General features: G+C 35.4%; 4 protein-coding genes and 2 non-coding genes across 7 annotated transcripts; 3 read left to right on the forward strand and 3 right to left on the reverse strand.

The window, feature by feature from the left end:
- The first annotated feature begins 5,941 nt into the window (after positions 1 to 5,941).
- Positions 5,942 to 6,049, forward strand: LOC148554993 (small nucleolar RNA R71). The gene has a single exon (XR_015887596.1). It is a non-coding gene; the product is annotated as a small nucleolar RNA R71 (small nucleolar RNA).
- Positions 6,050 to 22,272: 16,223 nt separating this feature from the next.
- Positions 22,273 to 31,796, forward strand: LOC107648182 (short-chain dehydrogenase TIC 32 B, chloroplastic). 2 transcript variants are annotated; one of them, XM_016352156.3, is made up of 8 exons: positions 22,273 to 22,576; positions 23,254 to 23,485; positions 23,565 to 23,644; positions 24,092 to 24,245; positions 24,324 to 24,402; positions 27,583 to 27,671; positions 27,777 to 27,823; positions 31,427 to 31,796. In XM_016352156.3, the coding sequence occupies exons 1-8, from the start codon at positions 22,456 to 22,458 to the stop codon at positions 31,474 to 31,476; spliced, it is 852 nt and encodes a 283-aa protein (XP_016207642.1). In that variant the 5' UTR covers positions 22,273 to 22,455; the 3' UTR covers positions 31,477 to 31,796. The 2 variants fall into 2 exon arrangements, with proteins under 2 accessions (XP_016207642.1, XP_016207641.1); XM_016352155.3 differs by having other exon boundaries at positions 22,274 to 22,576; positions 27,583 to 27,667.
- An 86-nt stretch (positions 31,797 to 31,882) lies between these two features.
- LOC148554994 (uncharacterized) lies at positions 31,883 to 32,729 on the reverse strand. The gene has a single exon (XM_088489390.1). The coding sequence runs from the start codon at positions 32,395 to 32,397 to the stop codon at positions 32,035 to 32,037; it is 363 nt and encodes a 120-aa protein (XP_088345516.1). The 5' UTR covers positions 32,398 to 32,729; the 3' UTR covers positions 31,883 to 32,034.
- A 138-nt stretch (positions 32,730 to 32,867) lies between these two features.
- On the reverse strand, positions 32,868 to 37,612 carry LOC107648183 (Major facilitator superfamily protein). Its single transcript, XM_016352157.3, has 10 exons — positions 36,800 to 37,612; positions 36,548 to 36,711; positions 35,667 to 35,730; positions 35,467 to 35,580; positions 35,132 to 35,176; positions 34,281 to 34,531; positions 34,071 to 34,161; positions 33,833 to 33,945; positions 33,624 to 33,747; positions 32,868 to 33,292 (listed from the first exon to the last, which is right to left on the reverse strand). Exons 1-10 carry the CDS (start codon positions 36,983 to 36,985, stop codon positions 33,104 to 33,106), a joined length of 1,341 nt encoding a protein of 446 aa, XP_016207643.1. The 5' UTR covers positions 36,986 to 37,612; the 3' UTR covers positions 32,868 to 33,103.
- A 4,017-nt stretch (positions 37,613 to 41,629) lies between these two features.
- LOC107648185 (heat shock 70 kDa protein 4) lies at positions 41,630 to 44,558 on the reverse strand. The gene is made up of 2 exons (XM_016352158.3): positions 44,043 to 44,558; positions 41,630 to 43,543 (listed from the first exon to the last, which is right to left on the reverse strand). The coding sequence occupies exons 1-2, from the start codon at positions 44,254 to 44,256 to the stop codon at positions 41,802 to 41,804; spliced, it is 1,956 nt and encodes a 651-aa protein (XP_016207644.1). The 5' UTR covers positions 44,257 to 44,558; the 3' UTR covers positions 41,630 to 41,801.
- An 18,730-nt stretch (positions 44,559 to 63,288) lies between these two features.
- Positions 63,289 to 63,396, forward strand: LOC148554995 (small nucleolar RNA R71). Its single transcript, XR_015887881.1, has one exon. It is a non-coding gene; the product is annotated as a small nucleolar RNA R71 (small nucleolar RNA).
- Positions 63,397 to 72,089: the final 8,693 nt, after the last annotated feature.

The following is a 72,089-nucleotide window of genomic DNA, read 5'->3' on the forward strand; positions in this document are numbered from 1 at the left end:
TATCAAAACAGATAACAGAGCAGTGCCAAGCAGTTCAATTAAGAAGTGGAAAAATATTAAATACCTCAACTCAAAGCAGCAGAAAGCCAAGAAAAGAACAGCTGACAGAGGATGAGCAACCTGCTACCCAAAATCCCTCTGAGGACAGTGGTGTGCGAAATCGTGATCATTCTATTCCTTGGTAACGGCGCTAAAAACTCAATACGCACGTTCATGATCCTATATCTATTTCACAACTTCGTACAACTAACCAGCAAGTGCAATGGGTCGTCCAAGTAATAAACCTTACGTGAGTAAGGGTCGATCCCACGGAGATTGTCGGCTTGAAGCAAGCTATGGTCACCTTGTAAATCTCAGTCAGGCGGATTAAATTGTATTAAGAAATTATAGTGGATGAAAATATAATATAATATAAAATAGGATAGTGGTACTTATGTAATTCATTGGTGAGAATTTCAGATAAGCGTATAGAGATGCTTTCATTCCTCTGATCTCTGCTTTTCTGCTGTCTTCATCCAATCAATCCTACTCATTTCCATGGCAAGTTGTATGTAGGGCATCACTGTTGTCAATGGCTACATCCCATCCTCCTGTGAAAATGGTCCAATGCGCTGTCACTGCATGGCTAATCATTTGTCGGTTCTCGATCATACTGGAATAGGATTTACTATCCTTTTGCGTCTGTCACTACGCCCAGCACTCGTGAGTTTGAAGCTCGTCACAGCCATCCCTTCCCAGATCCTACTTGGAATACCACAGACAAGGTTTAGACTTTCCGGATCTCAGGAATGGCCATCCATGGGTTCTAACTTATACCACGAAGACGCTAATAACTCGGACTCGGTCCCCTATATTAGATATCCAAGAGATATTCATTCAATCGAAGGTAGAACGGAAGTGGTTGTCAGGCACGCGTTCATAGGGGAATGATGATGACTTTGTCACGATCATCACATTCATGTTGAAGTGCGAATGAATATCTTAGAAGCGGAATAAGTTGAATTGAATAGAAAAACAGTAGTACTTTGCATTAATCCTTGAGGAACAGCAGAGCTCCACATCTTAATCTATGGTGTGTAGAAACTCTACCGTTGAAAATACATAAGTGATAAGGTCCAGGCATGGCCGAATGGCCAGCCCCTAAACGTGATCTAAAGATGAAACTAAAGATAATCCAAAGATGTAAATACAATAGTAAAAAGTTCTATTTATACTAGACTAGCTACTAGGGTTTACAAAAGTAAGTAATTGATGCAGAAATTTACTTCCAGAGCCCACTTGGTGTGTGCTTGGGCTGAGCTTGAAGTTTACACGTGGAGAGGTCATTCTTGGAGTTGAACGCCAGTTTGTAACGTGTTTCTGGCGTTGAACTCCACTTTGCAACTTGTTTCTGGCGCTGAACGCCAGACTACAACATAGAACTGGCGTTCAATGCCAGTTTGCATCATCTAAACTCCGATAAAGTATGGACAATTATATATTTCTAGAAAGCCCTGGATGTTTGCTTTCCAACGCAATTGGAAGCGCACCATTTGGAGTTCTGTAGCTCCAGAAAATCCACTTTGAGTGCAGGGAGGTCAGAATCCAACAGCATCTGCAGTCCTTCTTTAACCTCTGAATCTGATTTTTGCTCAAGTCCCTCAATTTCAGCCAGAAAATACCTGAAATCACAGAAAAACACACAAACTCATAGTAAAGTCCAGAAATGTGAATTTTAATTAAAAACTAATAAAAAAATACTAAAAACTAACTAAATCATACTGAAAACTATGTAAAAACAATGCCAAAAAGCGTATAAATTATCCGCTCATCACAACACCAAACTTAAATTGTTGCTTGTCCCCAAGCAAATGAAAATCAAATAGGATAAAAAGAAGAGAATATACTATAAATTTCAAAATATCAATGAAACATAGCTCCAATCAGATGAGCGGGACTTGTAGCTTTTTGCCTCTTGAATAGTTTTGGCTTCTCACTTTATCCATTGAAGTTCAGAATGATTGGCATCTATAAGAACTCAGAGTTTAGATAGTGTTATTGATTCTCCTAGTTCAGTATGTTGATTCTTGAACACAGCTATTTTATGAGTCTTGGCCGTGGCCCTAAGCACTTTGTTTTCTAGTATTACCACCGGATACATAAATGCCACATACACATAACTGGGTGAACCTTTTCAGATTGTGACTCAGCTTTGCTAAAGTCCCCAATTAGAGGTGTCCAGGGTTCTTAAGCACACTCTTCTTTTTGCTTTGGACCTTGACTTTAACCGCTCAGTCTCAAGTTTTCACTTGACACCTTCACTCCACAAGCACATGGTTAGGGACAACTTGGTTTAGCCGCTTAGGCCAGGATTTTATTCCTTTAGGCCCTCCTATCCACTAATGCTCAAAGCCTTGGATCCTTTTTATTTACCCTTGCCTTTTGGTTTTAAGGGTTATTGGTTTTTTGCTCTTGCCTTTTGGTTTTAAGAGCTTTTGGCTTTTTCTGCTTGCTTTTTCTTTCTTTTTTTTTTTTTTGCTAATTTTTTCTTCTACAAGCTTTTGTATTCACTGCTTTTTCTTGCTTCAAGAATCATTTTTATGATTTTTCAGATTATCAAATAACATGTCTCCTTTTTCCTTATTCTTCAAGAGCCAACATATTTAACATTCATAAACATCAACCTCAAAAGACATATGCACTGTTCAAGCATTCATTCAGAAAACAAAAAGTATTGTCACCACATCAAAATAATTAAACTAGTTTCAAGGATGAATTCGAAACCATGTACTTCTTGTTCTTTTGTAATTAAAACATTTTTCATTCAAGAGAGGTGATGGATTCATAGGACATTCATAACTTTAAGGCACAGACACTTAAATACTAGTGATCATGAAGACAAAAACATAAACAAACATAAAGCATAAAAATCGAAAAACAGGAAAATAAATAAACAAGGAGATTAAGGAATGAGTCCACCTTAGCGAGGGTGGCGTCTTCCTTTTCTTGAAGAACCAATGGTGCTTTTGAGCTCCTCTATGTCTCTTCCTTGTCTTTCTTGCTCCTCCCTCATAGCTCTTTGATCTTCTCTAATTTCATGGAGGATGATGGAATGCTCTTGGTGCTCCACCCTTAGTTGTCCCATGTTGGAACTTAATTCTCCTAGGAAAGTGTTGATTTGTTCCCAATAATTCTGTGGAGGAAAGTGCATCCCCTGAGGCATTTCAGGGATTTCATGGTGAAAAATCTCCTCATGCTCATGTTGAGGTCCATGATCTCTTGTTTGCTCCATCCTTTTCTTAGTGATGGGCTTGTCCTCTTCAATGAAGATGTCTCTGGCCTTAGGTGCCATATATGGTTATGGAAAAACAAAAAGCAATGCTTTTACCACACCAAACTTAAAATTTTTGCTCGTCCCCGAGCAAAAGAAGAAAGAAAGTAGTAGAAGACGAAGAAAATGGAGGAGATGGAGGTGTGTGAATGGTTCGGTCAAGGGGGTTTTAGGTGGTTATGATGTGTGAAAAGGAAGGAGTGATGGTTTGAATTTAAGTGGGTGGGTGTAGGTGGGTTGTATGATGGTTTTGGAGGAGTAATGGAGGTGATTAGTGGAGGTTAATTGAGAAAGAATGTTATGAAAAGGTGTGAAGATGAGAGAAGAAGTGGTAGGGATCCTGTGGGGTCCACAGATCCAGTGGGGCCAAGGACTTAACATCCCTGCTCCAATTAGGCGTGTAAACGCCCTTCGTAGGCAATCTTGGCATTTAACGCCAGACTGCAGCATGTTTCTGGTGTTAAACGCCACTTCCTTGCTTGTTTTGGGCGTTCAACGCCAGTCTATAGTATGTTTCTGGCGTTGAACGCCAGTAAGGTGCATGTTTCTGGCGTTAAACGCCAGTCTGATGCTTGTTTCTAGCGTTTAACGCCAGCTTTCCTCTGGGTGCAATCCTGGCGTTTAAACGCCAAACTGCTGCTTGTTTCTGGCGTTTAACGCCAGTTTCATGCTCTGTTCTGGCGTTAAACGCCAGCCAGATGCTCCTTACTGGCGTTTAAACGCCAGTAAGCTCTTCCTCCAGGGTGTTCTGTTTTCAATGCTATTTTTCATTCTATTTTTGAATTTTTTTTGTAGTTTTTGTGACTCCACATGATCATCAACCTATTAAATCATGAAACAACAAAGAGAAAATAAAATAAAAATGATTAAATAACATTGGGTTGCCTCCCAACAAGTGCTTCTTTAATGTCAATAGCTTGACAGTGAGCTCTCATGGAGCATCACAGATAATCAGAGCAAGGTTGGAACCTCCCAACACCAAACTTAGAGTTTGAATGTGGGGGTTCAACACCAAACTTAGAGTTTGGTTGTGGCCTCCCAACACCAAACTTAGAGTTTGACTGTGGGGGCTTTGGTTGACTCTGCAGTGAGAGAAGCTTTTCATGCTTCCTCTCCATGGTTACAGAAGGAGAACCTTGATTTTTAAACACAAGGTAGTCCTCATTCAGTTGAAGGACCAACTCTCCTCTGTCCACATCAATCAAGCTCTTACTGTGGCTAGGAAGGGTCTTCCAAGGATGATGGATTCATCCTCTTCCTTCCCAGTGTCTAGGATTATGAAATCAGCAGGGATGTAAAGGTCTTCAACCTTTACTAACATGTCCTCTACTAGTCCATAAGCCTGTTTTCTTGAGTTGTCTGCCATCTCTAGTGAGATTCTGGCAGCTTGCACCTCAAAGATTCCCAGTTTTTCCATTACAGAGAGTGGCATGAGGTTTATCCCTGATCCAAGGTCAAAAAGAGCTTTCTCAAAGGTCATGGTGCCTATGGTACAAGGTATTAAGAACTTTTCAGGATCCTGTTTCTTCTGAGGCAATCTCAGTTGATCCAGATCACTCAGTTCATTGGTGAGCAAGGGAGGTTCATCTTCCCAAGTCTCATTACCAAATAATTTGGTATTCAGCTTCATGATAGCACTAATGTACTTGGCAACTTGCTCTTCAGTAACATCTTCATTCTCTTCAGAAGAAGAATACTCATCAGAGCTCATGAATGGTATAAGTAGGTTTAATGGAATCTCTATGGTCTCTAGATGAGCCTCAGAGTCCTTTGGTTCCTCAGAGGGAAACTCCTTATTGATCTCTGGACGTCCCAGGAGGTCTTCCTCACTGGGGTTCACGTCCTCTCCCTCCCTTGTAGGTTCGGCCATGATGATCAATTCAATGGCCTTGCACTCTCCTTTTGGGTTTTCTTCTGTATTGCTTGGGAGAGTACTAGGAAGGGTTTCAGTGATCCTTTTACTCAGCTGGCCCACTTGTGCTTCCAAATTTCTAAGGAGGACCTTGTTTTATCCATGAAACTTAGAGTGGCCTTAGATAGATTAGAGACTATATTTGCCAAGCTAGATGGATTCTGCTCAGAACTCTCTGTCTTTTGCTGAGTGGATGATGGAAAAGGATTGCTATTGCTAAACCTGTTTCTTCCACCATTATTAAAGCCTTGTTGAGGCTTTTGTTGATCCTTCCATGAGAGATTTGGGTGATTTCTCCATGAGGGATTATAGGTGTTTCCATAGGTTTCACCCATGTAATTCACCTCTGCTATTGCAGGGTTCTCAGGATCATAAGCTTCTTCCTCAGAAGATGCCTCTTGAGTACTGTTGGATGCAGCTTGCATTCCATTCAGACTCTGAGAAATCATATTGACTTGCTGAGTCAATATTTTGTTCTGAGCCAATATGGCATTCAGAGTATCAATTTCAAGAACTCCCTTCTTCTGAGGCGTCCCATTACTCACAGGATTCCTCTCAGAAGTGTACATGAACTGGTTATTAGCAACCATGTCAATGAGTTTTTGAGCTTCTGCAGGTGTTTTCTTTAGGTGAATGGATCCACCTGCAGAAGTATCCAATGACATCTTAGCTAATTCAGACAGACCATCATAGAATATATCCAGGATGGTCCATTCTGAAAGCATGTCAGAAGGACACTTTTTGGTCAGTTGCTTATATCTCTCCCAAGCTTCATAGAGGGATTCACCTTCTTTCTGTCTGAAGGTTTGAACATCCACTCTAAGCTTATCAGCTTTTGAGGAGGGAAGAACTTGGCTAAGAAAGCCGTGACCAGCTTATCCCAAGAGTTCAGGCTATCTTTGGGTTGAGAGTCTAACCACACTCTAGCTCTGTCTCTTACAGCAAACAGGAAAAGCATAAGCCTGTAGACCTCGGGATCAACCCCATTGGTCTTAACAGTATCACAGATTTGCAAGAATTCAGTTAAGAACTGAAAAGTATCTTCAGATGGAAGTCCATGAAACTTGCAGTTCTACTGCATCAGAGAAACTAATTGAGGTTTCAGCTCAAAATTGTTTGCTCCAATGGCAGGAATGGAGATGCTTCTTCCATGTAAATTGGAATTAGGTGCAGTAAAGTCACCAAGCATCCTCCTTTCATTATTATTATTTTCGGCTGCCATCTCCTCTTCCTGTTCGAAAATTCCTGTAAGGTTGTCTCTGGATTGTTGTATTTTAACTTCTTTTAGTTTCCTTTTCATAGTCCTTTCAGGTTCAGGATCTGCTTCAACAAGAATGTTTTTGTCCTTGCTCCTTCTCATATGACAAAGAAGGGAATAACAAAGAAAATATGAAATCCTCTGTCACAGTATAGAGATTCCTTTGTGTGAGTAGAAGAAGAAAATAATGTAATGTAAAGAAGAGAAGAGGAAAAACTCGAACACAGAGAGGGAGGTGGTGTTCGAATTTTTTGGATGGAAGAGAAGTGTTAGTAGATGAATAAATAAATAGAATAAGATGAGAGAGAGAAATTTTCGAAAATAAATTTTAAAAAGGAGTTAATGATTTTCGAAAATTAAAGGAAGAATAAAATTAAAATTAAAATTTAAAACAATTAATTAATTAAAAAGAATTTTTGAAAAAGAGGGAGGTATTTTCGAAAATTTAAGAGAGATTGAATTAGTTAGGTAGTTTTGAAAAAGATATGATTGAAACAAAAAGATAAGATTGATTGAAAAAGATTTGAAAATCAAATTTAAAAAAAGGATAAGAGGTTAGGAAAGAAGTTAGAAAAGATTTTGAAATTGAATTTGAAAAAGATATGATTGAAATAAAAAAGGGATATGATTGAAACAAAAAGATATGATTGATTGAAACTTATTTTGAAAAAGATTTGAAAAAAATTTAAAAATATTTGATTTTGAAAATTAAAGTTGATTACTTGACTAACAAGAAACTAAAAGATAAGATTTTAAAATTTAAAGGTTGAACCTTTCTTAATAGGCAAGTAACAACTTAATATTTTTGAATCAATCACATTAATTGTTGATAATATCTTCGAAAATTATGAGATAGAATTAAGAAAAAGATTTTTGAAAAATATTTTTATAATTTTCGAAAATAAATAAGAAAAAATGAAAAAGATTTGATTTTTGAAAAAGATTTTGAAAAAGATAGGATTTTCAAATTGAAAATTTGATTTGACTCATAAGAAACAACTAAATTTTAAAAAGTTTTGAAAAAGTCAACTCAAATTTTCGAAAATTTATGAGTGAAAAAGGGAAAGATATTTTTTTTTTGAATTTTTAATGATGAGAGAGAAAAACACAAAATTGACTCAATGTATGAAAATTTTGGATCAAAACATGTGATGCATGCAAGAACACTATGAATGTCAAGATGAACACCAAGAACACTTTGAATGTCAAGATGAACACCAAGAACTTATTTTTGAAAAATTTTCAAGAAAAGAAAACATGTCAGACACCAAACTTAAAAATTTTTAATTTTTAGACACTAAGAATTCAAGAATGCATATGAAAAACAACAAAAGACACAAAACAAGAAAACATGAAGATCAAACAAGAAGACTGGCCAGGAACAACTTGAAGATCATGAAGAACACTATGAATGCATGAATTTTCGAAAATTTTTAGAAAAATTAAAAAGATGCAATTGACACCAAACTTAAAAAATTGACACTAGACTCAAACAAGCAACACAAAAATTATTTTTGGATTTTATGATTTTATTAAATTTTTTTAGAATTTTTTTTTCAAAAATTAATTGGGAAAAACGAAAAAGAAGAATTTTTTTTTTGAAAATTTATTTTAAGAAAAACGAAAACAAAGAAAAATTTTTGAAAAAGTTTTTGAAAACCAAATAAAAGTTGAAACAAGAAGAAAATTACCTAATCTGAGCAACAAGATGAACCGTCAGTTGTCCAAACTCGAACAATCCCCGGCAACGGCGCCAAAAACTTGGTGTGCGAAATCGTGATCATTCCATTCCTTGGTAACGGCGCTAAAAACTCAATACGCACGTTCATGATCTTATATCTGTTTCACAACTTCGTACAACTAACCAGCAAGTGCACTGAGTCGTCCAAGTAATAAACCTTACGTGAGTAAGGGTCGATCCCACAGAGATTGTCGGCTTGAAGCAAGTTATGGTTACCTTGTAAATCTCAGTCAGGCGGATTAAATTGTATTAAGAAATTATAGTGGATGAAAATAAAATATAATATAAAATAGGATAGTGGTACTTATGTAATTCATTGGTGAGAATTTCAGATAAGCGTATAGAGATGCTTTCGTTCCTCTGATCTCTGCTTTCCTGCTGTCTTCATCCAATCAATCCTACTCCTTTCCATGGCAAGCTGTATGTAGGGCATCACCGTTGTCAATGGCTACATCCCATCCTTCTGTGAAAATGGTCCAATGTGCTGTCACTGCATGGCTAATCATCTGTCGGTTCTCGATCATACTGGAATAGGATTTACTATCCTTTTACGTCTGTCACTACGCCCAGCACTCGCGAGTTTGAAGCTCGTCATAGCCATCCCTTCCCAGATCCTACTCGGAATACCACAGACAAGGTTTAGACTTTCCAGATCTCAGGAATGGCCATCCATGGGTTCTAACTTATACCACGAAGATGCTAATAACTCAGACTCGGTCCCCTGTATTAGATATCCAAGAGATATCTATTCAATCGAAGGTAGAACGGAAGTGGTTGTCAGGCACACGTTCATAGGGGAATGATGATGACTTTGTCACGATCATCACATTCATGTTGAAGTGCGAATAAATATCTTAGAAGCGGAATAAGTTGAATTGAATAGAAAAACAGTAGTACTTTGCATTAATCCTTGAGGAACAGCAGAGCTCCACACCTTAATCTATGGTGTGTAGAAACTCTACCGTTGAAAATACATAAGTGATAAGGTCCAGGCATGGTCGAATGGCCAACCCCCAAACGTGATCTAAAGATGAAACTAAAGATAATCCAAAGATGTAAATATAATAGTAAAAAATCCTATTTATACTAGACTAGCTACTAGGGTTTACAGAAGTAAGTAATTGATGCAGAAATCCACTTCCGGGGCCCACTTGGTGTGTGCTTGGGCTGAGCTTGAAGTTTACACGTGGAGAGGTCATTCTTGGAGTTGAACGCCAGTTTGTAACGTGTTTCTGGCGTTGAACTCCACTTTGCAACTTGTTTCTGGTGCTGAACGCCAGACTGCAACATGGAACTGGCGTTCAATGCCAGTTTGCGTCATCTAAACTTGGGTAAAGTATGGACTATTATATATTGCTGGAAATCCCTGGATGTCTACTTTCCAACGCAATTGGAAGCGCGCCATTTGGAGTTCTGTAGCTCCAGAAAATCCACTTTGAGTGCAGGGAAGTCAGAATCCAACAGCATCTGCAGTCCTTCTTCAACCTCTGAATTTGATTTTTGCTCAAGTCCCTCTATTTCAGCCAGAAAATATTTGAAATCACAAAAAAACACACAAACTCATAGTAAAGTCCAAAAATGTGAATTTTAATTAAAAACTAATAAAAAATACTAAAAACTAACTAAATCATACTGAAAACTATGTAAAAATAATGCCAAAAATTGTATAAATTATCCGCTCATCAAACAGTAAGAGCCCAGAAAGGAATAAGTCTGGCGTTCAAATGCCAGAAAAGGGTGAAAAACTGGCGTTAAACGCCCAATCCATGTCCAGTTCTGGCGTTCAAACGCCAGTGAGGGATCAGACACCTGCAAGTGCTGATAATAACTCCCTCAAGAAGGCTTCTCAACCTGCCTCTGTAGGAAATAAACCTGCAGCAACTAAGGTTGAAGAATATAAAGCCAAAATGCCTTATCCTCAGAAACTCCGCCAAGCGGAACAGGATAAACAATTTGCCTGCTTTGCAGACTATCTCAGGACTCTTGAAATAAAGATTCCGTTTGCAGAGGCACTTGAGCAAATATCCTCTTATGCTAAGTTCATGAAAGAGATCTTAAGTCATAAGAAGGATTGGAGAGAAACAGAAAAAAGTTTTTCTCATTGAAGAATGCAGTGCAGTCATTCTAACAAGCTTACCAGAAAAGCTTAAGGATTTCGGAAGCTTTATGATACCATGCACATTAGAGGGTACTTGTACCAAGATAGCTCTATGTGACCTTGGGACAAGTATCAATCTGATCTCTGCATCCACTATCAGAAAGCTTGGCTTGACTGAAGAGGTCAAACCAACCCAGATATGTCTTCAACTTGCTGATGGCTCTATTAAATATCCATCAGGCATAATTGAGGACATGATTGTCAAGGTTGGGCCATTTGCCTTTCCCACTGACTTTGTAGTGCTGGAAATGGAGGAGCACAAAAGTGTAACTCTCATTCTAGGAAGACCTTTCCTAGCAACTGGACGAACCCTCATTGATGTCCAAAAAGGGGAAGTGACCTTGAGAGTCAATGGGGATAAGTTCAGGCTGAATGCTGTTGAGGCAATGAAGCATCCAGACACATCAAAAGACTGCATGAGTGTTGATATTATTGACTACCTGGTAAAGGAGATCAACATGGCTGAGAGTCTTGAATCAAAGCTAGAAGACATCTTTAAGGATGTTCAGCCTGATTTGGAGGAATCAGAGGAAATAAAATATCCTTTGAAAATTTCTCAGGAAGAGGAGAAACCTCCTAAACCCGAGTTCAAACCACTACCACCATCCCTGAAATATGCATTTCTGGGAGAAGGTGATACTTTTCCGGTGATCATAAGCTCTGCTTTAAATCCACAGGAAGAGAAAGCACTACTTCAAGTGCTAAGGACACACAAGACAGCTCTTGGGTGGTCCATAAATGATCTTAAAGGCATCAGCCCAGCAAGATGCATGCACAAGATCCTATTGGAGGACGATGCTAAGCCAGTGGTTCAACCACAAAGGCGGCTAAATCCAGCCATGAAGGAGGTGGTGTAGAAAGAGGTCACCAAGTTACTAGAGGTTGGGATTATTTATCCTATTTCTGATAGTCCCTGGGTGAGCCCTGTCCAAGTTGTCCCCAAGAAGGGAGGCATGACAGTGGTTCATAATGAAAAGAATGAACTGGTTCCTACAAGAACAATTACAGGGTGGCGTATGTGTATTGATTACAGAAGGCTCAATACAGCCACCAGGAAGGATCAATTTCCTTTACCATTCATAGACCAGATGCTAGAGAGACTAGCAGGTCATGAATATTACTGCTTTTTGGATGGCTATTCAGGTTACAATCAAATTGCAGTAGATCCTCAAGACCAAGAGAAAACAGCATTCACATGTCCTTCTGGAGTGTTTGCCTACAGAAGGATGCATTTTGGTATGTGCAATGCACCTGCAACCTTTCAAAGGTGCATGCTCTCTATCTTCTCTGATATGGTAGAAAAATTTCTAGAAGTCTCCATGGATGACTTTTCAGTATTTGGAGACTCATTCAGGTCCTGCCTTGACCATTTAGCACTTGTTCTGAAAAGATGCCAAAAGACCAACCTAGTTTTAAATTGGGAAAAATGTCACTTTATGGTGACTGAAGGAATTGTCCTTGGGCATAAAATTTCAAATAAGGGAATAGAGGTGGATCAAGCTAAAGTGGAAGTAATTGAAAAATTACCACCACCTGCCAATGTTAAGGCAATCAGAAGCTTTCTGGGGCATGCAGGATAGGAGATTTATAAAGGATTTTTCAAAAATTGCAAAACCTCTGAGCAATCTGCTAGCTGCTGACACGCCATTTGTGTTTGACACAGAGTGTCTGCAGGCGTTTGAAACTCTGAAAGCTAAGCTGGTCACAGCACCATTTATTTCTGCTCCAGACTGGACATTACCATTCGAACTAATGTGTGATGCCAGTGACCATGCCATTGGTGCAGTACTGGGAAAGAGGCATAACAAGCTTCTACATGTCATTTATTATGCTAGCCGTGTTTTAAATGATGCACAAAAAAATTACATAACCACAGAAAAGGAGTTGCTTGCAGTGGTCTATGCCATTGACAAGTTTAGATCATACTTAGTAGGATCAAAAGTGATTGTATACACTGACCATGCTGCTCTTAAATATCTACTTACAAAGCAGGATTCAAAACCCAGGCTCATAAGATGGGTGTTGCTTCTACAAGAGTTTGATATAGAAATAAGAGACAGAAAAGGGACAGAGAACAAAGTGGCTGATCATCTGTCCCGGATAGAACCAGTAGAAGGGGCGTCCTCCCTCTCTATTGAGATCTCTAAAACCTTTCCGGATGAGCAATTGTTTGCCATTCAGGAAATACCATGGTTTGCAGACATTGCAAACTATAAAGCCGCAAGATTCATACCCAAGGAGTACAGCAGGCAACAAACAAAAAAATTAATTACTTATGCAAAGTACTACTTGTGGGATGAACCATATCTCTTTAAGAGATGTGCAGATGGAATAATCCGCAGGTGTGTGCCTAGAGAAGAAGCACAGAAGATCCTATGGCATTGTCATGGATCACAATATGGAGGACATTTCGGAGGTGAGCGAACAGCCACAAAAGTCCTCCAATGTGGCTTCTACTGGCCTACTCTCTATAAAGACTCCCGAGAGTTTATGCGTAACTGTGACAACTGCCAGAGAGCTGGTAATCTGCCTCATGGTTACGCCATGCCTCAGCAAGGGATCTTAGAGATTGAGTTGTTTGACGTATGGGGTATTGACTTCATGGGGCCTTTCCCACCATCATACTCAAACACTTATATTCTGGTGGCAGTCGACTATATATCCAAATGGGTAGAGGCCATTGCAACACCCACTAATGATACTAAGACAGTGCTGAAGTTCCTCCAGAAACATATCTTCAGCAGGTTTGGTGTCCCTAGAGCACTAATCAGTGATGAGGGCACTCACTTCTGCAATAAACAGCTTTACTCTGCTATGGTCCGATATGGAATTAGCCACAAAGTAGCAACTCCATATCATCCACAGACAAATGGGTAGGTTGAAGTCTCTAATAGAGAACTAAAAAGAATCCTAGAACGGATTGTAAGTATCCGTAGAAGGGATTGGGCAAGAAGCTTGGATGAGGCTCTGTGGGCATACAGAACAGCATTCAAGACTCCTATAGGGACCTCTCCATACCAGTTTGTGTATGGTAAGGCCTGTCATTTGCCCATGGAACTGGAGCATAAGGCCTACTGGGCAACCAGATTCTTAAACTTTGATGCCAAATTAGCTGGAGAGAAAAGATTGCTCCAGCTGAATGAGCTAGAGGAATCCAGACTCAATGCTTTCGAAAATGCTAAGATTTACAAAGAAAAAGCAAAAAGGTGGCATGATAAGAAACTGTCATCCAGAGTCTTTGAACCAAGATAAAAGGTTCTACTGTTTAACTCTAGGCTCAGATTATTCCCCGGGAAACTGAAATCCCGGTGGAAAGGACCATATGTGATTACAAGTGTGTCACCATATGGCTATGTGGAGTTTCAAGACATTGATTCTAATAAGAAGTTCATATTTAATGGACAGAGAGTCAAGCATTATCTTGAAGACAATGTTGAGCAAGAATGCTCAAGGCTGAGACTAGATTAAAAGCTCAGTAAGGTCCAGCTAAAGACAATAAAGAAGCGCTTGCTGGGAGGCAACCCAGCCATTAGCAAGGTTTATTTGTTATTCAAATAATAATTATACAAGTTTAATATAAATTATCTTCATGATTAATTCTCAATTACAGAAGTTCATAGAGTTACAGAAGGATACAGAGGATTCATAGAGAAAAGGAGCTTACTAGCACGAAAATGCCAGTAAGAGGTGTTTTTGGGCGTTAAACGCCCAAAAGAAACATCAACTAGGCATTTAACGCCAGTAAAGATACCTTTCTGGGCGTTTAACGCCAGTATTGCAGTATCCTGGGCGTTTAGAAAAACGCCCAGTGACAAAGGATTTCCGGCGTTTAACGCCAGCCAGAAGCAACAGCTGGGCGTTAAACGCCCAAAACAAGCAACAAATGGGCGTTAAACGCCAGAATGAGTGCCATTCTTGGCATTTAACGCCAGGAATGTGGTGGGGAGGAAGCTTTGTTCCAACTCAAATTTTTTCAAATTTTCATGGTTCCATCCACAATTTCTTGCATAAACATGTTACAAACTATCATCCTTCAATTTCAATTTCAAAAAATTTTTTTGATTTTCAAAATCTTTTTCTTATTTTGCTTCATGATTTTCGAAAACTTACTAACAATTAATGTTTTAATTCAAAGATTTCAAGTTGTTACTTGCCTATTAAGAAAGGTTCCATCTTTAAATTTTAAAATCATATCTTTTAGTCTCTTGTTAGTCAAGTAATCAACTTTAATTTCAAAAATCAAATCTTTTCAATTTCCTTTTCAAATCTTTTTCAAAATAAATTTCAATCATATTTTTTTCAAAACTTAATTTCAAAATCTTTTCTAACTCCTTATCTTTTCAAATTCACATTTACCTTTTTCAAATCTCTTATATCTTTTCAATTTTAAAAGTGCATCTTTTGAATATCATACTTATCTTTTACAAATCATATCTTATATCATATCTTTTTCAAAATTTTCGTGCCCAACCCCTCTCCATTTTAAATTTCCATTCGGCCACCCCCCTCTCCTCCACCATTCGAATTTGGCTCTCCTTCTATTCCTCTACTTTCCTTTCTTTTGCTTGAGGACAAGCAAACCTCTAAGTTTGGTGTGTTTTTCCGTGATCACCAAGCCAAGACTCATTAAGATCATGGCCCCCAAGGGAAAACAAACCACTTCAAGAGGGAAGAAAGAGAATAGTCCAAATCCACTTTGGAATCAAGAGAAGTTCTTAACAAAAGAACATGCAGACCATTACTACAAAATAATGGGTCTAAGATTAGTAATCCCGGAAGTTAAATTCGATCTGAAAGAAGACGAATATCCGGAGATCCAAGAGCAAATTCGAAAAAGGGGCTAGGAAATCCTAGCTAATCCTGAGACAAAGGTGGGAAGAAACATGGCCAGGAATTCTACTCAAATGTGTGGCAAACAGATAGGAAGAGAAGGACTGGAACTGCCTTTTACACCTTTCGAACCATGGTCAGAGGAAAAGCTATTTACTTCCACCTTGACAAAATAAGAGAGATCTTCAAGTTGTAGCAACTACAAGATGACCCGGACTCCTTCAGTAAGAGAATGGTGAGATCAGATAAGCGATTGGACTAAGTTCTGAAGGACATATGCATCCCTGGAACCAAGTGGACAACCAACACAAAGGGTGTCCCAAATCAACTCAAGAGAGGGGATCTCAAACCAGTCGCTAGGGGCTGGCTGGATTTCATTGGGCGTTCCATACTGCCCACCAGTAACCACTCTGAGGTTACTCTCAAAAGAGCAATAATGATCCATTGTATTATGCAAGGAAACGAAGTGGAGGTTCATCATCTGATTTCGTGTGAGCTCTACACAATTACAAACAAGAACTCTAAAGAAGCCAAATTGGCTTACCCAAGCTTAATATCTCTGCTATGCAAGGATGATGGGGTAAAGATGGGAGTAGATGAGTATATCTCAGTCGAGCACCCAATCACCAAAAAGTCAATGGAAGGACAACAAGTGCAAGATAACTCCATCAAAAGGAGGGCACAGGAGTTCCTCCCAGAAATCCCTCAGATTGACTACTGGACCCGTCTAGAAGCCTTTGTCACCAAGTTGCAAGAAGCTATGGATCAACTGAAAGAAGAACAGCAAGTTCAAAATAGCATGCTCTGCAAACTGCTAAAGGAACATGAGAAGCAAGGGCATGAGCTACAGGAGCTGAAGCGCCAGAAGCTGTCTCTTGAAGGGCTAGACACCCCACAGATTAAAAGAGCATCCATCTCCCAAAATAAAGGTTGTTGAATCCTAATCTTAACTCTGTGATAATTTTTGCTATTAGAGATCTACCTTAGGAGTCACATGAATAATAGTAATTAGTATCTTTATTTTTATTTTTAGTTTTTATTATCTCCAAGTAAGCTATAATTTATTTTTCTCATCATCATTAAACATGAATAAAATAGCAGATTTTTAGAATAAGGAGGCAGTTTTATTTTCGAGTTCTTAATAAGAAAAATTCACATTATTTATATGTGGTGGCAATACTTTTTGTCTTCTGAATGAATGATTGAACAGTGCATATTTTTTAATTTGTTGTTTATGAATGTTAAAATTGTTGGCTCTTGAAAGAATGATGAAAAAGGAGAAATGTTATTGATAATCTGAAAAATCATAAAATTGATTCTTGAAGCAAGAAAAAGCAGTGAAGAACAAGGCTTGCGAAAAAAAAAGAAAAAAAAAGAGAGAAAGAAAAAGAAAAGCAAGCAGAAAAAGCCAAGAGCTCTTTAAACCAAAAGGCAAGGGTAAAAAGGATCCAAGGCTTTGAGCACCAGTGGATAGGAGGGTCCAAAGGAATAAAATCCTGGCCTAAGCGGCTAAACCAAGCTGTCCTAACTATGTACTTGTGGCGTGAAGGTGTCAAGTGAAAAGCTTGAGACTGAGCGGTTAAAGTCGTGATCCAAAGCAAAAAAAAGAGTGTGCTTAAGAACTCTGGACACCTCTAACTGGGGACTTTAGCAAAGCTAAGTCACAATCTGAAAAGGTTCACCCAGTTATGTGTCTGTGGCATTTATGTATCTGGTGGTAATACTGGAAAACAAAGTGCTTAGGACCACGGCCAAGACTCATAAAGTAGCTGTGTTCAAGAATCAACATACTAAACTAGGAGAATCAATAACACTATCTGAATTCTGAGTTCCTAGAGATGTCAATCATTCTGAACTTCAAAGGATAAATTGAGGTGCCAAAACTGTTCAGAAGCAAAAAGCTACTAGTCCCGCTCATCTAATGAGAATTTGAGCTTCATATAAAACTCTGAGATGTTATCGCCTCTTGATTTTCTTTCTATCCTGTTTTATTTGTCTAGTTGCTTGAGGACATGCAACAGTTTAAGTTTGGTGTTGTGATGAGCGGATATTTTATACGCTTTTTGGGGTATTTTCATATAGTTTTTAGTAGGATTTAGCTACTTTTTAGTATATTTTTATTAGTTTTTATGCCAAAATCACATTTCTGGACTTTACTATGAGTTTGTGTGTTTTTCTATGATTTCAGGTATTTTTTGGCTAAAATTGAGGGACCTGAGTAAAAATTTGATTTAGAGGCTGAAAAAGGACTACAGATGCTGTTGGATTCTGACCTCCCCGGACTCGAAATGGATCTTCTAGAGCTACAGAAACCCAATTGGCGTGCTCTCAATTGTGTTGGAAAGTAGACATTCAGGGATTTCCAGCAATATATAATAGTCCATACTTTGCCCGAGTTTTGACGACACAAACTGGCATTTAAACGCCAACTTCCTACCCTATTCTGAAGTTAAATGCCAGAAACAGGTTACAAACCAGAGTTAAACGCCACAAATAGGCTGCGACCTGGCGTTTAACTACAAGAGAAGCCTCTACACGTGTAAAGCTCAATGCTCAGCCCAAGCACACACCAAGTGGGCCCCGGAAGTGGATTTCTATACTATCTGCAGTTAGTTACTTATTTTCTGTAACCCTAGCTGCTAGTTTAGTATAAAAAGTACTTTTAGAGATTTATTTTGTACTTCATGACATTTTCACATCTGAATTTTGTATCCTCTATGGCATGAGTCTCTAAACTCCATGGTTGGGGGTGAGGAGCTCTGCTGTGTCTCGATGGATTAATGCAATTACTTCTGTTTTCTATTCAATCACACTTGTTTCTGTTCTAAGATACTCACTCGTACTTAACCATGATGAATGTGATGATCTGTGACACTCATCACCATTCTCAACCTATGAACGCGTGCTTGACAACCACTTCCGTTCTACCTTAGATTGAGTGTGTATCTCTTTGATTCCTGGTTCACGTGTTTGATTGCATCTCCTGACAACAGAGCATTCAAATCCGTGAGATCAGAGTCTTCATGGTATAGGTTAGAACTATTGGCGGCCATTCCTGAGATCCAGAAAGTCTAAACCTTGTCCGTGGTATTCCGAGTAGGATCTGGGATGGGATGACTGTGACGAGCTTCAAACTCACGAGTGCTGGGCATAGTGACAGACGCAAAAGGATCAATGGATCCTATTCTAACATGAGTGAGAACCGACAGATGATTAGCTGTGCGGTGACAGCGCATTTGGACCATTTTCACGGAGAGGACGGATGGTAGCCATTGACAACGGTGATCCACCAACATACAGCTTGCCATGGAATGAGCCCCGCGTGCGTGAAGAAGAAGACAGTAGGAAAGTAGAGATTCGGAAGACAGAGCATCTCCAAATTCTCAATCTGTTTTCCATTACTGCATAACAAGTATTATTTAATTTATGCTATTTACTCTTCATAAATACAATCACTCTTATCATTAATCTCCTGACTAAGATTTACAAAATAACCATAGCCTGCTTCAAGCCGACAATCTCCGTGGGATCGACCCTTACTCACGTAAGGTATTACTTGGACGACCCAATGCACTTGCTGGTTAGTTATGCGAAGTTGTGAAAAGTGTGATTTACAATTTCGTGCACCATATAGCTTGATATTTGGTGACTTTGGAAGTGGTGTTGGTGATTGGAGGCTTGTTGGAATTAAATTTGGTGATTTTGTGTATATTAAAAATTGGTCAAGGTATGATTTCAGTTTTCTCTATGTAATATGTAATGTTTCGTGACACTTAGGCTAGTTGACCTTAAGATAGGATTGAATTGAATAAATAGTTGATTGGATTATGTATGTGATATGTAAATTATGATGAGGTTGTATGAGTTGCATGTGGTTGAATGTGAGAATGATAATTATGATATAATGATTGTGATACTATGGTAGTTATGTGATTATGTTGTATGTTGATGAAGGATGTATATGAAGGATTAAATTATGCAAATTGTTGATATTAAAATATTGATTTGGAATTATTGATTTTGTTGGATTATGATAGAAAAAATAAGTGAAATAGGTGTTGAAGTGATTGAGTTACAATGGAATGGTAAAGTGTAGTGTGTGGTAGTATTTTGTGTTAAAATTGAGTAGGTTTTGATTTGGTTTGGCTTTGAAATTTGGAAACTAGAGAACTTTGATGATTTTGTGTAAAATCTTATTTTTAACGAACTTTAGCGAGGCATAACTTAGCCTCCTGACCTTTATTTTTTATGAAAATAGATTTTTATAAAAGTTGGGTTCGAGAAATTTAAGACGTTCAAAGAACGAACGGAAAATGTTTTAAAACGAAAAAGTTATGCACGTTTCATGTTCGGTGCAAAAATCTAAAATTCTACAGCTTTAAAAATTTTTCAAATCTGATATAGCATGCGTACGCGGACCTGTGCACGCAACGTGGGCATTCTCCTCTGTCTGGGGGTCTCGCGTACGCATGGCAGTGCCATGCGTATGCGAACATGTATTTTCAAGGTATGCGTACGCGACTTTTAACACGCGACGCGAGTATCCTTTTCTGTCTGGGGTATCTCGCATATGCGAACAGGGTGCTGCATACGCGGACGCCCAAATTTCAACTCATGCATACGCAGGACAGGACATGCGCACGCATGACCCCCTGTTTTGCTGAAAATTTATTTTCTTCATTTTTCAAGGGTTCTCCATCTTTCTAAACTTCTTTAATTACCGTTTAATATTACTAACTAGTAATTAGGCCCTAAGACTAATAGAGATGAGTTGGTAAATTATATTGGTGAATTTCTATATAAGTTTAGAAGACGATAACTTAGGTTTATGAAGTTGTGAGTGAAGGGTGAAGTGTTATATTCGTAATGACTTTGAGAACTTAAGAGTTAACGATAACTTGTGAAATCAAGGATTAATGATGGTTATGACGAGTTTGGGACTCAGAGATGAATGATGAACTTATTGAATACTGTTTTATATGGATATTGATGAGATGTTGTACGATAGGCGTAAGGACATGGATTAGTTCTGCTTACGCTGAGATGTGAGGACCGTGGTAGAGTATCCTGCTCACATTCTTTCGATTCACAAGAGTGAGCCGGACACTATATCCCTGGGGAGGGTACCCATTTATATTCATGACTGAAAGGCGACATTCCCATAAGAATGTGTCGGGTTGGCAGTTGAACCAACAATATGATATCACAGCCAATAGGACAGGCATTCATTATGTACATTTTCTATGTGGTTGCTTGCTTTGTCCATTTGCCTATATTGTCTAAGTGTATAACATGTTTACTTGCTTCTTGATTTACTTGCTATATATAAACATTAATTATGTATTACTTGTATGCCATTACTTGTGTTTACTACTGGGATTGAGGAGGTTCGGTAGGTGGTGACGATGGGATCGCAGGGAGGTTAAGTTGGCGAAGGTTGTGGGACAACGATGTTATTAATAGTTTAGAATTTTTCCTAAGTTAGATGACCTGTTTAAGGACTTTATTAAATTATTTTATAAGTTTGAATCTATGCTTGATGTGAAGTTCTAGGATTGCCTTTTGCTATCCCAAAACCTTATATCTTACATTACTGGGTACTATTACTATACTGAGAACCTCCGATTCTCATTCCATATGTTGTTGTTTTTCAAATGCAGGTCGTAACCCACCTTGGTGAGTTGCGAGATGGTGACAGAGCGGAGGATCTTTTATCATCTTTTGTATTTTGGACTACTTTGTCATAGATATACTCTCACTTTTGTACCTTTCTTGCCTTAAAGGCTTGACTTGAGAGATAAGTTGCATATGCTGTTTTAACTCAAAAACTCTGTATTGTCTGTATGTAACTAGTCGGCCTAAACTCCGTAGGCTATGGCTAGAGCTCTTTTGACTATCATACTTAAATATCTATCTTGATTACTATTGTATTATGTTGTATCTTGTGCCTTTATACTTATAGTTATTGAGTGAATGCTTCACACCTTTATGTTTCTATTTTGAGCTGTAATTCTTCATCGGACTTCTAGTATTATTATTTCTTTCTATATATATTATCGTACGAGCTTTAGAACTGTCATCTGACTTTGTTATCTTTTTCTTTACGACATGAAGTAAGGTTTAGGATAATAGGGTGTTACATCCCCGCGGGTACAAAACCACCCCCCATATCTGCCCTCCGATGAGTAAATCCCCGTGGATACCCGTCCCGTCGGGAGTTTTTGCCATCCCTAGGGGCAAGTTTGTCGTGCCCCTCGACGAACCTTGTTAAATTCATAAAGTTCATCGTGTTCCTCGACAAACTTCAAATCAGAACTGCTTCGTTCTTAGTGTTGGGTAGCACCATTTCTGCTACATCGTTATTCCCTTGCATGCATGTGCTTCACACAATAAAACAAATAATAACTTTAACATATAATATTATCTCATTTTTTAAAGAGTTTTCAAGAGTACGTATTTCTGAGTACTCCTCAAACGAAGATGATGAATTATTGTTGCCAGCAGTTTTGAAAACGCCATACCCACAAATCACTTTTAGAAATCATACTTGTCGTCTATTTAATATTTAACTCTTCAACTTCTCCTTCTCACCCAAATCAAGGTAGATTTTTTTTAAAATTAAGCGTTTTGGTCCTAATATATGTTCTTCCCAAATTGGAGACATAGAGATCTTGAAATTCAAATGTATATTTTTTTTTGTGGCACAGCAAACTTGTCCCCTGATAAAAAAAAAATTGGATTCCATAATATAATCCCAGAATAATTTCTTTTAGTAATAATTTTTTTTATTATTTTATTTAAAAAAATATTATAAATAGTCTATAAATTACACATATTAATAATAAAACATTTATTTTATTTATATAAAAAAAAAGGTCCAATCAAACTACCATAAAGGAGCAACAATTAATATGAAATTGATAAGTGCACAACTTGAATTCCTAGAGTCCAAATAAGGGAAAAATTCACATCACAATCAAAATAAAGCTGTCAACCTACAACCTAAGAACCTCTCCCTTAATAAGAAGAAAACCATAGGCCTCATATATTATACTAACTTTACTACTGTACTATTGCTTCCATGTATAGACCATACCTTCTCCACTTGTAAATTGGTCCAATCTTGCTTTCTACTTTGGTAGGTATTATATTATAAATTAAATTAGTTTCCCCTCTCTCTCTCTCTCTATATATATATATAGTAGGAGATTGCTTTGGATCACTCATCAACAATAAAGGTTTGAGAATGGTGGGAGTTATATCGTTGCTAACAGGGAGGGCTGGTCCAAGTGGCTTTGGATCAGCTTCAACAGCAGAGGAGGTTACTCATGGAATTGATGCCTCCAACCTCACTGCTATTATCACTGGTCAGTTATTAATTAAAATGGTGGTGGTATTCATGTTCTTCCATATTAATATTATATAATAATTTTATGTTATATCAACTACTCTTCATATTCTTACGTACAAAATTAAACCCTTAGTATGATATTAATCCGTTAATATGTGTATTTTTAGATTTTGCTATATAGTGGTGTCCATCTAATTAATTAGGAGTTTTGGTATTCAACAGGTAGTCGAGAATATTCGGGTAAAACCCAATTAGATTCATTTTCATTTGGCCTGGATATCTGGTTCAGTATTACGAAAAGCGATCCAACTTGAAATATCAATTATTCTATATATTTATAAAAAAAATTGTAGTATTGATCTGTGATATTAATTTATAGTTTTAATCCATTATAATGTTAATTTATTATAGTGTTAATAAATATCAAAATATGTGACGATGATTTGTAGTTTAATCTCTTTTTTCTTTTTTTAAAATATTTACTACCTTTTTTGTATTTTTTTTTTTGTCATTTTTCTATATTTTTTATTATTTTCTGCATCTTTTCCTTCTAGTTATGGTGGCAGCACTGTTTTATTATTTATGAAATTTCAGTTTTTGTTTCTAGAGTTACTATATATATATAAATGGAACTTTGAGAAGGAATAGAAAGAATGTGATTGTGATGTGTTGTGTTATAAACTTATAATGCAGGAGGAGCAAGTGGCATTGGATTGGAGACAGCGAGAGTGCTGGCTCTGAGGAATGTACACGTCATCATTGGTGTACGGAATACAGTTAGTGCGAAGAAGGCGAAGGAAGAGATTGTTGAGCAGAAGCCGTCCGCCCGTGTTGACATTCTGAAGCTCGATTTGTGCTCTCTCACATCTGTTGCTTCTTTTGTCCACAACTTCCTTGCTCTTCATCTTCCTCTCAATATCTTAATGTTCCACTTCTCTTTCTCTTTTTCTTTTCTTTTTTACTCTCTTAAATATGCAACACCCTTATCCATTCATTCATTACAGAAACAATGCTGGAGTCATGTTCTGCCCTTTCAAGCTGTCAGAGAATGGGGTTGAAACGCAGTTTCATACTAACCATCTTGGTATAATTTACCTTGTAAATAATTTACTTAATTAATATATTCAGTTCAAAATATCAAAAGCTATATATTTATTATTGATATTCAATTTAGATAAAATTTGATATAAATTTTTTTTATCATATATAAATTTATAATTCAATTATTAAAACGCCATACATTTTATAAAAAAATATAAATAATATAATTTTACTTAAATTATCTGTGATGTCATCTTATTTTAACTTATCTAGTAGTATAGATCTCATTAATAAGTAGTCTGGTGTTTTGGATAAGACTCGCTGCAAAGTAATTAAAAATTAAATCAATGTTTATTATTATCTGTACTAAGCAAGTTAACTCACTCAGCAACAAGTTTTCTCCTAAACGTATGTCGTTATTATTTTCAGTATTAATTGTAGTATTATAATAATAGACTCCACTATGCTTTTTGTTTTTTCCTTCTTTCAGGACATTTCTTGTTGACAAACCTGCTCCTCGAGAAAATGAAACAAACTGCGGAAGCCACAGGAATTGAAGGGAGGATAATAAATTTGTCATCAATTGCCCACAACTACACTTACAGAAAGGGAATTAGATTTCAAAAGCTGAATGAACGGAAAGGGTATGTATGTAACTTAAGGAATTTGCTATGATATGATTCGCAAGATCATTTACAAAACAAACGGTTACAACATTTCAGTTATGATAACAAGAAGGCGTACGGCCAGTCCAAGTTATGCAACATACTGCACTCAAATGAGCTTTCTCGTCGCCTACAGGTCACTAGTCCACTAATTCTTCACCTTTATATATTAACATATACATATCCATAAATACTGGCGTGATTAATGGTTAAATTAGTCCTTAAAAAATATTTTTTAAATTTATTTTTGGTAAATTTTATTAATTAAATTAATTTTTTAAAAATTATAAATTATTTATTTTTATTTTTCCGTTACTTCATTACTAGTTTTTGCCAACAATTAATGATATAAAATGTTAATTTACATTATACATAACACCTAATATATTCAATTAAATACTAAACAAATATATTTATAAAAATCTATTAATTTAGTGTTATTGGGTTACGTTAGGATTATAATTTATATAATTAAAAAAATAGACTAAATTGATAAATTTTCATGAACATATTTGTTCAGCATCCAACTGAACATACTAGGTATCATGCATGTTATCGCGTTAACATTATATATCATTAATTATTGACGAAAATTATTAATTAGGTTATAGAAAGACAAAAATAATTAATTTATAATTTTTAAAAGATTAATTTAATTGATAAAATTTTTCAATAACAAATTTAAAAAATACCCATCTTTCACTAATTTAATCATTATAAAAATAATAAAAATTAAAATAGTTAAAATAATTTATTTATAATTTAATTAAAAGTTTTAGGTTCAAATCTTAAAAATATTTTTTTATAAATTATATAAAAAAACATTTTATAAAAAAATTTAAATGCCCATATATCTATATATATAAAAAATAAGATTTATAGTTTTTATTTTTTATTTTCTTAAATATATAATAAATATATTAATAACTTAAAGTTTATATGGTTTATGTAAAAAAAAAAAGTTTCAATTGATAATCCTGAAGAAAAGAAATGTTATATGCACATTGTGTTATACTTTTTGTACACGTGTTTCTTTTATTAAAAATACTAATAACAAGTAAAAAGAACTTTAAAAAAATTCTTTTATATCATAAAATAAAAAATTTAGAAAGGTAATGCAAATGTGGTCTTCATAAATAAAAGTATGACACATGTGATATGAAGTTATGAACATCGACGATCGCTTTTAAGATTTTAAAATAAAAAAAGAAATATATTTTGATTTATAATTTATTTCATACCCCATTGACATAATATTTAAAAAGGTGCGCAACAATAGCCCGAAAAAAAAATATTTTTTTATTTGCGATCTAACCTAAAAAGGTGAACCACAGAGATAATCACCACAATGGAAAGATCTTTATCTTGATTTTACATATTATTTTTCATTTTTGCGGCTAATGTAAGAAAAATTGAAAAAATATATTTTCTACTTTAATTTCATAGTCATTGTCAATAAAATTTAAAAAAAATAAGATTTTTCATCAGTAAAGTTAGAAAAAAAAAAATCAGCTACTTTACGCAATTTTTACTATATAATTTATTGACATTTTAATAAAGAAATACTCCTTCCATGAATTTAAATAAAATATAAAATAAATAAGAATAGAAATATAAATTATGTTGTATGAAGTACAGATATTTTATTAATTTGTCGTATTTGTGTGTCAAATATATTTTAGATCTAATATTCGTTTAACACGTATGTTTTTTATTTATGTCAAACTGTATTTTAATAAAAAATTAAAAAAAATTCAGACACATTTAGACATATCTAAATACTATCACATGTTAGTGTTCAGTGTTATTCTTAACATATATTTTTGAAATGAGTCTAAAAATAGTATATATTATTATTTAGTAAAACAAAAAATATTTTAAATACTTTATATAATTAAAAAAAATATTAAAAATAATCAAAAAAATCTTGTCTCCAATGTTTTCATCTTATTTAAGTTTTCAAAGTTTTAAAATTGTCTAAATATTGTCATGCCGTTATTTCTGTTAACTGAATTATTAACAATGGGACAACATTAAGACGATTTTGAAATATTAGAAACTTAAATAAGACGATTTAAATATTAGGAATAATTTTATGACTTATCCCAAATATTAATGACAAAAACAATATTTTACTTAAAATTTAAATTGGACTAAAATTTTAAATAAGACTAAAATCTAATAAAATACAAACAATTTTTTTCATATATTTATTAAAAATATTTGGTATATTAGTAGTAAATAATAAGGTTTTTAAATTAAAGGGTTAGAATTTAAATCTCACTTATAACATTTTTAGAAAATAACATATATGCATAATAATATTAAATAGGCTCAAGCTAGCTAGTCTGATAGTTTTCGTAGACTTTTCAATAAGTCTAAATTTAATCTTTTAAGATGAAAAAGCTCTATTATAAGCTTGATCCTGAGATTTTTTTTTATTAGACAGATCGATTGTAAGTCAGGTCCAAACTCTTGATAAATCCTTTAACCTGATTCTATCACTACTTCTAATTTTTAAAAGATTTTATATTTTAGCTTTTATACTATTTTTTATGGCTATATTTTATATTAATTTTTTGAACATTAATAGTCTCAAAAATAATTTTATAGGTGCTAATGAATTAAAAAATATTTTTTAATAAATTTTAAAAAATCGTTAATCATTCTGTTTTAAATTTATATATTTATAAAAATATATATTTTACAAAATTTGAATTAAAACGCAAAATTTAAGTTTTTATTCATATATAATTTTATTTTTTTATATTTTATTTGAATTTAAATTAAAAGTATTTTTTATTGATATTTATGCAAAAAAGTTAATGGAGAGTAAATAAATTATTAACTTAGCAGGTCAAAGAGAGATTGAAAATAATAAAAATTGCGTAGAATAGCTGATCGTGTTTTTTTTTTCATTTTAATATCGTAGCAGTGACTATAAAATTAAAGTAGGAAATATACATTTTCAATTTCTCTTATACTGCTTGCGAAAATAAGAAATAATTATATTTTTGTATAAAATAGTAAATATATAATTTTTTATTTAAAAGAACCCATTTTGTTAAGCTAATAAACATATTTTTATTTGACATGTGTACTATAAGAGATCACATCTTACAAAATTAACCGAGAGAAAATTTGAGAAGATTTATTTTTATATTTAAGTAGCTAAAAGATGAAAGCAATCAACAATCCTAGTTATGAGAAGTCACCAAAAATAAAATCCTAGTTATGAGTTTGTCTTTCTTTCTTTTTTTTTTTTTTTTTTTTTGGTATCGAGTTTTGACTTGATTTGCATTTTTGGTTTCTACAGGAAGAGGGTGTGAACATCACTGTTAACTCGGTCCACCCAGGAGTCATAATGACTCCTCTTATGAGACACTCTTCTTACCTGATGCGTCCGTTAATTCTTTCTCCTTAAACCACATAAAAACATACTAGTTCTCATTTTTTGTATTATTTATTTCATCTCTAAGACCATAATATGATTTATTTCATTTCATGTAGATTTCCTGAAGATCTTCACCTTTTACATATGGAAGAACGTTCCACAGGTATTTTATTTCACTTCCTTCCCCTACGATTACATAGCACGTGTGTGCAGTGCTACTTTTACATACAAGGACACAAAAATCAAAAGACATACCAAGCCAGTTCACTTTTCTTCGTGTTGGTCAATCCAATTGCGGAGGAAAGTAGACTAACTCAATGTCTTAACATTTGTGAATTTTATGGTGTAGAAAAAAAAAAGAATCTTTTATATATATATTAATGTGTCATCAAAATATATTATTGATAAGGGTTTAGAATAAAAAAGACTAAAAATAATTTTTGGACATAATCAGCAAATTACGGTATTTATTATTCTTTTATACACGTACTTTATTTAATTTATAAATCTGATTTAACTATATTTTATTAGTGTTAATGTGACATTAGGTTGGGTTTGGGTTAAGGATGATTTTTTTGTATTTTATAAAATCGTGTAAATTATGGGTTAGGCAAATTGAATTTGATTGGACTTCTTGTATTTTTATTTTGTATTAGAGTGAGGTCCTATTTATGAATTTTATTGTATGTACAGGTATTTTTTGTTTTAGACTTTGAGATATATAGATATGGTCTTTAGATTTTTTGTTATGTATTATAAAAATCCTTTTTCAGCATCAATAGAGTTATTTGTTCATTGTTAGCGTTAGAAGTGACAGCAGAAATAGAAACTGGATTAGGAAATTAGTTAGGTCTGTCGGGTCAGATTTAATTTGTGGACCTTGACCCTATTCCAAAAAAAATACAAAACAAAAATTCTGACCCAAAAGCTAAAAGTTAAAACCCAAAAAAAAAAAACAAAAAAAATATTCCAAGATCATTTATGGGTAATGTTATAATATTTTAATATATGTGTTAACGTATAATAATAATAATAATAATAATAATAATAATAATTTATTTATAATGATAATAATAGTAATAATAATAATCATCGGTCATAATAATTTATTTACGGTATATGTTTGTTTATTTTCATAATAATAAATATTAAAAAATTAATAATAATAGTTACCCTTTTTCGTCAACCTCTAATTAAACTTCCGAAACTCCATCCTAAAGGTTAAATGATTTATCCTTCTTCATCAACCTCTAATTAAATTCTAAAACTCAATCATAAAATCTAAACACTAAGTCATAACCCATAAATAATAAAATATTAAATATATATTACAAAAATTAATTCTTAAATCTTAAATTATAAAAATAAATTCTTAACTCCAAATACATGGTGCATATCCTACTCTACTATATACTGTTAATCTTATTTTATTATCAAACAACTCTAAATTATATACTCTAATTCCTAAACATTAAAACTCAAACAATTAGACTAAACATCTTAAATCATAACATGTATATTGTAATACTATAAATTATATAAACAATTAATTCTATATTCTAATCCTACATTAAACTATAACTCATAAACCTCATGCCTTTAACTAGTAGTAGTAATAGTTATTGGTAATTTACTATAAGTATTATTTTTGTTATATTATTCTTACTGCTATTATTATTATTATCTCCTAACATTATTATTGATATTATTTTTATTATTTTTAAATATTATTGTTAATTTTTTAATTTTATTAATATTTATTATTATAAAAATAAACAAACATATACAGTAAATAAAATTATCATGACCGATTATTATTATTATTATTATTATTATACACTAAAATATTGTAACACTCATAAATTATCTTGAAATATGTTCTTTCGTTTTTTTTTTTTTTGGGTTTTAACTTTTCTTTGTTTTGGCTTTTGGATCAAATTTTTTTTTGTATTTTTTTTTTTTTTTTGAGTAGGGTCAAGGTCCACAAATTAGATTCGACCGGACAAACCTAACCAATTCCCTAACTCGTTCTCACTCCTGTTGCCACCTCTAACGTTAACAATGGACAAATAATATATTTTGACAAAACATTAATACATGTGTAGAAGATTCTCTTTTTTTACACCAAAGAATTCACCCCTGAAAAAAATTTAAGTATATGCAAGGACGGATTTATGTATTAGGGTGTGAGGACAAGTATTTTTACTGTAACTTAAAAATTTTTTGAGTAGTATATAATAATAATTATTCTTATTTGTCTCTATTAAATTAATTAATTTGATTCTACTAGAATTTTTATTTAATTTTTAATATTTGATAGTCAACTTAAAAATTTTATTTTATATATGTGTTTTTATGATCAATTCTTAAACTTAAATAAAATTGGTGTTATTTATTAGAAATTGGTTGAGACTTGAAAAAATATTGTTTATTTATGATTATTTCTTTTTTTTAAAGTTAGCTCTAATTTTGTCATAACAACTACATTAATTAAAAGAATTTTTTAAATTATAAATATTATAAAGAGTGGATTTCGTAATCGTAAGAAAAATGATTTTTTAAATAATTATTTGGTAATATATTATAAAGAGAGATTGATTATATTGACAATAAAAAAATTATTCAATTTGTTTTCAAATATAAAACTTAGAATAATCAAATTCTAAAGAATATGTTATTATTTAAATTACTATTTTAATATTTTAATTTGTTAGTTAGATAATTTGAAAATTAATTATATTTTATAATAATAAAATATAATTATAAAAAGAGTAAAGTATCGTTTTTGTCTCAAACGTTTGGGTTAAATTCTATTTGTGTTCCTAACGTTTAAATTGTCCTATTTGTATCCCTAACGTTTATAAAAGTGATTCAATGTTATCCTTCCGTCAATTACACATCATGAACGCTTTAGTTTGAGTTTTAAAAATCTTTTCTTGAAGTTAGAATACAAATGTTTGGGATAGAATCGATGATCCACTCCGAAAAATAGCTCATCAAAAGTTGAAACTAATTCCTACAACATTTACATAATTCACTTTTCTAGGAACATAATTGAATCTAAATACAAATAGTGGGTATAATATTAAAATCGAATACATCCAAGTGAGACCTAATTGAGAATGAATACATCCAAGTGAAAATAATTGAAAAATGTAATCTGATTTGTTAGTATAATTGATAGTAGGATAACATTGAATCAATTTTATAAACGTTAGGGATACAAATAGGACGATTTAAACGTTAGAGACATAAATAGGATTTACCCCAAACGTTTAGGACAAAAACGATATTTTACTCTTATAAAAATTAGGTTTAATTACTCTATAAATTTTTATAATTTTATCAAATTTTTATTTAGATCCTTATAATTTAAAAGTTTGTAATCATGTTGAGTCCCTATATTAATAAAAGAATCCTCCATTAGATTTTTTTAACTTTTTGTTTTAACATTTATTTTTATATTTAATGTAGGATGAATTATAAAATAAAATATTTTAGGATTAGTATATATTTTCTAAAAGACAACTACAAGGATCTAATTAAAATATTTTACCTAATATAATGATTTAATTACAAACTTTTAGACTATAACAACTTAACTGAAAAATTGGTAAAGTATAAGAACTAATAAAGTATTTAAACTAAAATATTATTATTATTTTATATATATTTTGTTTCCATTATTAAAATTTTTTGGATCTGTGAGTGAGGACATGTAACAATAAATGTGATGAATTATAATTTGTTGTTTATAATGTAACAGGGAGCAGCCACGACATGCTATGTTGCTCTGCACCCAAGCGTGAAAGGTGAAACTGGCAAGTACTTTGTGGATTGCAATAAGGTTAAACCAAGCAAATTTGCCTCAAACGAACAGCTTGGAAGGAAACTCTGGGATTTCAGTGAAAGACTCATCAATTCAATTTCTAAAGCTTAAGTAACCTTTTGCTGTTTGTTTGGGACAGAATCCTAGTCAAGTTCTCAAGTCTATCCATCAAAACCCATTACTAGTTGTTATCATAATTTCTCGCTTTATACGATGTTTCCCAGACATTTTCTCTATGTTGACTTTGAATTTATGTGTGTAATTTAAAGAGTGGACTTAATAGTTATGAATTGGATTTTCTGATAAACGTGCTAAGACAAACCAAATGCCGAAAGGAAAAAAAATAACAATAGAAGGCATCAATTTCAGTTCAGCATGATAGCTAAACACTTATACTTAACCCTGAAAATCTATTGTATCAATTTCGTTGTGTGGATTTACAAAGGTCAATGTTAAAAGAAATTGAAGAGTTTGGCATGAATTCGGTATCTTAACTATCCCCTGGCATCTGAATCTAAAAAGGAAAAACAAGTTAGGGTACATCTTCAAGGAGTTTGATCACGATCAAACAAGCCCACAGCACGGACCATGAAGGCAGAGGCGGCTACAATTACCGCCGCAAAGACCGGAGGCACGATAAGATCAACCTTAGATTTCAACAACAGAGGAGCAGGAAAACAGAGGATGTCTCCTGGGAAGTCCAAGGGCATTCTAATAGATCCAACATTGTTGCACTTCTGGGAGAACGAAGAGGATGGGGTTATGGCCGAGACGAATGCCACCTGCAGCGAGAGCGCGGCCACCACCACCGTGAAGGTTAGCATGGTTGTCCAAGTGGCAGCATAGATTAGAATAGGCCATGGGGTTGTGAGGTGCAAACGGATAAAGTTAGAGAGCCAGAGAGGCATCTTATGGTGGCTCCTCCGTCTTTGGTAGAAATAGTCTTTATAAACAAAATAGGGGTGCAGTGAAATTAGGTGCAGAACAACCTAATCATAACTACTTTTTGAGGATGTTGGTGATTTTGGTTCCGATGGACCAATGAGGATTGACGTGGATTTTGACTTAATGAGTCGCATGATGGCCATTCTGACCAAGTTATGGGGTTCAGAATTTGCCACTAGGCGTCCATGGGTTCGGTATAGTTCTGTTTTAGATGAAAACAAAAAAGACTGGAGAGCGACTCCACCATATCTAAAAATTAAAATAAAAATGTTGTATGCGTGGAAACAAGGTACCGGTTGTTTAGAAATATGGTTGCTTCCGCACTATACCCTCTAGAAAAGGTCAAAATTGAAATCTACCTTCAGTTTTGCACACATCTTACCCCAGCATTGCGTCCTCTATCTCTAACAAGTAAATCACTGAAGCTCACATATTAATTTGAGACACCCAATAACCAACAACAGATTTGTGTATGTGTGTGCTACGTGAGCTTTTAATTATAAATTACAATTATCACAATTTATAATTTTACACAGCACATTGAACCGCAAGAAATGTCACCATAAATAAAAGAGGTAGTTCCAATGGATAGATAGGGTATATAGGCAAAAATAGAGATCATATAGTTTATACTGGATCTATTATGCTTGCAGTTGTACAGCGTTGAATTCACTCCCGGGGAGTGGATGAGGGTGTCTTAGCCACCTTGAGAGCTAGCCACAGAAAACTGCCGAATGAGGAGCATAGCAACACCAGCGATATCACGAGCACTGCCTGGAATGAGATGTGTGGTGCCGCAAAAAATACTATAGAAATTGTAGCGCTTTGCCATATCTTTAGCTGCGCAAAGGCCCCTTCCTACACGCGAAAGCAAAACAAACTTGAAACAAGAGGTAACTTAAAGTAACTATTGGTAACATTGCAGAAAAAATATATCAGGGATGTGAGGAGAATGTAATAAGAGGAAAACAGCAGGGAATGCACTAGTTTTGAATGAAACTTATAGAGTAATCAGCTTGGACACATGAACAAGCAATTCATAGTGATATATCCCAAACAAACTATCAAGCATACAGCCTCCATAAAGAAATGGAAAGGCAAGGTAAACAAATCAATAGGATATGATCTGAATATTGCAAGTTGCAACCCAATTTAAGGATCATGATGTTGTCTGTGGCATATGATATACCGTGTCATGTTTAAATAGCATTCCAAGCAAAGCATTGAGCTGTGTCATCAGAACTCCATCACCAATGCCCAATAATGCAGCCAAAAAGAGTATGTATAGGGTACCGACCCATCCGCTAGACATGCTGCAACAGGAGTGTGCAAAGGAAGAAAGAGTTACAGAGGGGAAAACAATATTCACAAATTAAGCGAAGTGTATTTATTGCAGACCTGACATCTAGAAGAAGTAAGATATATACAAGTGCCTGAACAAATGCTCCTACTGACACTATGGACGTAATAGAAGCAAGACCAGTGGTGAGTCGACCAGCGGCCAGAGAACACTGAAAGATTTTTAAAAATAAGGAAATAAATATTAATGATCTCAAAGTAATTCATTTGTATATAGTATGGGGTAAAATATTTTGATGGGAAAGGCAAGGAACCAGAGCCTGCTTTCCATACTTACTATTCCATCAAAAGCCCCATATGCTGCCATTGCACTGCCGACACCAGAAACACCAATTGCAGGGGTCACAACATACTTGGTAAATTCAGCCCTGCGAAAGAGTAGTTGATTAACACCCAAGACAGAGTGCATGTCAAAGGACACCAGAAATCAGAAAATGATTAGTAGAAGGTCATGAGGGTGAATGCCTTATAATAAACATGAGATTACCACACAAATGCTTGCTGTAGACCCGAATAAGCAATGAGGGGTATGGTCAACAACATTCTTACATCAGACAATGCACTGGTAAGTGATCTAGATAGGGATTTAATGGATGAACAAACACCAGCACCTGAAAATTCATATTCTTCCTTACTATTACCACTCCGGTTAGTCAGGAAGAACATTAGTACTGCACCAAAGGTCATAACACAAAGGAATATAACAAACAATACAGTAGTGCCATTGGTAGTTCCTTCCTGCAATGACAAGGAAAGAAAAAAACGATAAAGAAAATTCAAACCCTGAGCATTTCAAAACATGAAACTAGCTAGTATGAAACATGAGTATTTATTGTAAAAGGGTACATCAAAAACCCTGATCATTTTTACATTTCCTTCAAGTTTTTTTGTGTAGTATGTATGGTATACAAAATAACATATTTCCAATCATTAAACATAAATATGAAAATTAAAAATTAAATACAGCAAATGCTAAATTACAGTGTCAATATCATCAACTCACCATACTTACAAAGCCATTGAAACTTTGCAAGTGCTTAGCTTTAAAAATTTTAAATAAATAAATAAATAATATTAAATACACAACATCAACAAAAGCTAAACACTTTCCATAATAGAACTGCTAGTGTTATTTTGATTCAACAATAGACCTTCAGTTCTTTCAACCACGAAGCCAGTTGTTAATTCTTTTCTGAAAAGATACTGTCAGCAGTAGTCCTCATTTATGGTGACTAATGAGGAAAGGGTAAGCTTGAACAAACCACAGACCAGCAGTCGATAGTTAATAAACAAAACTAGAAGAAAAGTTGAACAATGTAAAGTCTAACAGCCACATACCTGGCCATCACTCAATAGAGCAAATGTGATGAGATTTCCAATAAACTGCAAAATAGTTTTTAGTAAATATGCATCCTAAAATGTATAAAGAGGAGTGCTAGAGGGCCAGCAACTTTTGTGATTTGTAGTTATCAAGTAGCCATCAATGATGATTTTAATGGTGTGAGATTTTATCCAATGGTGTGAGATTACTCACTTTTCTTTTGCTGGTTACATGCTGGCCAGAATTTAATAAAGTTGCTGGTCCTCTAGACTTTTTCATGTATAAATATTATTATTTAAAGAAACAGAAAAAAAGAAAGTGATCAAACTTGAGTCTAGAACAATTTGCTCACCTGATGGAGTGCATACACAGCCCAGAATTCCCCATTGAAATCACCAATTACTGCACCTTCATGCAAGTTGTAATCTGTAGCATGACTGCGTGCAGTGGATGTGAGATACGTTCCCTGTCAGGTCAAACTAGGATTTGTAAAGATTTAGGTGACTAATCACAATTTGAAGGAACTGCAGAGCCTTGGCGAATTATGTGTACCTGTCCAACCCATATTATTGAAGCACAAAACCCGAGGTACAAAGAGGCTGGAACCAGTGTATACCTGGTGAAGAATCAATCAGTGTTAAAGGTATGGATCATAATTTAGTATAATTTCAGCATACAAGGACACAAAGTTCAATACAAATGATGCACTCATATCAGCAGAACTATGAGTAGGCATGTACAACCAACAAATGGTCAGCCGTCAAGAATATCAAAACCATTCAAGAATCCCTATATACAACTAATCACAGCATATCTGTAAGTTGTTGAGAGTTCAATTTACTTTTCATGGATAAAATATTAAACTAGTCCAACCAGCCATGGTGATGTAATAATTCATCAGGAATTCAGTCAAATTGTTGATTTAGGGGCATACATAGCACCAGTACATGTGCATTGTTAACTGCATTCTTATGGTACTCTCTCCAAAATCAAACTCAAAAAAAAGACTTGTTCCACCCACACCACTACAAGTAAGGAATGCTGATAACAATTCCTTTTTATCCCTTGCAGCTTTGCTATTGTGATCCTTGTGAAGTTCGAAATCAACAATCCTTCTACAGATTCATTGAATTTAGCTACAAAACCGCCACCTATTTCTCCCATGAGCAGTGAGTACTTATATGTTTACTTAATAGGTAAAGAAACACAATTGGGAAACTTTTCCGTTGTCCCTTTCCTAAATTCTCTTTTAAACTGCCGAGGAAATTGCTTCTCATAGTAAATAAACACGCGCAAAAAAGTTGTTTTTACTTGGATCTTTTTCTTTCCTTGTGATAATACCTAGATGGCCGCAGAATTTCAATTCCATCTGAATACTTGTAGACAATAATGAACACTAAAAAAAATTTAGGTAGTAAGTAATTACTAATTACCAATTTGGCTTCAAGTTTGCAGCAACATACAACCAATAACCAGTTGAACCAATAATCAAAGCAATTTTGGGGCTGAGAACCCGCACCACCAATGAAGCAACCACCGAGAAAAAAGTGAAAGACAAATACAGGATCCCAAGCGACGTAGTCCCCAAGTCCTCCTCCTGAATTTACCAAAAATTAATTAAACCAATTCAACAAATTAAATTAAACAACGTGAGAGAGAGAGAATGTGTGTGTTAATTAAATTACAGTGTTGAGAGTACTCTGAAGATTCTGAGCAGCTCCATAGGCAAGGAATATCAAGAGAAATGCCAAGCTCAAAATATGAACATCCTTAGTGTGGCTCTTGGTCTTGATTGCTTCAACCGGCGAGGAATCGGCGGCGACGAGTGGCGCCTCTTCGTCGCGGCAAGGATTTGCGCTTGCAGACGCCATTGGTTCAAGTTCCCGATCCACTTCGAATAGTTATAGATAATTATATATGGCTACAGATACAGATAATAGCTATACAAAAGAAGAAAGAACCCTAGAAATTGTGGTCAACGTCAGCAATGGATGTTGACGTTTCACAGTGAGACGAATTGCCGGCTTCAGCTGCTCCCGCTACGAGACGCATGCAAAAATGTTCGTAAATAATTTACATGGATATAGTATAATATATTATATTAAAATGAAGTTGGTGCAGGCAACTGAAAATTGGATTGATTGGTGGAAGAATCTGAATCTGGCGTTGTAGAGTCCAGCGAGACTGAGACAGAGAGGAAGTGAGGGATAACGGTGTTTGATTTTTGTTATGCGGTGCTGATAATCAATTTTCTTTTCACTTTCAGTTTTTATTTTCTCTTTTTTTATTTTATCCTTCCAAAAGATGTATTTTGCAAGATTCTTTTTTCTAGTTTCGTCCTTGTGCGAAAGCACCGCCTCGCCAGTTTTAACGCAACTTGTAAGTTGTAACAGTATTGCCGGCTTATTTATTAGTTTTGTTTGAGGTTTATCTCAGCTTTTTTATGTGCAATGGTTTTGTGTTGGTTGAAAATAGAGGACAGGTTCAATAGACATTCTGAATCTGTAACAAGATTCTTGATTACTTGATCACTGATTCTACATGTACGTGTGTAAGTAGTAGTCAAATAGCAATCAAATTGTGCACATTGTACAACATTAAACATAATCCACGCCTTATGCGGAAGGAGTTTCCGTTTTTTTCCCCTCAAATTGGATATACTCTATACAAAATAATATACGGGGCAAATAACATAAATAAGTCAAGGACAGTAAAAAATTATAAAGATCGGCCAAATTAAAAATTGGTTCAGAAATTAACCAATGGATATTTTTATATAGTTTGAATTAGGTTGTTTTAAATTTTATATACATGTAATTCGAATATTCGAACTACTCACACACGTGCATACCCACTTATTCAAATCAACCTGATTCGAATTACACTTATAGACCACAATAATTCGAATCAGGTGATCCGAATTACACTCACACTCCTGCACACAGTAATTCGAATTGGTCAAATTCGAATTACTCATGATTTAATTCTGTCCATTCTTTTATTAAAAAAATAATAATTGATTAAAAAATTAATAATTTAAAAATATAAAAAATATCTATTTTATTTCATGCATTAAAAAAAGCTAACAAAATATTTAATTACAGACTTCTTTAAAATATTAATGAGCTATCAATTCAAATTTCATACAATACTCTTTTGTCCATTTTTAATAGCTCATGAATATTTTTTAATAAATTTTTTTAATAAATTTATTTAAATTATACCACAAAAAAATATTTTATTCTATACAAAATAATTTAAAAAATGGCTTAAAAGATGTTAGGAGTATTAGGAGTACTATAAAAATTTGTAATGTCCTAATGACTTAAGACATTAAAGAAATACTCTACATTGTCAATAATAATTTAGAAATTAAACAAAATATAGTTATAACCAGTATTTACCTAAATTACTAGCATATTACAAACTTTTATAGTACTCCTAATATTTTTTAAGCCATGTTTTTTTAAATTATTTTGCATAGAATAAAGGGCATTTTAAGCCATTTTAAGCCATTTTCTATACAAAATAATTTTAAAAAAATGGCTTAAAAAATGTTAGAAGTACTATAAAAATTTGTAATATTCTAGTAATTTAGGTAAATACTGGTTATAACTATATTTTTTTAATTTCTAAATTATTATTGATTATGTAGAGTATTTCTTTAATGTCCTAAATCATTAGGATATTACAAACTTTTATAGTACTCATAATATTTTTTAAGCCATTTTTTTAAAATTATTTTGCATAGAATAAAGGATATTTTAAGCCATTTTAAGTCATTTTCTATGCAAAACAATTTTAAAAAAATGACTTAAAAAATATTAGGAGTACCATAAAAATTTGTAATATTCTAGTAATTTAGGTAAATACTGGTTATAACTATATTTTTTTTAATTTCTAAATTATTATTGACTATGTAAAGTATTTATTTAATGTCTTAAGTCATTAGGACATTACAAATTTTTATAGTACTCCTAACATCTTTTAAGCCATTTTTTTAAATTATTTTGTATAGAATAAAATATTTTTTTGTTGTATAATTTAAATAAATTTATTAAAAAAATTTATAAAAAAATATTCATGAACTATTAAAAATGGGCAAAAGAGTATTGTATGAAATTCGAATTGATAGCTCATTAATATTTTAAAGAAGTCTCGTAATTAAATATTTTGTTAGCTTTTTTTTAATGCATGAAATAAAATATATATTTTTTAAATTTCTAAATTTTTAATTTTTTTAATCAATTATTAATTTTTTAATAAAAGAATGGGCAGAATTAAATCATGAGTAATTCGAATCTGGCCAATTCAAATTACTATGTGCAGCGTGTGTGAGTGTAATTGGAATCACCTGATTCGAATTACTGTGGGTGTAATTCGAATCAGGTTTATTCGAATTAGTGGGTGTATGCGTGTGTGAGTAGTTCGAATCAGTGTGATTCGAATTACATGTAATTAGAGTTTGGATTAGGCTGATTCGAACTATATACAAATGGCTCTTGGTTGATTCATGAACAAATTTTTGGTTTGGTGGATTTCTGTAATTTTTTCCTCCCCTTGGCTTAATATAGTGATTTGTCCTAATATATACTTGTGTTTATGTACATTTCTATTTACCGCATGTTTAAACACATATCTTTAGGGGTATTCATGGATCGGATCGTATTCGCAGATTCGCGATAAATATCCGCATTCGATCCGAAAATTGTGGATACGATCCGATCCGCAGATTGATCGGATCAGATCCCGAATATCTGCTCTACATCCGCATATCCGATTCGCCGATCTGCAGATCCGCACAATAATAATTATATATATATATATATATATATATATATATATAGTGTTATATTTACTTGTTTGTATGTTTTAGTTAGTAACTATTATTCATATATTGTATTATTTTATTTTTTATTTAGAAAAAATTTAATATTTTAAGAATAAATAAGTTTAAAAGTGTGAAAGAAATATTTTTATTGAATTTTTTACATAAAAATATGATTAGAAAGAGAAGGTTCAATTATGCGGATATATCCGATATCCGATCCGCACATTTGCGAATCGGATCGGGTCGGATCCGACACTAAAAAACCTCGGATATCATATACGATCCGATCCACGTACACCCCAACATATCTTACCTACTTTCTCTAAATAAGTTTTTAATGAAATATAAAATATTTGCTCTACGGTTATCATTATCAATTATTAATCATGTCCATATACCAACAGAAAAGAATATACATACGAGAAAGTCTAAGCGACCAGCACTTTTATTAAAATTTGTTCAACATTTAGCCAGCAAAAAAAAAAAGTAATGCTCCATGGTAAGATGTAATCTCACACTATTAAAAATACTATTGATGACTAATTAATAGCTACAAATCACAAAATCTGTTGACTCCCTAGTACTACTCTATACATATTTCTTATTTCTTTTCAGTAATGCTAAGGAGACAAAAGAAACAGCAACAATTAATAAATACTAAATAAGACAAATTATAATTGTTTTTGGTTAATTTTTTATTTTTCTTTGATTACCAAACATTTCTATTTTTTAAATATAGTACTAAAGTGAATTGAGAAAAAGGCTAATAATGAACTAAAATTGGTTCATCTCAACTGTAGTTAGGGGTGTTCATAGTTCGGTCCGTCCCGAAAATTCGGCCCGGTTCCGAATTTTTTAGGGGCTAATTTAGTGTGATTTCACCAGGTTTAAGGCCGGGTAAGGGTCTCAAAAATAGACCCGATCATTATTTCGGATCAGGTCCGGACCATAGCTCGGGCCACCCGAACTCGGCCCAGTGTCCCGGTTATCATACACAATTAATATTTTGTTATTAGTGATGGATAATGGCTATTCTTATGTGGAATTTAAGTATTGTAAACCTTAATATTTTGTGTTATTAGTCATTATAAGACTATAAGTTAATGTTTTATATTTAAAATGCACAAGACTTTAGACTAATGTATAATATTATATTATTTGTATTGATTTAAATATTTGATGTTATTAAACAATATTAGTATTGATTGTGGTTATGCTTTAAATTTGGAGAAGTATTGGTTCTTGTTATATTTTTCTAAGTAAATTTTACAATATCATAATGGTTTGAGTTTTAAAAATTTGAATATTTTCACATGCTAGCTTACAAGAAAATAATATTAAAAGCCCGGTTTTTACCGGGTTTTTATGTGTTTGAATCTAACAAATAGACCGGTATATATTTCGAACCGAGTCTGAATCACATCAAATCCGATTTTACCCGACCCATGAACACCCCTAGTAATGATCAAAAGGTGTTAAACATACTGCTGGAATATATTTTCAGGAATCATCTTATAGGATCCTACTGTATCATATACATAGACCTGGAGGCAACATTGCCATGATGAATTGGGTAAGAAGCAATTAGTCTATTCACTTCGGATAAAGAAAATGCTTTTATGCGCCTAAAGCCCTAAACAATAATGAACCAAAGGACGACACACATCCCAGGACATCGGAAAAATAATTCCAAAGGGGGCAAAATGTATAAATATTTCAGTAACCCGTGTCAACTGAAATTTAAGTACACAAACCAAATAGATTACTTAAAATAGTTGTCTTCGATACTAAAAACCAAGTAACATAGGTGCAACAAAACACATCAAAGATATAATAATTTAGGAAAACAACTAAATTTAGTCGACTTCCTCAATCTTAGGGCCAGCACCACTTCCACCAGAGGGAGCATAGTCATCTTCGGCTGCACCAGCTCCACCAACATCAGGACCAGCACCACCTTGGTACATCTTGGCAATGATTGGATTGCAGATGCTTTCCAGTTCCTTCATCTTATCCTCAAACTCATCTGCTTCGGCAAGCTGGTTGCTGTCTAGCCACTGAATAGATTGCTCAATGGCATCCTCAATCTTCTTCTTGTCAGCTGGGTCAAGTTTTCCTCCAATCTTGTCATCCTTCACGGTGTTCCTCATGTTGTATGCATAGTTTTCCAAAGCATTCTTGGCTTCAACCTTCTTTTTATGCTCTTCATCCTCAGACTTGTACTTCTCAGCCTCTTGAACCATCTTCTCTATATCTTCCTTTGAAAGTCTTCCCTTGTCATTGGTGATGGTGATCTTATTCTTCTGGCCAGTAGTTTTGTCTTCCGCAGACACATTCAAGATACCATTGGCATCAATGTCAAAACACACAGTGATCTGTGGAACACCCCTGGGAGCAGGAGGAATGCCTGAAAGTTCAAATTTGCCCAACAAATTGTTATCCCTTGTCCTTGTTCTCTCACCCTCGAAGACCTGGATCAACACACCAGGCTGGTTGTCCGAATATGTTGAGAAAACTTGTTCCTTCTTTGTTGGAATTGTAGTGTTCCTTGGGATCAGGACGGTCATCACACCACCAGCAGTCTCCAAACCAAGTGACAGAGGGGTGACATCAAGAAGGAGTAGGTCCTGAACCTTTTCATTGCCCTCACCACTCAAGATGGCAGCCTGAACTGCAGCACCATAGGCAACAGCCTCATCAGGATTAATGCTCTTGCACAATTCCTTTCCATTGAAGAAATCTTGCAAAAGTTGTTGAACCTTGGGAATTCTAGTTGAACCGCCAACAAGGACAACATCATGGACACTTCTTTTGTCCATTTTAGCATCTCTCAAACATTTCTCAACCGGCTCCATACACTTCCTGAAAAGATCCATATTGAGCTCCTCAAACCTTGCACGAGTAATTGGAGAATAGAAATCAATTCCCTCATACAGCGAATCAATTTCAATGGTGGTCTGGGCAGTAGACGAAAGAGTCCTCTTTGCCCTCTCACAAGCTGTCCTCAACCTCCTAAGAGCTCTAGGGTTGCCACTTATGTCCTTCTTGTTCTTTCTCTTAAACTCCTGAACAAAGTGGTTCACCATTCTGTTATCAAAATCTTCGCCCCCAAGATGGGTGTCTCCAGCTGTAGCCTTCACCTCAAAGATACCTTCCTCAATAGTAAGCAAGGATACATCAAAAGTACCTCCACCAAGATCAAAAATCAAGACATTCTTCTCACCAACGCTTGTTGCCTTCTTGTCAAGACCATATGCAATGGCAGCAGCAGTAGGCTCATTGATAATTCTCATGACATTAAGACCAGCAATAACACCAGCATCCTTGGTTGCCTGACGCTGAGAATCATTGAAGTAAGCAGGGACAGTAACAACAGCGTTCTTCACTGAAGAGCCAAGATACGCCTCCGCAATCTCACGCATCTTCATGAGTACCATAGAAGAGATCTCTTCTGCGGCAAATTGTTTCTCTTCACCCTTGTAGTTAACCACAATCATGGGCTTCTCAGCAGGTCCAGAAATAACCTTAAATGGCCACAACTTAATATCACTCTGCACAGAGGGATCGCTAAATCTGCGACCAATCAGCCTCTTGGCATCTGAGAGAGAAGACAATTTATAAACAATCAATATATTGAACCATAAACTAACTAAAATATATACAACTTTCATCCGAGTAAGACCCATATTAATACTGTACAATAACTAATACACATACAAACCTTCAACCTATTGAGAGTCAAATCTTGGAACTTGAAGTACGAAGTAACGTCAGACCAGATCCAACAGTGATTTACATCGACGGATGATATTCAAAATTTCGTAATTTAAGATTATATTGACGCATCATGAAAAACGAGATAAGATTTCTACTATACTAGATCTAGAACCATTAATCCTTTTATAAATATTAAATACTCCAAACCAAGTCAACAAATGAAGCTTTCAATAAATGCTCTTAGATTAACTATCTACACGGTTCAACACAACATAAGATCGCATACATCAAATAAAACTAATCCATTTAGCTTACTGAGATAGCAGAGAGAACGACAATAAGGTTCTAAGAGAATTTGTGCATGGAAAAGTAGATCTCACCGAAGACAGTGTTGATAGGGTTCATGGCGACCTGGTTCTTGGCGGCATCGCCTATGAGACGCTCGGCGTCGGTGAATGCGACGTAGGACGGCGTCGTTCTGTTTCCTTGGTCGTTGGCGATGATCTCAACACGGTCATGCTGCCAAACTCCGACGCACGAGTACGTGGTTCCGAGATCGATTCCGATGGCTGGTCCCTCTCCTTTTCCGGCCATTGGATCCTAACTGCTGCTTTTTGCGTCGGCGAGAAAACGGAGAAAGAGATCTAAGAATGTGAGGACACAGCGCAAACACTGTGTTCCAAGTTTAGATGCAAAGAGGAAGAGGGAGAGTGGGTGGTTTAAGTTGTGTTATATATAGCTAGGGTTTGGGTTCTTTCTAGAATGTTCCTATGCCCTACTTAAGCTGTTAGAAGCCCGTTCAATTTGGGCTCGGATACTCTTAAGTGTTTCCAATAATGTGGGCCCGAGGCGCGGGCATGGCTCCCTCTACCTTCCAATTCAAAAGTTCACCGTTTGTTTGAGTTGTGAAAACGTGCCGAACCTGTCCAGCCAACCTGTCAAATCCGCAAAAAAAAAAAATAATAATAATAATGATAATAAATAATTGGCTAGGCTAAGATTTAGAACGTACCAAATAAAAAATCTACCAAATCCGTAGAGTCAAACTTGCGAATTTTGGCAGACCGGACGGGCAAGTCCGTCGGCCTAGACTTTTTTCGGTTAAAAAAAAATAATAGAGTAAAGTATTGGTTTTGTCTATAATATTTAGGGTAAATTTTTAAATTGTTCTTAATATTTAAATCGTCTTATTTAAATCCGTAATATTTTAGAATCGGCTTCATATTGTCCTGTCGTTAGCGATCTATTAACAGAATTGACACCCAAAATTGAAATGATTTTGAAATGTTAGAGACTTAAATAGGACGAAGTTGGAGACAAAAATGAAACATAGAAATAAATTTTAATTTTATCCTTCAATAATATCAATTTTTTATGGTAATAGTTATTCAATTATTTTTTAATCATATTTAAGTAAATTACACTTAATCACATTACTTTCATTCTAAATAAATTTATTTTTTTTATAATTTTACTTTTAAAGATTTTTAGTTATCATAAAATGTTTGTAGAATGACTAATACATATACTTATGAAACAGAAAAACAAAATAATACATATACAATAAAGTATAAATTTTTCATTTTATCTCTAATGTATCGAAATTCTTTAATATTTAATTTAGTTAAACTTCATTTTTAATTTTATTCTTCAATATAATAATATCAAATTTTTACGGTAAATAATTATTTAACTATTTTTTAATTTTATTTTTAATCATATTATTTATTTCTAAATAAATTTATTTTTTATTAAAAAAATAAAAAATAAATTAAGTAATTATTTATCATAAAAATTTAAAATTATTGAAGAAAATATTAAAATTTATCAAAAATTAAAACTATTAAAATTATTGAAGAAAAGTTTTTTTAACTTTTTAATAAATTTTAATTTTTTTCAATAATTTCAATTTTTTTATGATAAATAATTATTTAATTTATTTTTTAATTTTGCTCTTAATCAAAAATAAATTCACTTAGAAAAAAATAATGTGATTAAGAATAAAATTAAAAAATAATTAAATTATTATCTACTATAAAAATTTGACATTATTGAAGAATAAAATTAAAAATAAAGTTTAACTAAATTAAACATTAAAAAATTTCGATACATTAGAGATAAAAGGTACAATTTATATTTTATTGTACATGTATCATTTTTTTCTACAAGTTTATGTATTAGTCATTTTACAAACATTTCATTATGAGTAAAAATCTTTAAGAATTAAGAGTAAAATTATAAAAAAAAAATTAGAATGAAAGTAATGTGATTAAGTATAATTTACTTTGATGTGATAAAAAATAATTGAATAACTATGTATCGTAAAAATTGATATTATTGAAGGATAAAATTAAAATTTATTTCTATGTATCGTTTTTGTCTCCAACGTTTTCGTCCTATTTAAGCTCCTAACATTTCAAAATCGACTCAATTTTGTCCTACCGTCAATTCTGTTAACAGATCCTTAACGACAGGATAACATTGAGCCAATTTTGAAACGTTAGGGACTTAAGTAAGACGATTTAAACGTTAGGGACAATTTTGGGACTTACTCCAAACGTTGGGGATAAAAACGATACTTTACTCAAGATTATTGTACTACAAGAATATATATAAAAAAATTATAACTTTTAAATATACAAATTTGGGTTAGTCGGGTAGTTAGTTCACTTGTCCATTTAAGTAAGTATTGAGAGTTCGACAATCCATTGACCAACGACAAATCCTTAAATAAAATTCAGATTTGCAACAAATTAGTTCTTCATCTGTCGAGTTAGGAGATACCATAGACAACCGAAAAAAATTATAACTTCCAAATACACATCTTTCTCTTTTTTTTTTCTTTTATATTTTTATTAACTTTATTTGTTTTATTTTTCTATGTTTTATTTTATTTTACATTCTCATATATGTATTTAAGTTTTGTGACTTAACTTGTTTCTTAAAATAAAAATAATTCTTTTATTTTTTTATCACAAAATTTCATTTCTATTTTTTGTATTATAATCTATTACAAATATTATTATTATTCAAAATTGATTATTTAAAAATTAAGTTAAGATTATTATTGTTTTATTCTTTGCAATAATTAAAAACAGATATTATAATGAAAAATTCTATTGACACTAAGAATTTATAAGACTGAGAAAAAAATTTTATAATTTGACTATTTTTTATTTATGGTTTTTTTCTTTGGTCAAAATTTGTGTTTGAATGACAATTAAAATCTTTTTGTTTAGGTTAATTATTTTTTTAATTTTTTAAAATTAAAGTGTTAGGTAGGCTAATCTGCATAAATCTATCATAAAAAACAAACAAATTAACATTTTGAGACGTTTTACTTTAGCGGGGCAGGACTGAGTGGGCAAAATTAGCCTTTTTTTTTTTACTTTTAGCTTTTTTTTTTTTTTTTGGCTAAGGTTGAATAGTTAAAAAAGTCATAATTTTTTTTAAACTGTTAATAAGTGACTTAGCAAAATATCTTTTTAACGCTCTAAAAAAACTCCCAAATTTAATATGTTGAGGTTTAAATGGTGTAATATATACTCTCAAAAATATATAGATCATAGTATATGTTTAAGACTAAAGACTCAAAGTGATCTGCAGATTAGTCGGATAAGGTTGAACTTGGGTTAGTCGGGTAGGGTTGAACCGGATCGGATAGGGTGCGGGTTGAGGTTCAACCCTACCCGACCAACTCACACCCTATATATAATATACCCTCAAAAATGTAGAGATCATGGTATATGTTTAAGACTAAAGACTCAAAGTGATCTGCAGATTAGTCGGATAAGGTTGAACTTAGGTTAATCGGGTAGGGTTGAACCGGATCGGATAAGGTACAGGTTGAGGTTCAACCCTACCCAGCACACACACTATGAGTGTCGAACCAAGAACCTTCATTTATATAAAAAGTTTTCAACCACTAAGGTAAGATCTTCAATTTAAAATCTAACACTTTTGTTTATATAAAAGCCAAATATGTTCAATGACATATAAATACCAATTACAACTAGAAGATCTCACTAGATTATTGAATAATGCATTTTTTATGACCCGCGGGTTGAAGGCGAGTACAGTTAGGGTTGGCATGTTATAAACCCACAGATAGAGTTAGAGTTGGGTCTAAACCCTACCTTACCCTATCCATTACCACCCCTACTTGAGATTAGCATCGTACACCAAAATTGTCTTTGAGATTCAGATTGCACCAATTGCGTCCTTTACATTGTTAAAAATGTACCATATTAGTCCTTGACTTGATTTCCATCAACGGCGTGCAGATTTGGCTTGATGACATCGACCATTGGTTATATGTGTCACATCATGATTTTGCCTTATGTAATGATATGGTGATGGGTCAGTCAGTAATACGTGGCATACTAGTGTAGATTGTTGTGTCTCATGTCACAATACTATTTGTCTGCGTATCAGCTTATGCCACATGTCGCAACATTATTTGTCCAGTGTCATCTGCCATGTCATCGTTGTAGTGAACCAACTCGGTCCCTGACTTTACACTATGTGACTTATTTTAGACTCTGAAATTAGTGTCGTACACCAAATGAGTCTATTCATCGGTTTTTTTTTTATGAATTCAAAATGTTGAGATTTTAAAATTTAAATGACTAATTTCTAGGGTTATTCAAATCGAAACCAGTCCAAAAAATTATAAATTTGAACCGATCCAAATTGAAAACCGAAATAAACAGCTCAATATTGGATTTTTTGGGATTTTGGATCGACTTTTTCCAATTCGATTTGTGGTTCCATTTGTCAGAACCAAACTAAACCAAATCGCTATACATATTATATTTTAAAAAAGCATAACATAATATCTACTACTAGTCTTAGACCTAATGCTGCACAAGAAACTTTAAACCTAAAAACACTCTCTTCTGTGTCTTACCCAAAGTCTCTTTTGTCACTCTCTTCTCTCCCTCGCACACACCAGAACTGCCATCGTGCACGCTGTTGCACACGCCGTTGCATAGAATTGCCTTCACACATGCCATCGCAAACTCATATATCTCAGTCACGGCGTGTCTTCCTCGTCCTGTGAATGTAGCATCCTTGTCGTCTCGTGCACACATCTACTCATAGTAGATATCCATTTGCCGTTGCATGCACTGTAAGTAACACCCTACTACACAGAGTCTTATGCTTAAGTCATAAGACAGAGGTGATGAGGTATTAGACCTCTAAAAGTATATATATATATATATATATATAGTTTGAAAAAGTGTTAACTGGAAACCTTTGTAGAAAAGTCAAAACAAAAGCAGTAAAACAAAAAACGTAACACTCACGAAGCGACAACGTAACGAAGTAGGATAAGAGAGTTTTAAGATACAGATAACAAGGTTCCTGATCCAGCTCGCGAAACTAGAACTGGACAGAGCATATATATATATATACATGAGAATCCCAAAATGACCCAAAGCAGAAAGACGACAACTTGTTTCTCCGAGTCAACCTCTAAGAGGGACAAACATAAAAATACAAGGTGGAGAATCTACATACATATATAAATATAAACAAAATACGTCCTAGAGCCCCAAGAGTTCTTCGCTTCATCCGAGTCTCCAGAATACAGAGTGGTGCTTCTCAACCTGTATTTGAAAAACAACAATATTGTATGGGATCCGATTTTCAGTATGGTTAAGGTGCCCACGTATATAATAAATAAGGTTCTGAGAAAGCCAGAGGCAATCCTAGAATCCCGACATTCAGATTATAAATATTAAAGACTTAAGATGGAAACCATAAATAGGGATAGTTATCTAAGGTTCTTAAGGTTCTAACTTAATCCTAACTTATTCCCTCAAATTACAATCCACTTGCTGTCTCACAAAACTCTAACTCTACAATTCACCTTTTACGTACTCCAACCCTCCAAACTCACTAGTGCACAGACGAACAAAGCAAATACAAGTAGAATACAGATACAACAAACAGAACATATAGCAGTTAAGCATGAAATAACAAGTAGGCAATCTCAAGAAAGCAAACCAAGGCAAATAGACAAATGCATATGATGTATCTTTTCCACTGGCCGTGAGCTCACGTGTCGGTTACTCTGCCAGAACCCGACACACTCCGTAGCTAATACAGATATCATCTCTCTGACATGCCTCCACACTCTTGGGATATAGGGCCCGTCACACTCTCGGGATATAGTGCTCGTCAAATTTTCTGGGACAAAGTGCTCTCACACTCTTGGGATATAGCGCCCGCCATGCCACGCTCTTTAGATATAGTATCTGTCACACTCATGGGATAGAGTGTCCAACACACTTCCCAAGGTAAGGTGTTCCCACACTCTTGGGATATAACGCCCGCCATGCCACGCTCTTGGGATATAGTGCCCAACACACCTTACGACAGAGAGAAACTCATACATTCTTATCATCAACAAATCTCTATCAGGCCTCAATTACCACATTCATTCATAATCATTCATAATCATTTCACAACCATTCAACAAAGCTATGTCATCACATATACTTCATGTATTCACATTTTCCAAATATAAACCATCACTTCCAACCTTACTTCACTCCCAACATTCCTCCTCTTCCCTAGATTCATCTCATTACTAGGCCTACTACTAAGATCTAGGGTTAAAAGAGTGAAAATAGAGGTTTAGAGGTTTAAAATTAGGCTTTAAAATAAGAATTTCATATTTGCTGAAACAGGGGCTACGCGTACGCGTGGGTGTGCAGTTTAGCTCCTTTTGCATACTCATAACTCTGTCCGCCTACGCATGTATGCTGAACAGAAATGACCCTTCGCGAATGAGGGGTATGTGTACGCATGCAGTGCAGAACAGTCATAAGTGGTTAAGTGTGCATAATTTCAGCTTTACATACCAAACTTCCGACGCGTATAATTTTCTTGTTTTAAAACATTTTTCATTTGTTCTTTGAACGGCGTAAACCTCATGGACCAAATTTTCATATGAAATAAGTTTGAAACAATTTGGGGGTCTGGAAGCTGAGTTATGACTTGCCGAAGTTCGGCCAAAAATCAATTTTACACAAAATCCCTCAAACCTTTATTTCACCAAGTTTCTTTCAAAAATTAATAATTCACACTCCAATTTCAGCACTAATTGTGTACAAAACAGTCTCACACCTATTTCATCTCTTCCATCACATGAAAATACCCAATTCTTAATATTTTCATCATATACAATTTCACAAACCAATGCAACACAATTCACAAGTCATCCTACTATCATTATCATCATTTAGTATCCTCATCAATTATCACAAATAACATATTTTCATAGACAACTTAATATTCAATACCTCATAATCCACTTAACCAATTTCCTAACACCAATTTAACAATTATCCTCAACACATCCCAATCAACAATTTAATTCAATAACTAACAATCACTTCAACTTATCCTATGGGTCAACCAGCCTAAGTTTTCATGGCACATTACATATTATATATGAGAAACTAAAACCATACTTTAGTCGGTTTCTCCCTAAGCTCAAAAACACCAAAATTCAAGCTTCAAGATTCCCAATTAACACCAATGATTCCAACCACCAAGAGTTTATTCCAAGAGCTCCAATTCACCAATTCAAACTCTAATTTAACATAATTTCAATCTACTTCATATAATTCACTAAATTAGCACTAGGGTATACAAAATTGGACAAACCACAAGGGTTTAGAGTTTTCTTACCTTACCTATTAATGATTGGAGTATAATCCAACAATTATCAAATGTTAGATTGTACCTAAACCACCAAAATCATCAAAATCACTCAAAACTCAAACTAATTTCATGGAGAAAGGGGGCACAGAGAACTGGGTGCAAATTATAGAGATACTTACCACTTTATTTGGATAGAATTGAAGAGGACTCTGAGATGAACGCATGGCCATAAATGACTCGTCATCCCTGGAGCTCCGGTTTGAAAGTTACAAGGATTTAAATGGAGGTTAGGGTTTGTTTCTATTTCTCTCCCCTTCCTTGAATGTCTTCAATGTTCTTCAAATGAAAAAAGAAGAAGATGAATTGAAGCTCATTTATATTAAGGGTTTGGGTTGGGCCTTGGACCCAATACGGGCTCAATTCGCCCGGTTCGGCCCAATCTTGGGCCAAATTCTTTAAAATTAGTGTCAAAATTCTTATTTTAATTAGCTCTATATCATTAAACTATAAAATTTTATTTTCTAATTTCTTGGATTAATAACTAATTTATTCGCTAATTATTTGCTAATATCTCGGGTTTTACATCCTACCCCATAACAGAAATTTTTACCCTCGAAAATTCGCTCTCAAATCTACATATACGCTCTTTCAATACCAACCAACCTCACACCCACTTTCTACCATTATCCAATATCAATTCAAACACAAATTCACATTCTTCACTCTCATTTACAAGATTATAAACTCAATCAAATTCAAGCCTAAACTATACCTGTTTGTTTCATTCTTAGTTTCGTCTAGCTCTTTCTCAATGATTGCAACTTCCTTACCCTGCAAGAGTTCCATCTAAGTTAAATTAGTCTCAAATCCTTCTTAGTTATCTCAAACACTAATCAATTCTCTAATCTCTTAGTCTAATTCAATCTGTTATAACCTAAATCACACACACTTTTCACTCCTCAATCCTACGCCGAGTCCGTAAGACACCCTCATATCCTAAAACTCTTTCCTCACGTCGCTACGGTTCTAGATCTACCAAAATCATTGCGCTTCCGCAGCGCCACTCTGATTCTAAACCATTAAGAACTTAATCACTCATTTACTTTGTCAGAACACTCCTTGAATCTCTTTATCTCTCTGGTGCGTGGCAGAAGTTAGGCCAATTAAGAGATTATAATATAATAGAATAGCATTGCAAGTATAGCTCCTAACCAGCTAAAATCCACCTCACCAATTTAGAAGAGTGTCACAAAAATTTAGAATAGAAAAATACTGGGAGTATGAATCCCAGGTCGTCTCCCAACGAGTTGCGAGAAAGGATGCTAATTTATTAATTAGGAATTTTCCGAGAGAGTTTGAGTTTGGTTGATAAGCAATTAAATAATTGTAAATTAAAGTAATAAAAACTAAGAATGATTATTAATATTCTAGATAAAAAGCCTTGACTGGGGGAATGATTAATTGGAAGTTCTATCCTTGTTGAGATCTTCTTAAGTGTAGTATTAAAAAGGTTGTTGTTTTCACTTAGTTAACCCTTACTAAATAAAGGAAAGTCAAGTAATTGAGCTAACTCTTATTCGCAAATTCTAGTCCTCTCCCTTGGGAAGGTCTAGCGTTAGTAAATACAGAACTAGCCAACAACTTCCAATTTAAACAGCACTTAAGCCTTCCAACTCAAGTGTCTCCTTTTAATCAATCCCATGTCAAGTATGGAATCTACTCCATTGACATGAATATAACGCTCATAAAAATATAAGAAAACATGATGAATTAAATAAAATAGGGATTCAAAATTAATTAAAAATAAAAGTAATTCTCTGTATTAACAATTCATGAAAATAATCCAATTACTACTCTAAGCAATAATTTAAGAATATGGAATAAATAAAAGAGTAAGTAAGGAAACAAACTAGAATAGTATCTTCAATGGAGGTAATGACTCTTCAATATCCAAAAACATAAAACAATGAATGTAAAGTGAACCTAGAGGGAAAGTAATCCTCTCTAAATTTAGATCTAAAAACTTAAAAACTATCCTAATGTATCTAAAACTGTATGTCTATTGTGTCTAAGATGTGTTAACTGTTGTGTTGAGTCTCTGCATGTTCTCTGGCTTTATTCTATGTTTCTGGGCAAAAAACTGGGTCAAAATGCGGCTCAAAATCGCCCCCAGCGTTTTCTGTTAATTCTGAAGATCGCGCAGGTCACGCGTACGCGTCAGTCACGCGTACGCGTCAGTCACGCGTACGCGTCAGTCACGCGTACGCGTCAGTCACGCGTTCGCGTCAGTCACGCGTTCGCATCATTCAGCAATTTTTCTTGTCAAGCATACGCGTCGTCCGCGCATTCGCATCATTCGTGCAGACTCCAATCCACACGTACGCGTCGGGCACGCGCACGCATCGCTGCAATTTTCTCCATTCCGCGCGCTCGCGTGAGCCATGCGCGCGCGTCGGTGTTTGCTGGTCATCTCCTTAGTTTCTTGTGTTCCTTCCATTTTTGCAAGCTTCCTCTCCATTCTCTAAGCCATTCCTGCCCTATAAGGCCTGAAATACTTAACACACGGATCACGACATCGAATGGTATAAAGGAGAATATACTAATTAAAGGTCTCTAGGAAGCAAGTTTTCAACCATAAAATAATACTAGGAAGGAAAGTGTAAAATCATGCAATTAGTATGAATAAGTGGGTGAAAACTTGATGAAACCACTTAATTAAACACAAGATAAACCATAAAATAGTGGTTTATCAACCTCCCCACACTTAACATTAGCATGTCCTCATGCTTAGCTTAAGAGATAAATAAAATGAGTAGGGAAAAGTAAGACTCATGCAATGCAATGCAACCTATGAATGCAACTATATGATAAAATAATTTTGTCTACTTAGTTAAAAATAAAATAAATAAGTTCTTCAAAATCAAATTTTACTAATTCAAATTATACAGTAAAAACAAGTAAACTCATAGGAAGACAACTCATGAAAGCAGGGAACATAGAATTAAGCATTGAACCCTTACTGATGGTGTATATGCACTCTAGTCACTCTAGTGTATAGGGTAATCACTCTATTCTTCTCTAATCATGCTTTCTAAACCCTGTTCTTCACCTAACCAATCAACAAGTATTTAATACACCAATCAAACATCATGAGGTCTTTTCAAGGTTGTAATGGGGCCAAGGTAAAGGTGAGGGTATATATATGGCTAAGTGAGCTATAAATTGAATCCTTGATTATCCTAAGCTATCACCTAACATACATACTCTTATTTTCTTCTTAAATCATCCTTAACTACCCAAAAATTCTCCTACTTTTGTTTTACATACTCATGCATCAACTTTTCTCTTAACTTGTATCACATATGTATTGATTTTTTTATTAGACTTAACTTAGCATTGGGGTAATTTTGTCCCCTTATTCATTTATCTAATTACTTATTTATTTGAATATTTTTTTAAGGTAAAGGTAAAAATAAATATGGCTTATCAATGCACATAGATTTATAAATTTTTTTTTCAGTTTCACATGAGTAGGTACCCAAATTCCCAACATTTTATCATGACACATTCTCTTATTAACCAATGTTCCCACAGTTTCCCACACTTAATTGATACACACTTTCTATCTTAAGCTAACCAAAGATTCAATTTGGGGTATTACTTGTTTTTCCGCTTAAGGCTAGTAATGTGGTAAAATATAGAACAAATGGGATTAAAAGGCTCAAAGTGGCTAATAAAGGTAATTGGAAGGGTAGGCTAATTGGGGTAAGTGAGTTAATAAAATAATGGCCTCAATCATATGCATGCATATAACACATTAAATATTAGACATATAGGATGGAACAAAATATAGATTACAATCATAGAGAAGTAAACACACAAGAATAAAATATTTATGGTCAAATATTGTAACCATTTCATTAAGCTCAAGTCTCACAGGTTGTGTGTTCTAGCTTTTAACTATGTTCCAAATACAACTTCCAAACAAGTTTAACACAAGAGTTTTGATTTAAATAAGTAAAATTTTTCAAAAATAGGGTCTTAAAAAGAAACTTATTATTTTCTAACCAATTAGAACATGCATGCAAATAACCTATTACTATGCAATTTATCCTATCCTAAACAAAGAAAAATAAATAAATATCCTATTCTATTGGTGTTGAGAAAGAGAAATTACCTCCGGAAGTCAAGTACTGACCGACCTCCCTACACTTAAAGCTTGGCTCCGTCCTCGGTGCCATCAGTCAGGAACAAAGGGGGGCTGGTAGCAGCATCTCCACAATCGGGACCGTCATGGCTCCCTGTGCTGGTAAATGAAGTGGAGTCCGGGGTGTCTGGGTCTTCTTTAGGTGGGTGGTGACCAACAAGCAGCTCCTTGAGGTATGTAAATCGACGCTTGTTACGGCGCTCTCTTTGCTTTCCTTTTCGGTCAAGCCGGTCTAGCCTCTCAATTATCTGATGGAGTAGTTGGTTTGTTGAGGGTACTTGTGATGTGGAAGGAGAATGAATGTCTTCGGCCGGGTCTGCAGATCGACTAGTAGTGGCTGCTGAAGGTCTGATATATTTCCTGTTAGGGACTATCTGATCATCCCGTGGAATCATGGTCTTGGTGTCTCCAGCTCTGTAGGAGACTCCAGCTGCTGAGACTAGATCTAAAACCAAGGCAGGAAAAGGTAGGTTGCTCGCAATCTGTACGTGTCCCATAGCAAGCCGAATGTGTCTTGGTAAATTGAGGTGCTAGTCTGTAAGGATACACCAGAATAGAACAGCCATGTCTGCAGTGAAGGAGGACCCGTGAGTGCTCGGAAAGACGTAATGGGACATAATCTGTGCCCATACTCGAGCCTCCAAAGTGAGTGCTGAAGCCAACATGCTCTTAGGTCGAGATCGATGGTATCCATAGATCCATCTGCTGCCAGGTTGTGCTATAACTCTGAGAACGACGTCCCAGTCAAATTGGTATTTCTGGCGTTTGAATGAGGTTTCTTGGAATGCGTCTAATCCTTCTGGTGCAGGGGGAAGATCTAAAGCTCGTTGAATGGCCTCTTCAGTTATGGGAACTTGCTTCTGATGGACATAGACAGACTGCATGGTTGGCATGTGAAAATTGGAGTAGAATTCAACTACCCATGATAGGTTAATCTGCCGTGGCTGTCTCCGTAGGAATCCCCATTGTCTTCGCTCAATACAGGGCTCAAAAAATTCAATAATATTGGTCGGGAGGATGAGTAGATACTCATTGTTATAGTTTCTCTCAGGCAGGATGGGGAACATCTGCTCACAGTAGCGGTTAGTGAACCGCGCAGTGTCCTTTGCTGGGAAAGCTTTCTCTTTTTCATCGACTTTGATGATCCTCTTGATTCGTTTTGTTGAGGGCTTTACTGCTATTGAAGATGGCTCTGCCACTAGTGCTCTTTTTGTTCCTTTCTTTGCTGGTGGTTTGGGAGTAGCTTTCTCTTTACCCTTCTTGGTGGCCATCCTGAAAAAGGAAAATAGAAAGTAATATGTAAAGCTAAGGGTTTGAGCAAGGGAGAGGATATTATAGGTGATAATCAATGCACGGAAAAGAAGGGTGTCGTTAACACATGGTCATGACTACATGTGAAAAGTTCATCAATGGGAATATAGCAAGTGCATGTGATAACAATTAAATGCAAGATATTTATGGGCATGCCGGCAAAGACATGAGTAGCATAGATCAAGCATTAAATGTCCAATTTGATTATCAAGTTTGTTAAACTAACAACCTGTTTGTATTGACAATTATATTTAATCAATAAAATGTGAAAAGGGGTTTTGTGAAAAACAGGCATTAGAGTAGTAGAATAGTGTAATATAAAAATAATGCACAATGCCATACGGGCTTTTTCACAAACACATAGCATGCATGGTGAATATGTTATTGAAAGTATTAAATTGAACATGAAAGCAACCCTTTTAAGAAGTAATATAAATTGTCAAACAATTCTACAATAACTTACAAGCAAAATGTAAAAGGAAATAATCACCCAATTAAATTTCTAACACCAATTAAAGGAATAAAAAGAAAAGAAAAAGAAAGAAAAAGAAAATATAGATAATAAAAGTGAAAAGAAAAAGAAGAAGAAAACATAAATAAAAATAATAAAGGAAAAGTAAAAAGTAAAGAAAAAAAGAACCTTGATAATGGATGTGAAAAATAAGTGAGGAGAAAGTAAAAAATTAGAAAGAATAAAGAAGGAAGAAGGTAGAAGAAAGAAATAAGAAGGGAAAGAAAAGATTTTGATTTGGGAAAGAAAAGATATGATATCTAGCGCTTATCTGGATAAGTTGTGCGTCGCATGTGACGCGGACGCGTGGGTCACGCGATTGCGTGGTGTGTGATAAGTTCAGGTAACGCGGACGCGTGGGTCACACGATCGCGTGGCCTGATTTGTGCTATTGGCGCGAGTGTAGCCTCGCGTACGCACAACTCTCTATTTTAAATGCGTATTGCCAAAAATCTGGGTGACGCGCACGCGTGAATGGCCATATTTTGAAAAACGACGCGGCCGCGTGGGGCACACGTTCGCGTGGTAGGGCTTGTGCTTTCAGCATCATTCCAGCCCAGCTCCATCATAACTTACTGCCATATACTTCTTTACGTCGATTTTGCAGGGCCACGTGTTTGTGTGGGTGACGCGGACGTGTGGGAGGCTATTTTTCAAAATGACGCGGGCGCGTGATGGACGCGGTCGCGTGGGTATGCTTGTGCCTAAGGCACGCCTCCAGCCACGCTCTCACGTGACTCTCTGCTTCTTTTCTTCTCGTTTCGAAGGCACCTATGACGCGGACGCGTTAGCGACACTTACGCGTCACGTGCCTCTCTTTTTTTTTCTTTTTTTTTATATATGCAGTATGCAAATGCAAATGCAAGCTATATGCAGCTATATGCAGAGATTATGAGAAGAGTTATTAACAAAAATAAAAATAGAATAAAGTAAAATAAAACTAAGACTGAAACTGAACGATCATACCATGATGGGTTGTCTCCCACCTAGCACTTTGCTTTTACGTCCTTAAGTTGGACGTCTTCAGGCTCATTCTGCTTCTGTTGGTGGGTCTTCCAAGAGAAAAACCTCTAGTTCTTTGTGATCCTTCATCTTTTCACCATGATAAAGATTTAGGCGATGTCCATTGACCTTTATGAATTTGGAGCTAGAAGGATGACACAGGTGAAAAACTCCGTATGGCTCTGCCTTTTCTACTCTATAGGGACCTTCCCATCTTGATCTCAATTTACCTGGCATAAGCCTCAGTCTGGAGTTATAAAGAAAAACTAACTCCCCTGGTCAGAACTCTCTCCTTTTTATATGCTTGTCATGGACAGCCTTCATCTTCTCTTTGTATCGCCTGGAATTGTCATATGCTTCTAGGCGAAGATTTCCAATTATGCTAGTTGCAGCTTTCTTTCAGCACCATATTCTTCAAAATTCATATTGCATTCCCTTACAGCCCAGAAAGCCTTGTGTTCCACCTCCACTGGAAGGTGGCAAGCCTTTCCGTATACCAAGCGGAAGGGGCTCATCCCAATAGGTGTCTTGTATGCTGTTCTATATGCCCAGAGTGCATCTTGTAGTCTGGCACTCCAGTCTTTCCTATGAGCTTTTACTATTTTCTCTACAATGCATTTAAATTCTCTGTTAGACACTTCTGCTTGTCTATTGGTCTGGTGATGATAAGTTGTTGCTATTTTGTGAACTATCACATGCTTCTTCAGTAATCATGTTAGTCTCCTGTTACAAAAGTGAGTGCCTTGATCGCTCACGATTGCTCATGGTGATCCAAAGTGACAGATAATATGGTTTCTAACAAAGAAAACAACAGCGTTAGCGTCATCAGTACGGGTAGGAATTGCTTCCACCCATTTAGAAACATAATATACAGCTAACAGTATATAAAGGTAACCATTAGAGTTTGGAAATGGACCCATGAAGTCAATGCCCCAAACATAAAAAATTTCATAGAAAAGCATAATTTGTTGAGGCATCTCATCCCTCTTGGATATATTACGAAATCTTTGGCATGGAGAACAAGATTTACAGAATTCAACAGCATCTTTAAAAAGAGTAGGCCACCAGAATCCACTATCTAAGATTTTTCTAGCTATTCTTTGAGGGCTAAAGTGTCCTCCACTCTCAGAAGAGTGGCAGGCCTCTAAAATGGACTGGAATTCTGATTAGGGCACACACTTTCTAATTACCTGATCAGAACCACACCTCCATAAATATGGGTCATCCCATATATAATATTTAGACTCGCTTTTCAGCTTGTCCCTTTGATGTTTAGTAAAATTGGGAGGGAAAGTATGGCTAACTAGATAATTAGCTACAGGTGCATACCAAGAAACTACTTCAGATACTGCATGCAAGCTATCAAATGGGAAAGCATCATTTATAGGAGTGGAATCATCCTTAATGTGCTCAAGGCGACTCAAGTGGTCTGCCACTAAATTCTGGTTACCACTCCGATCCTTAATTTCTAAATCAAATTCTTGCAGCAGCAGTATCCAACGTATCAACCTTGGTTTGGACTCCTTTTTAGCTAATAAATATTTTAGAGCTGCATGGTCTGAGTACACTACTACCTTAGTACCAAGTAAATAGGCTCAGAATTTATCTAGAGCAAAAATAATAGCAAGAAGCTCTTTCTCAGTAGTAGTGTAATTAGACTGAGCAGCATCTGAGGTTTTAGATGCATAAGCAATTACGAAAGGATTCTCACCTTCGCGCTGAGCCAGCGTCGCTCCTACTGCATGGTTGGAGGCATCACACATAATTTCAAATTTCTGGTTCCAGTCTGGTCCTCTCATAATTGGAGCTTGAGTCAGGGCGATCTTTAGCTTATCAAACGCTTTCATGCAATCTTCACTGAATTTGAACTCAATATCTTTCTGTAGCAGTCTGGATAAGGGTAATGCTACCTTACTGAAGTCCTTAATGAATCTCATGTAAAAACCTGCATGGCCTAGGAACGAACGGACTTCCCTTACGGAGGAGGGGTAAGATAAACTAGAAATGACATCCACCTTTGCTGGATCTACTGAAATACCAGTTTTAGAGACAACATGTCCTAGAACAATTCCTTGTTTTACCATAAAATGACACTTTTCAAAATTCAATACAAGGTTTGAACTAATGCATCTGTCTAATACTCAGCTAAACTATCCAAGCAAAGGTCAAATGAATCACCATATACGCTAAAATCATCCATAAATACTTCCATACAGTTCTCAATAAGATCTGAAAAGATGCTCGTCATGCATCTTTGGAAAGTAGCAGGTGTATTACATAAGCCAAAAGGCATCCTTTTATATGCATACGTTCCAAAGGGACATGTAAAAGTGGTCTTCTCCTGATCCTCAGGAGCTATATGAATTTGAAAGTAGCCTGTATAACCATCTAAAAAGCAATAATGGGATTTACCTGACAGGCGATCAAGCATCTGATCAATAAATGGCAAGGGGTAATGATCTTTGCGAGTAGCTTGGTTGAGATGCCTATAGTCAATGAAAACCCTCCATGAATTTTGTACTCTAGTTGTCAAGAGCTCTCCATGCTCATTCTTTACTGTTGTGACTCCAGACTTCTTGGGCACCACTTGTACTAGACTGACCCATTCACTGTCTGAGATGGGGTAAATGATATCTGCTTCAAGTAGCCTGGTTACTTCTTTCTTGACAACTTCTAAGATGGTGGGATTCAATCTTCTTTGGGGTTGACGGACGGGTTTTGATTCCACTTCTAAATATATCCTGTGCTCACAAATTTGAGGGCTGATGCCTACTATATCTTCCAAGCTCCATCCAATTGCTTTCTTATGTTTTATCAACACACTAAGCAGTTGCTCCTCCTGTTGAGAAGTGAGTTCCCTTGCAATAATGACTGGAAACTTCTAATTATCCTCAAGGTAAGCATACTTGAGGTGTGGAGGAAGGGGCTTCAATTCCAATTTCTGCTCATGGCTAGGTTCTGGATCATCTGGGGATAGTGGTAAGGTTAAGGTGTTTTCATTATGTTCAGAGGGTGTCCCCACACTTGGACCTTACTCCATGTGCTTCTCTTCTAATTCTTCTTGGTGAAGTTCAGCTACAGTTTCATCGATGATGTCACACTGGAAGATAGAATGATCTTTCGGAGGGTGCTTCATAGCTTCATTTAAACTGAAACTTACCGTTCTGCCATCTATCTCAAAGAAGTAAGTTCCTGAGAATGCATCCAGCTTGAACTTTGAAATTTTCAGGAATGGTCTTCCAAGCAGGATTGATGATGGTCTTCCTGAGTCATTAGGGGCCATTTCCAGGATATAGAAGTCAATAGGAAATGTGAGCCCCTTAATGCTCACTAATACATCTTCAGCAATTCTAACTACTGTAATAATACTTTTATCTGCTAACACAAAACGAGCTGCCGTCCTTTTTAAGGGAGGGAGCCTTAGAGTATCATATATAGATAACGGCATTATACTAATACATGCTCCTAAGTCACACATGCAATCAGAAAATACTACACCTCCAATGGTACAGTTAACCATGCATGGACCTGGATCACTACATTTTTCAGGTATACCTCCCATTAAGGCAGATATAGAACTACCTAAAGGGATAGTTTCTAATTCATTAATTTTATCTTTATGTATGCATAAATCTTTCAAAAATTTTGCATATTTAGGTACTTGCTGAATGACATCAAAAAGGGGAACAGTTACCTCAACCTTTTTGAAAATTTCTACCATTTTGGGATCAAGTTCCATCTGCTTTCTGGACTTCCTTGCAAGATGTGGAAATGGGATAGGAATGGCACCACTTGCAGCTTCTGCATCCTTTGGTGATGCATTCCTTTGCTGAGTTACTTCTTCTTCAACCTTGTCTTGTACTTCCTCTTCCTCTTTAGCATCTTCCATTTCAGCATCTTCTACTTCCAATGAGTCTTCAATTGGGGCATGTTCTATTGGGTTTGGCTCCTCTTGGTTTCTCTCTTGCAGTGTGGTTCCAGACCTCAAAGTGATGGCATTGATGCCACCCTTGGGGTTAGGTAAGGGTTGAGAAGGAATTCCACTGGAGTTTAAAGGTTGGTTAGTGGAAGTAGGTAATAAATCTATCCTGGCGGCGAGAGCTTGTAAAGTGGCATTCAGACCATTTAGAGTAGAGTTTAGTGTAGTCTGTATATATTGTTGTCCTTGTGCAAGAGAATGAAGCATCTCATCATTTTATGAGGAAGTGGAATAAGTGATCTGAGGTACTTGTTGTTGGTTGTGCTGGGGTCCTTCTGATTGTCTTAGGTGAGGAGCTCTGTAAGGTTGGTTCTGATTCTGCTGTCTGTTGTTGTTATTCCACCTCTAGTTTCCATTGTTGTCTCTGCCTCCTCTATTATAGTTGTCCCTCCAACCATGGTTGGAATTATCCCTCCAACCTTGATTGGAGTTGTCCTGCCATCCTTGGTTATAGTTTCCACCTTGGTTGTGGTTGCCGCCTTGTTGATTGTATCCTTGATTCGGGCAGTCATAGAAGTTATGAGTTGCTGCCATAGTAGTGTCTTCTTGTTGGAACTACGGGAATTCATCAATATAATGACTATAATCAGCACATATGCCGCATACTCTTTGAGGTACTAACTGTTGGCATTGCTGTGGTGGGGAAGGCTGAACTTGTTGTTGTTGATTCAACTGTAATTGCTTCAGTAGGTTGGTCATTTCACATATACTTTGTGTAAAAGCAGTAGTTTCGGTACTAGAGGAAATTTCTGCAACAGTTTTTGAGTGGCTATTCCTGTGCCTGTGATTTCTGGTGGACTCAGTTAAGTCGCTGATCAGTTGCCATACTTCATCTGCGGTCTTGTACTTCTTCAGAGAACCATTACTAGCACCATCTAGTGTAGTCTTATCCCGAGCCTTCATGCCTTGAGTGAAATAGCTGATTAACACTAGCCTGTCAATCATGTGATGGAGGCATATGTCCAGAATATTTTTAAAACGCTCCCAGTACTCATAGAGAGTTTCTGATTCACCTTGAACAATGCATGTGATCTCTTTCCTTAGTCTGTCTGTAACTTCAGCTGGAAAGTATTTCTCCAAAAATTCTCTCCTGAGCGTATCCCAGTTAGTAACAGTCGTTTCAGGTTGGAAGTAGTACCACTCCCTCGCCTTTCCCTCAAGAGAAAATGGGAAGGCAGTTAACAGAATAGAAGTTTCATTCGTACCCTGATGCCTAACAGTAGAACAGGCTGTCTGAAAATCCCTAAGGTGCTTCATGGGCTCCTGAGCAGGTAAGCCATAAAACTTGGGCATCAAGTTAATTAGTGCAGTCTTCAGTTCAAAATCTGCAGTCAGAGTTGGATGATGCACTTGATACGGCTGCATTGTAAAATCTGGGGCTCCATCTTCCTGGAGAGTAATCCTCCTAGGTGCTGCCATTCTATCTGCACGTGAATTAACTGAATCAGTAGAAAATGAGCTTATTTCGCTCTCGGATGGCGGTTTAGATTCGCCCTCAGATGAGACTGGTGAATCGATAACAATCACTTCACCACCCTCAGAGGCTAACCGATGGCGATGTCGAGCTCGCCTAATATGTGAAATAGTTCTTTCAAAAAAAGCCTTGACTGGGGGAATGATTAATTCGAAGTTCTATCCTTGTTGGGATCTTCTTAAGTGTAGTATTAAAAAGGTTGTTGTTTTTACTTAGTTAATCCTTACTAAATAAAGGAAAGTCAAGTGATTGAGCTAACTCTTATTCGCAAATCCTAGTCCTCTCCCTTGGGAAGGTCTAGCGTTAGTAAATACAGAACTAGCTAACAACTTCCAATTTAAACAGCACTTAAGCCTTCCAACTCAAGTGTCTCCTTTTAATCAACCCCATGTCAAGTATGGAATCTACTCCATTGACATGAATATAACGCTCATAAAAATATAAGAAAACACGATGAATTAAATAAAATAGGGATTCAAAATTAATTAAAAATAAAAGTAATTCTCTGTATTAACAATCCATGAAAATAATCCAATTACTACTCTAAGCAATAATTTAAGAATATGGAATAAATAAAAGAGTAAGTAAGGAAACAAACTAGAATGGTATATTCAACGGAGGTAATGACTCTTCAATATCCAAAAGCATAAAACAATGAATGTAAAGTGAACCTAGAGGGAAAGTAATCCTCTCTAAATTCAGATCTAAAAACCTAAAAACTATCCTAATGTATCTAAAACTGTATGTCTATTGTGTCTAAGATGTGTTAACTGTTGTGTCGAGTCTCTGCATGTTTCCTAGCTTTATTTTGTATTTCTGGGCCGAAAACTGGGTCAAAACGCGGCCCGAAATTGCTACCAGCATTTTTTGTTAATTCTGCAGATCGCGCAGGTCTCGTGTACGCGTTAGTCACGCGTTCGCGTCATTCAGCAATTTTCCTTGTCATGCGTACGCGTCATCCACGCGTTCGCGTCATTCGTGCAGACTCTAATCCACACGTAGGCGTCAGGCATGCGCACGCGTCACTGCAATTTTCTCCATTCTGCGCTCTCGCGTGAGCCATGCGCGCACGTCGGTGTTCGCTGGTCATCTCCTTAGTTTCTTGTGTTCCTTCCATTTTTTCAAGCTTCCTCTCCATTCTCTAAGCCATTCCTGCCCTGTAAGGCCTGAAACACTTAACATATGGATCACGGCATCGAATGGTATAAAGAAGAATATACTAATTAAAGGTCTCTAGGAAGCAAGTTTTCAACCATAAAACAATACTAGGAAGGAAAGTGTAAAATCATGCAATTAGTATGAATAAGTGGGTGAAGACTTGATGAAACCACTCAATTAAACACAAGATAAACCATAAAATAGTGGTTTATCACTCTCTAACTAAACATCATCGACCTTTACTCCAGCTGCACGAGTTCTAATCCTTGGCTTCCTCCACCACCTAATCTATTACCGCCTCCCTCAAAATTCCTAAGTTATCTGCTCCATCCCTTTAGCAGCAGGTCGCACAGTAGCAACCACAAATTCAGCCGTATCACCTTACTTGCATTCACGAGACTACCTTTGGGTCATGTCCATAGCAAACAATTGATATTAAGGTGATCAGTCTTAATATCTCAAGTCTAGTGCTTAGTATTTCCAAAAGTATGATCATGAGCATTTATACTATATATGTCAAACAGACAACCTAGATAGCTTGTACACACACCCAGAGTATGCCTAGAAGCATAGTCAGTCCATCCCCCAGGCTCTACAGGAACGAACTGCTCTGATACCATAATGTAACACCCTACCATACAGAGTCTTATGCATAAGTCATAAGACAGAGGTAGTGAGGTATTACGAAAAGTCAAAACAAAAGTGGTAAAACGAAAAACGCAACACTCATAAAGCGACAACGTAACGAAGTAGGTTAAGAGAGTTTCAAGATACAGATAATAAGGCTCTTGACCCACTTTGCGAAGCTAGAACCAGACAGAGCATATACACATATATACATATATACATGAGAATCCCAAAATGATCCAAAGCAGAATGACGACAACCTCTTTCTCTGAGTCAACCTCTAAGAGGGACAAACATAAAAATACAAGGTGGAGAATCTACATACATATATAAATATAAACAAAATACGTCCCTGAACCCCAAGAGTTCTTCGCTTCATTCGAGTCTCTAGAATACAGAGTGGTGCTTCTCAACCTACATCTGAAAAATAACAATATTGTGTGGGATGAAAACCGGGGGGGTTCTCAGTATGGTTAAGGTGCCACATATATAATAAATAAGGTCTCGCAAAAGCCAGAGGCAATCCTAGAATGTCGATACTCAGATTATAAATCTTAAAGACTTACGACGAAAACCATAAACAGGGATAGTTATCTAAGGTTCTTAAGGTTCTAACTCAATCCGAATTTAATCCCTCAAATTACAATCCACTTGTTGTCTCATAAAACTCTAACTTTACAATTCACCTTTTACCTCCTCCAACCCTCCAAACTCACTTGTGCACAGACAAACAAAGCAAACACAAGTAGAATACAGATACAACAAACAAAACATATAGCAGTTAAGCATGAAATAACAAGTAGACAATCCCAAAAAAGCAAACCAAAGCAAACATACAAATGCATATGATGCATGCCTTTCCTACTGGCTGTGAGCTCACGTGTCGGTTACTCTACCAGAACCCGACATACCCGGTAGCTAACCCGGATATAATCTCTCTGACATGCTTCCACTCATGGGATATAGTGCCCGTCACACTCTTGGGATATAGTGTCCATCGCATTTTCTGGGACAAAGTGCTCCCACACTCTTGGGATATAGTGCTCGACACACTCTTGGGATATAGCGCTCGCCATGCCATGCTCTTGGGATATAGTGCCTGACACACCTTACGACAGAGAGAAACTCATACATTCTTATCATCAACAAATCTCTATCAGGCTTCAATTTCCACATTCATAATCATTTCACAACCATTCATTATAGCTATGGCATCACATATACTTCATGTATTCACATTTTCCAAATATAAACCATCACTTCCAACCTTACTTCACCACCAAGATACCTCCTCTTCCCTAGCTTCATCTCATTACTAGAACTGCTACTAAGATCTAGGGTTAAAAGAGTGAAAATCGAGGTTTAGAGGTTTAAAATTAGGCTTTAAAACAAGAATTTCATATTTGCTGAAATAGGGGTCACGTGTATGCATGGAACACACGTACGCGTGGGCGTGCACTTTAGCCCATTTTGCGTACGCATAGCTCTGTCCGCGTACGCATGTACGCTGGACAGAAACGACCCTTCACAAATGAGGGGTATGCGTACGCATGCAGTGCAGAACAGTCAAAAGTGGTTAAGTGTGCAGAATTTCAGCTTTACACACCAAACTTTTGACGTGCATAAATTTCTCATTTTAAAACATTTTTCATTCATTTTTCGAATGGCGTAAACCTCACAGACTCAATTTTCATATGAAACAAGTTTGAAACAATTTGAGAGTCCGAAAGCTAAGTTATGGCTCACCGAAATTTGGCCAAAAATTAATTTTACACAAAATTCCTCAAACCTTTATTTCACCAAGTTTCTTTCAAAAACTAATAACTCACACTCCAATTTCAGCATTAATTGTGTACAAAACAGTCTCATACCTATTTCACCTCTTCCATTACATGCAAATACCCAATTCTTAACGTTTTCATCATATACAATTTCACAAACCAATGCAACACAATTCACAAGTCATCCTACTATCATTATCATCATTTAGTATCCTCATCAATTATCATAAACAACATATTCTCACAGACAACTCAATATTCAACACCTCATAATCCACTTAACCAACTCCCTAACACCAATTTAACAATTATCCTCAACACATCCCAATCAATAATTTAATTCAACAACTAACAATCAATTCAACTTATCCTATGGGTCAACCAGCCTAAGTTTTCATGGCACATTACATATTATATACGAGAAACCAAAACTAACCTTAGCCGGTTCCTCCCTAAGCTCAAAAACACCAAAATTCAAGCTTCAAGATTCCCAATTAATTGCAATGATTTCAGCCACCAAGGGTTTATTCCAAGAGCTCCAATTCACCAATTCAAACTCCAATTTAATATAATTTCAATCTTATTCATATAATTCACTAAAATAGCACTAGGGTATATAAAATTGGATGAACCACAAGGGTTTAGAGTTTTCTTACCTTATCCATTGATGATTGGAGTATAATCCAACAATTATCAAATATTAGATTGCACCTAAATCTCCAAAATCATCAAAATCACTCAAAACTCAAACCAATTTTGTGGAGAAAGGGGGCACAGAGAACTGGGCGTAAATTATAGAGATACTTACCACTTTATTTGGATAGAATTGAAGAGGACTCCAAGACGAACGCATGGCCGTAAATGGGCTCGTCAATCGGAGCTCCAGATTGAAAGTTACAAGAATTTGAATGGAGGTTAGGGTTTGTTTCTATTTCTCTCCCCTTCCTTGAATGTATTCAGCATTCTTCAAATGAAGAAAGAAGAAGATGAGTTGAAGCTCATTTATATTAAGGGTTTAGGTTGGGCCTTGGGCCCAATACGGGCCTAGTTCGCCCGGTTCGACCCGTTCGGCCTAATCTTGGGCCAAATTATTTAAAATTGGTGTCAAAATTCATATTTTAAATAGCTCTATGTCATTAAACTATAAAATTTTATTTTCTAATTTTTTGGATTAATAACTAATTTATTCGCTAATTATTTACTATTCTCTCGGGTTTTACACTGTACGTGCTGCAGCTCCTTACTGAGCTCCTGCTACAAGGACTCTGACTCTGCATCTCGAGCATCCTTCACCACCATACGTGTAAGGAGTTCTTCATACCTCTACTCAGCCAAGTGGTGCTACTGATCTTGATATTGTATGCTTTAGGTCTAGCCCTGTGGATACGTAAGGCTGGTGGCCGAGGCAGAGGAAGCCCTGAAGGAGGACATGCATAGGTTACTGGCGAAGAACAACCCGACTTTGAAGATGTAGTTCTTCTGCGGCTCGGATGTGGTATGGTGCCACACGGCATCAAGATCCACCACGAATGCACTCAAGGGTTTGTCGTCGTCTGCTGCTTGCTGAGATTACTGTGTCACAACCTCCATGTTATGGGTGTATAAATCCTATCACATTCAATGTGAATGTCAATATAAGACGTGATATGATAATGTCTTATTAAATTCTATTAGAAGTTGTAAACTTACAAAGACCATTACAAGAAAAATAATGAATACCATATTTACCGTCAAATTTAGCGTTGAATGTTAATGACACGTTTAGTGGCGGCTTTACCGGCAGATTTTGCAATGAATTTGCCCGGCAAAAGATTTACCGTCGGATTCTGGTTTCCAACAGTAATAATTGGAGGGAAAAGAGTAATAGTTGGCACCATGATTACCATCATATTTACAGGCGAATAAATCTGACAGTAATCTTGATTAGTGAAATGTTGCGTTTTGGCCAAACGCAAAGCTTTATCGGTGGATTTATCCGACGGTATTTTTGCCCTAAATTCGAACCGCGAACCCTCTTCCCCCTGATTTCGATTTGCTCTCTCTCACTCTCTAATCCACTCGCCTCCCACTCTCTCTCTAACCCTCTCCCCTTTCCGTCAACATTCCCTCTGGCAGCCTCCTTTAACGGTCCCCTCTCATCGTCTAAACTGAACCGCCACTGCTGGTGCTGCTTCTGCCACTGCTGTTGCTGCCGCCTCTGCCACTGTTGCTCACTGCTTCTTTCGCTGCTGTTATTGCTGCCTCTGCCGTCGCTACTCCCTCCAGCTAGCACCCCTTCTCCGACTTCTTAAATTTGTGTTGTTTGTTGTAATGTTCTAAATTTTAATTCATTAGGTTCTAAACTAAATTTTAATTAATTAGGTACTCAATTAATTTGTGTTATTTGTTGTGTTGTTGTTTGTTTGTTGTTTGTTATATTGTTGCATGATGATATGCATATTTTAGTAGTGTTGAAGTTTGAGGATAGATTCTCTAATAGATTAGTTAGGTTTAGATTCAAGGGTTCTAACTTTGTAAAGTTTGAATATGTTTTTATTATTTTGCGGTTTATTACCTTGAAGATTAACACCTTTCGAGGGGAGGTTATGTCAAAATTTTTTCCAAATAATATAATTGTGGGAGGATTTATATTAATTGGTATACTTTTTGTAGACATGACGATAGGTAAAAGTGTCACGGATCGGCCTTGTGGTCGTGGTCGTGGTAGAGGGACAGTTTCTACTGGTATCCCTGGGACTTCTCAATCGTCCCCCTCTACTCCTGACTACCACGATGACGTCACAAGCAATGCATGCACTGAACCAGCCGTTCATCATGGTCCCTAACCCCAACTATAGGGCTCCTTCTACCTCGATGCGGCCGCCTCCATCTGCTCATCAGCCCACTATCTCAACGACAACACCTCCAGCGACAGACACCGTGATGCCAGAATCCTCTCTTGGATCCTAGCTAGATTGTAACGATCCAACTTCTGGTACAAGAACTATAGAAGCACAAGCAAAATGATTAATGATGAGCAGAGGAGCAGTGGCGAGTGGAGACGAGCAGTAGTGAGTGACGAGAGGCGAACAGTGAGAGGCAGATGACGAGCACGATGAACGACAAATAGCAATGGACTGAAAAAGTGAGAAGCAAAATGATGATGTAGTGCTAGCATAGAGGAGGAGCGAGATTAGGGCAGTGAGCCTCTGACCATTAACGTGGTGGTGCAAATTGCCGTGAGGACATGAAAGTCAAGAGTGAGTGAATGAAGAGAGTGGCGGCTATACAACAAAGGGGAGCAACAATGGGATTAGGGTTTTTATTGCTCGTACTTGGCCTACGGAATAAAAGCACAACACACATTCATTCTATCAGATACTCGGCCCAGTAGCACACAATCCAATTCATTTGGACTTATCTGAACGGGTTGGACCAACTTAGATACGGGTCTCTGAAACTCGTATCTGACCTGACTTAAGGAGCAAACTAAATGCTCCCCGCACTACTTCAATTATCACCCTCCAAGTGATAACCACCCTGAACATGGGGGATAACTTTTCATTTTGTGAGGGAGTAACCCCCATGATCTTCAAAAGTTATCTCCAAGAAATGACTAAATCTTACATTGTTACTCTATAAATACGCCAACACAAAGGTGTTTTCATCAATCCAATCTCACTTAAAACTTGCTTAAACTTTTGTTGACTTAGGTATCAAAGTCCTTTGTAGATACTCCCACCACCGTCCAAGTAAGGATGTCGGATAAGCCACTGTCCTGGTAAACAAGCAGAACCTTCACTCAATTTTCAGATTGGATGCGGATATTATCTTATCTATGTTCACCTCTATTATTGTATTAAACATCTTGACTAAAATGAAAATTAATAAATAATAAGAACTTGTTATAAATGTATTTGTTATGGATGCCCTAAATTGTAATGGTATTTTAAGATTCAAATACATCGAGTCAGTTATAAATGTAACCTAGATGAATGAGCTAAGAGTTGAGCTCTTGACTATAAAAGTATAAATAGCTTCCTTTTGATGCTCTTTAGATATCACAATAATTAATAAAGTCATCTATTATTCTTTCTTCTCTTCCTTCTTTTCTCTTCTTTCAAACATTAATCCTTATTTCTCCAATAAAACTTAATTATATAAAAATAAAATTTTCATTCATATATGTTATTAATATTATTGAATGAATAATGTACAAAAGAGATGTTTAATCTCATAAATTTTTTTAAACTGAATTGATTTTTTATTTAGGGTTTGTTTGGGCACCATTTTTAAAAAAGATATCTTTTTAAATGATATTTTTTTAAAAGATCTTTTTATCTATTAATTATGTTTGGATAAAATAAGATAAAACTACTTTTTTGTTCATGTATTATGTGAAAAATATTTTTTTAAGGAAAAAAGATCTTTTAAAAAAAGATGTAAATTGTAACTTCTCAAAAAAGATGTTTTTTTAGTGCTTTTACTTTTACTATTAGAAATTTTCCAAACGCACTAAAAAAAAGATCTTCTTTCATTGAAAAAAGATCTTTTCTCATCAACTTAATAGTGTCCAAACAAACATTTAGTTTATTGATATATTTAAGAACAATAACTAAAAATCTTAAACTAAAGTATCCTCCTTATTTTTAATTAAAAGAATTTTAAACGCTATATTTAGAGAATGAATTAATAATATTTTTAATTAGTACTATATATTC

The sequence above is a fragment of the Arachis ipaensis genome, chromosome B6 (genome assembly GCF_059453495.1).
Source record: "Arachis ipaensis isolate K30076 ecotype BB chromosome B6, ASM5945349v1, whole genome shotgun sequence".
NCBI lineage: Eukaryota > Viridiplantae > Streptophyta > Magnoliopsida > Fabales > Fabaceae > Arachis > Arachis ipaensis.

Bases quoted from the DNA above. Each gene is read 5' to 3' on its own strand.
- LOC107648182 (XM_016352155.3), top strand. From the start codon at position 22,456: ATGGTGGGAGTTATATCGTTGCTAACAGGGAGGGCTGGTCCAAGTGGC. The intron at 27,668-27,776 runs GTCCGTTAATTC...CATTTCATGTAG, and splicing joins ACACTCTTCTTACCTGATGC to ATTTCCTGAAGATCTTCACC. The intron at 27,824-31,426 runs GTATTTTATTTC...ATAATGTAACAG, and splicing joins TATGGAAGAACGTTCCACAG to GGAGCAGCCACGACATGCTA.
- LOC148554994 (XM_088489390.1), bottom strand. From the start codon at position 32,397: ATGCCTCTCTGGCTCTCTAACTTTATCCGTTTGCACCTCACAACCCCA.
- LOC107648185 (XM_016352158.3), bottom strand. From the start codon at position 44,256: ATGGCCGGAAAAGGAGAGGGACCAGCCATCGGAATCGATCTCGGAACC. The intron at 43,544-44,042 runs GTGAGATCTACT...CTTCTCTCTCAG, and splicing joins CCCTATCAACACTGTCTTCG to ATGCCAAGAGGCTGATTGGT.
- LOC107648183 (XM_016352157.3), bottom strand. From the start codon at position 36,985: ATGGCGTCTGCAAGCGCAAATCCTTGCCGCGACGAAGAGGCGCCACTC. The intron at 35,177-35,466 runs GTGAGCAAATTG...ACTATTTTGCAG, and splicing joins CTGTGTATGCACTCCATCAG to TTTATTGGAAATCTCATCAC. The intron at 34,532-35,131 runs GTATGTGGCTGT...TTGTCATTGCAG, and splicing joins CTCTATTGAGTGATGGCCAG to GAAGGAACTACCAATGGCAC.